General features: G+C 37.2%; 2 protein-coding genes and 1 long non-coding RNA gene across 4 annotated transcripts; 2 read left to right on the top strand and 1 right to left on the bottom strand.

The window, feature by feature from the left end:
- The first annotated feature begins 50,304 nt into the window (after positions 1-50,304).
- NIP1;2 (NOD26-like intrinsic protein 1;2) lies at positions 50,305-52,502 on the top strand. 2 transcript variants are annotated; one of them, XM_090312103.1, is made up of 6 exons: positions 50,318-50,433; positions 50,511-50,808; positions 50,973-51,197; positions 51,513-51,710; positions 51,803-51,864; positions 52,048-52,502. In XM_090312103.1, the coding sequence occupies exons 2-6, from the start codon at positions 50,683-50,685 to the stop codon at positions 52,265-52,267; spliced, it is 831 nt and encodes a 276-aa protein (XP_090168229.1). In that variant the 5' UTR covers positions 50,318-50,433; positions 50,511-50,682; the 3' UTR covers positions 52,268-52,502. The 2 variants fall into 2 exon arrangements, with proteins under 2 accessions (XP_038882739.1, XP_090168229.1); XM_039026811.2 differs by having other exon boundaries at positions 50,305-50,808.
- A 2,131-nt stretch (positions 52,503-54,633) lies between these two features.
- Positions 54,634-57,387, bottom strand: LOC120074195 (seipin-2-like). Its single transcript, XM_039027245.2, has 2 exons — positions 56,149-57,387; positions 54,634-55,296 (listed from the first exon to the last, which is right to left on the bottom strand). The coding sequence occupies exons 1-2, from the start codon at positions 57,247-57,249 to the stop codon at positions 54,850-54,852; spliced, it is 1,548 nt and encodes a 515-aa protein (XP_038883173.1). The 5' UTR covers positions 57,250-57,387; the 3' UTR covers positions 54,634-54,849.
- Positions 57,388-60,909: 3,522 nt separating this feature from the next.
- LOC120074453 (uncharacterized) lies at positions 60,910-63,032 on the top strand. Its single transcript, XR_005480996.2, has 2 exons — positions 60,910-61,428; positions 62,777-63,032. It is a non-coding gene; the product is annotated as an uncharacterized LOC120074453 (long non-coding RNA).
- The last annotated feature ends 9,057 nt before the right edge of the window (positions 63,033-72,089 follow it).

Here is a 72,089-nt window from a genome sequence, read left to right as displayed (position 1 = left end):
ATAATAAAATAAGTATTTATTATTCAATCCCTAACTATCTGGAGCTATCTTAGTAACGAAGGACACTTCCTTTGATTATGTCCTAACTGGTTACAAAATCCACATCGTTGTCGAGTAGCTGGTTCTGTCCAATCCATCTCGTTGTGATAACGTGAACTTTTCATGTGTCAGTTTTTGTTTATCATGTCGGGTGTCAGTTTCAAATTCAAAAGTTCAACAAAGCAATTGAAGATATCAAAGGAATAAATTGGAGCTGTCTAAGTTTTTTTGACAACATTAGTTTAGAGCAATAGACTTACACATGATGGAGGATTCAGATATGGGTGGATGATGACAAATCTATCAGAGTGCATAAATGGAGTCCTCAAAGAAGCTCGAATGTTGCCTATAAATGCTCTTGCTCAGATAATATTCTTCAAATGCGTGAACTATTTCGAGAAAAGAAGAGCTGAAATAAGGGATGCATTGGAGCATCAAGATAAACCCAGGACCTGTTGATCCTGATGTTTTATACGACCAGTCCATTCATCGATCATATGTTGTATGGTGAGATCGTACTACTGGAGAAATATCTTGCAGATGTCGAGAGGCAGGATTTATTCAGTTGGACTAGCATCTGATCACAGCCTTGGTCGAGAGATGGAGGCCCAAGACGCATACATTCCATATGTCTGTTGGAAAGTGCACTATCACTCTACAAGACATAGAAGTGTTGTTGGGGTTACCTGTTGACGGTGAGTCGGTCATCGGAGTGATGTACGATGACTAGTTAGAAGTTTGTCAATTGTACCTCGATGCGACCCCACCTACCAACAAGATTAAAAGATCGAGGTTAAGTTTAATATGGTTAGGAACACAATTTCGTGAGCTCACAGATGATGCAAACGAGGAAACCATCATAAGATATGCGCAAGCATATATACTACAAATGATGGGTGGAAGTCTGTTTTCAGATAAATCAAATCATTTTGTTCACTCGATGTTCTTGCCACTGTTAGCTAACCTCCATGATGCGGGGCGGTATTCGTGAGGTGGAGCATGCTTGGCATGATTGTATAGACAGCTATGCAAAGCAACAAGACCTGAGGTTCGAGAGATAGCTGGGCCTCTCATACTTTTGCAACTATGGGCTTGGGAGCAATTTCCAACAATGGCTCCACAGCTATATCATGTTAATGACGCTCAGTTAGTTGGACGAGCCTACTGTTCTCGGTATGTTATTTTAATTCAATTTAATTTTTATATCACTGATCTAGTTAATTTAAATTCTAAATTATCAATTTAAAAATTTAGGTGGAGAGACAAAATTTATGTGACTAAGACAGCCACACATGTAGTCAACCAGTATAGATACATGTTTGATCTGCTTCAACCTAAATAGGTACATTACACTAAACCTAATTGATTATTTTATTCACATTTTTATTGTATTTGTCTTTAATATTCTCTAATATAATATTTTGTGTTTCAGGTTATTTGGGAGCCGTAAAAAATTATTGTTCATACTTTGCCTAATTTTTGTACGAATGGTCAAAACATATAGCGGACGATGAGTCCTTCACATTGGTGAGTGGCATCTTCCTAATAGGGTGATGAAACAATTCGGTTTTCAGCAGGATATCCCATCGCCTTGTAATACATAACCCGTACTGCATGATATTGACCTAAGGACTGGAGATTGGTCCGAAAAAGTTGTACATTTGGTAGTGCGATGACATTATCGTGGAAGGTTATTGCAGTGGGGGTTTCTCCTGAACAGTTTGACACAGATGTCACTCCAGAATATATTCATTGGTATAATAATATCAAAAGGCGCTACGTCACTTGTTCGGGAGCAACTGTGGGTCATCTGGTAAATGAATGAATATTATCTAATTTTTTTAATTTAAATTTATTTTAAATATTGTCTAATTGTTTTATAATTCACAGAGATCGAACAACAGTAGACTCCGTGAGGTTGCGAATGATCCGAACCAGGTTCTTGCTATATGTAGTGACAACCAAAGCTATATGGAGGAAATTCATTATATGTACGATATACCTATTGTTCCTCCACCAGCTCCTAGACGTAGAGGACCTGTTCGGGAAGAGGATGAGTTTGATGAGGTTGCACATAATGTGGAAGAGTTGCCCCCTATGACGCAGACGCAGAGTCAAACTGATTATGTTAGTCCGATGATGATGATGCCAGCATTTGGTTCAGGACATTATGACTCAGAGGCTGGTCCTTCGTCTTCATACGTGCATGGACATGGTCAGGGTCATGGAAAGCATAATGAATATTTATATTATGAAGTGCCTGCAGAGGTACCAGAGCAACATCAAGAAGAACCCGAGCAACCTTAAGTTCGAAGTTGACGACGACAACCAAATCGAAATCGACGACGTTCGCCTTGTGGGACACATTGATTTTTGTAATTATTTTTATATAAATGAGATATTTAATTTATATTTTTTTTTACTTTTATGAGTTATTATTATTTTTAATTTATTATTTTTAGAGTTTAAATAAAATAATAAATATTTTTAGAATTTTTTTTATAAAATGGAAAATTAAAAAAAAAAAAAAAGAAAGGATTAGAAAGAAGAAGGTGGAATGTGTAATAATTAACAAGGAAAAAAAAAGGAAAATTTGTACGGTATTCTCGCTCTCTATCAAAATCTCGCTCTCGCTCTCGCTCAAAATCTCTCTCTTTCAAACTCTCGCTGTCTCTCATAATCTCGCTCTCGAATTTGATTAGCTCGTTAGCTCGTTAGCGGCAAAAAGAAGGAGATTCATTAGTTCATTATTTAGTCAGACTTGCTGAGATGACAGAATCCGTTTGAAAACAACAATGTTTTCCTAAAAAAAAATGAAGAATTTTCAACCCTCGACTTATTTAAAACAACAATATTTTTACAAATAGTTTGAAAACAACAATATTTTCCTAAATAGTTTCTAAAAGTACAATATCCTTTTAATTTTTCCAGTTTATATTGTATGTGATACAATATTAAAACTATAGGTTATATGTTATGTTTGATATAACATAAATATAATGTGATAAGTTAGTTATCATATTTATTTATATTATATTATTATTTGAATAATAAGGAAAGGAGTTACAACTCCATTCCCCATCTTTTCTCTCCACCCACTTTGGTGGAGATGGTTATCTTTTATGGCAAGAGAAATAAAAGAAAAATAGTTTTTCTTCTTCCTCTACGTTTTGAACATTGTTGTTGAATAATTAAGAAAAAGACAAAAGAGTTCTGTATCTTTGAGTGTTCGTGTGAAAAAGCTCTCAATCTTTCTCCTCCATATTAATCTTCCCCTCTAAACCAAAATAGTCAAAGTCCACCACTCTTAGGTTCTCACCCTGAGAATACCAAGGTAACACTATGGTATTGTTTGGGTTTTAGTTTGAGATCTATCTTGAAGGAAGTCTTCAAGTTGTACATGGCTGCTCAGGGAAATTCATGAAGAAAATGTTCTTCAAAGGTAGTATTTCCTGAACTCTTTTCTTGTAATAGCATGTTGTAATTTAATTTAAATGTTTATCTATTTGTATGTTTACTGTAAACTTTGTATTCGATAATTAATAAAATTTTGTCGATTCGCTTCCGCTCAAAGTTCTCCTCATACGTGTTACATCAGTATCTAGGTCCCCTGATACCTAAGGTATGACGGTATTCAGGATATTACCACATGCATATAGGTACAATTCTATCGATGTTGATTGTATTGAGAATACTCTACGTCAGCTAAAGATTGACGTTGAGGGATTAAGCAAAATGGTTCTCTCTCAACTAAGGTCTAGTGAAGAGAATTTTTAATTAAATGTTGATGCTTGAGTTCCAGGGTTTAACTGTTTTACATGTTTTCTTATACATGAGTATAGTTGTTTTAAACCCTGATGTTTAAAGGAAATTAATGTTTTAATAATGCTCAGTAGGTATGTTTTTATGTAGTCACTCACTGGGCTAATAGCTCACTCTTTCCAAGGTTTTCTTTCCCAGGTAGCGGTCAACATTCCAGAGGATAGTTGTTCTGTGAGTCTGCCACTCAATACTCAAGGGTTGAAGTGAAGTTAACTTAGGTTGTTAACGATTGTCCTTCATGTACATATTAGGGACCTAGACTAGTTTTAAGATGGGAACACAGTTTGTGGTTGATCATGTTAAGATTTATATGTATGAGTTTGACATCTGTTTAATTTGCTTTAGTTAGTTTGTTTGAGATATTAAATGTTATAATTGCTTATCAGGCGTTTAAGTTTCTGTTGTGAAAGTAGAGGTATGAGGTTTGACAGTTGGTGTCATAGGAGGGTTGGCATCGGCTGTCTTCACATCTTCTCCTAGGATAGAAAGGGTTTCTAGATAGGGGTGTGACAACCAAAACTTCATTTGATTGAGCCACGTACTCCACTTTGCTGTCAATCTGACCTTACTCCCCAAGTTATTCAGGTCAACGCATGCTACCTCATGTTGGGCGCATAGTTGCCTCACCAACAACCTTATATGCTTCCAACATCCCCTCCCATATGCCCATATGGTATTTAACACATGGTTCCCTAGGTTTGGACATATGGTTCCCTAACTATGCTCCCAACTTGTCCCCTTCTCATGCATAACTTCCTTCTTTGGCTCATAGCAAGGGTATGCATCCAACTAGGTCTTCTTCCTTAGGTATGCATCTAACTAGGGCATTTTGGGCTTCCTTGATGTAACTCTTTCCCAAGAGATTGTCTCATCCTTCCATCTTGCTCTTCATAGATTCAAAATGAAATCCAAAAAGTCCACCTATGCACCCAACAGGGTGGACCATGCATCCAACTGGTGCTAAGGAAGGCTATCATGCGTCCATATGGCCATCTATAGGCCCACTCCACCATCTATGCGCCCAGTGTCTCAACCTTACTATGACTGAGTGGGTTAAGACTCCCACGAAGTGGACAAGACAAGAAGCATACATGATAACATCCAAAAGGGTGTCATCCATTAGGCCAAAGAAAAGGTAAGAGAAGTGAAGTGCCATGATGCGATCGAGGAGGACGATGCATCATCCAACACATAAAAGAAGAGTGAGCAAACATGTCAGGTTGAACATCAAATATGAAGACAAGCACCAGTGTCATTGGTGGTGTACGTGACAAGCTTAGTGGGGGTCAGATTGGTCTCGGGCCATAACCTTTGAAGTCAAGGTCTCGTCACGAGTTTGGACAAGAAACTCTGGAGTTAGATGCATATTGAGGAAATATGCAAGTACGTCGAATCTCATGTTAATCAAAGTTCAGACGAAAGCTCTAAGCTGGAAAGTGACCATTCGCCATAATCCATATGCATAGGTGGTAGATTAAGAAATGTTCAAAAAGCACTATAGAGGGAGGCATGGTGTTAGCTCTCTACCACCCCTGGGCCTCAGTACCTAAGTGAGATACCATGGTATGGGTGAGTGTTGCGTGATGAGTGTCTTGGACAACTTCCTGTGAGGAAAAGTAACTCAAGTACAGTGTCGGGTGGTACGGGTGTTTCGACATTGTGCCTTTTCGAGAATGGTGGAGGTTGGTATATATGCTCGACTAGCGGCACAGTATCCTTAAACGATACAGTATGGTCGTAAGTGTCGTCATACCATGATGATGTTCCTATTGATGATGGTCTTGTTGGTCCCGTAAATATGAATGACCCAAGAGTCGGTTCTCGATAGTTGTGCCCCTATGTGAAATGAAGTTGTATGTCATCCTAAGGTTCGGGGTGGTATCCTTGAATACCGGTGGATGCCCGGTGAGCATTGAAAAGTTAATCTTGTCTCAGTTAGAGGCAAGACTTATTTTGATTGGTAAGTTTAGCTAGTTCCTGACTCAAGATGAAACAGGAAGCTTACAGTGAGTTTGATAAAGTAGGACTGACCCTGTGATAGGTCAGAACTCATGCCGATAAGGTCCCGACTCGATATAAGTTATAAGATGATCGAACTAAGATGAAAGAGAGATGGTGGGATGTATGAAGGGGCGATGTACATTGCCGAGATAAGCTAAGCTATAAGCGTCAAGTTGAGAACATACAGTTAAGACAATGTCAGTGGCGAGCAAAATAATGCTCTCCAATATGAATAGTCGAACGGATATGCGATGCGAGTCGTGAGACAAAGGATTACGTAAGCTCGGTTGAGAATGAAAGAACCTCGCCTAACGGTCCATCAGAGTAAGATGGCTCAAGAAAAGAATGTATTGGTTAAGATTAGCCTCTAGGCTGGCCATGTTCGAGGAAAAAATCATGGCGCCGCACAGTTGAAGAAGTATGACCATGACATTTGGTATCAAAGCTAAACATTGAGTGTTGGGTCAGACCTCGAAGATAACCTAGTCGTTATCAGAAGTCAAGAGTGTTAGTTTGGTAGGGCAGTTGTGTTAGTCTGTATCAAAGACAGAAAAGGGTTGAAGCCCAACTCTTTGAATCTCAACGAATGCTAAAAGTAAGTTAATTATTTGAGAGGAGTCAAACCTGTCAAAAAGCAAGAACCAAGCTCTATTGCCTAGGACTCTTGCGATTTCGTGTTCAGTCATAAAAAATAGAAAATAAAAATAAATAATCAAACAAATCAAATTCAAATTAGGCAAAAAGTGGCTAATGCCCTGAAAAGTGAAGTTACACGTCAATGGCTCATTAATGTGAAGTGGTTCAAGATTGAGTGCTAGAAGACAAGTGTAAGAGGAAAAAGGGTGGCAAGATCTCAAGGAATGTCATATTGAGGGCAACGCTAGAAGAGAAAGAGAATTTGTCTATGTTTGCTCACCCCAAGTACACACGAGCTAGAAAATGCTCTTAAGGCGATGGTAAAAGCAAAATTCATAAGGGACGTTGGGGAAGTGACATTCACTTGCCTCAGTTCCTTCATAAGCCAAAAGTTGTGCATTCAAGTATCTCCATTGTTGTTTTCAATAGAAGTGAAGCTAAAAGGGAGATGGGTTGGGTGAGGCCTAGACCTTAATCCCCTTCAAGATAAGTCAGATGGTCACTTTCGAGGTGTATGAAAGCCAGGGTGATGTTTGTGCAAGTCAAGAGGAAGCAGTGTTGCAACCGTTGGGTTAGCGTTGGTAGTGTCTGCGTTGACTCTTTTGGGAATCTATAAGCAAAAGATGAGACAATCAAGGCAAAAGTACAAATTGGCAAGATGGCTTCCAGGCCATCGAAGAGAAAAGTGTAAGGGGGTAATCCATAAAATAGAAGGTGAGTTAACAATGGTACCTTCGAAAAAATCATTGTTGTCCAGAGGATGTTAGTTGTTTCAAGCAGATAAGTCGAGAGTCAAAAAAGGCGTCATCGGAAAAAGTGCAAAAGCAAGAAGGAAAAAGAAAAGAAGCATTCTGAGAGTGGACATTGCGGCTAAGAAAAAGTCGTTGAAGAGGGAAGTAACTCGAGAACATGGGTTGCTTACCCCATAAATGTGCTTCGAAAGGCATGAGTATATGTGTCCCATAAGCCAATCCATGAGAGTTAGATGGTTGGCTTCGCAGGAGGAAGGTAAAGTTGCCAGAAAAGCTCATACGAAGGAGTGTCGATCTAGCAAACTAAGTGTGCAAAGAAAAGAAAGTGTGCATGTGTTTCAGTCGAAGCAATCTTGCAGCTTATTTTGCCACAATTGGTGGCTCAGTATCTAAGACCTACAAGAAGAGGAAGAGACATCTTTGGGAAGAACCAGGAGAGAAAAGTTGGTTATCTCAGCATTAAATTTCGATGTCGGTTGCTCAGGAAACAGGAAAGTTAAAGCCAAATGAGCTTGAAATGAGGGTAAGAGTGCCCGAATGTATTTCAATGTCTTGGTGAGATGTTTTGGGCCAAGTCCTCAAGTGGGGAGCAAGTAGGCCCACAAAAGGGAGTAGTCTCATAAGCATTGTACCAAGTTAATGTTGTCTGAGGTGTGGTAAAAAGGGAAAAGAGAGTCAGTTAGTCTATCTAAAGTAAGAAGACGTCATCGAGGAAGATGACGAGAATAAGTGGGGGAGAATGTCTTGGCCCTACTATAAGGAAGGGCATCATTGAGGACGACGACGAGATTAAGTAAAGAAGGATGTCTCGACCATACGATAAGGGCGAGCATCATCGAGAACATAAAGGGATAAGTGGAGAGAATATGTTGAATCCGAAATAGTGTCATTGAGGATGGTGAAAAGGTTAAGTGGGGGAGAGTGTGTCAACCCTACTATGACTGAGTGGGTTGAGACTCTCACGAAGTGGACAAGACAAGAATCATGCATGATGACATCCAAAAAGGTGTCATCCATTAGGCCAAAGAAATGTCAATAGAAGATCATTGTCATGATACGATAGAAGAGGATGATTCATCATCCAACACACAAAAGAAAAGTGAACAAACATGTCAGGTTGAACATCAAATAAGAAGATAAGCACCAGTGTCTTGGTGGTGTCAGTGACAAGCTCTTTGAGGGCCAGATGGGTCTCAGGCCATAACCTTGGAAGTCAAGGTCTCGTCACGAGTTTGGACGAGTGGTGATGCATTATTTTTATGAATAAAAATACTTAGGATATGCGTTGATGGATTGCGTTGTGCACTCAAGTTTCCTCAGCGAAATTAAAGTGTAAATTTCTCTGAGTTTCCTGGTAAGTCCAGGGTCGAACACAGAGACTTGTGAAAATAGTTGCGTTGATAATGTTTATTGAAACTTTGTAGTAACCAAGTAAATAAATAAAGTGTGGGTGTGTTGTTGCGTTGATGAAAAAGAAGTAAATAAAGGTGGCAGATTTGAAAAAGAGAGTTGCATTGATAGATGCAATGAGTATACGATAAACGGGTTGAGAAGGTCTTTAGCTAGAGTTACTCGGGAATGCATCAAACTTTGCGATCATGTTACAACCATGCACAGCAAGTCATTTCCCAATGTAAATGCGATGCTCCTAAGTCTAGGACACATGTGTTGAATGCAAAATGTCCATAGAGCTTATCTCTAAGTCTCTACTCTTGTCCTATGCATTGATGCAAAATGCATGAAAGCAAGGTGACTGCATACAATCATATCTTATTGCTAAGATGCATGCGATGCGTTAATAACAAATAGTGCTCATTCCTAAGCGCCTATCTCTCGTTTGTGCGTCTAATCTGGTTCTTCCAAACCTAGATTCTAACCTAACCTTCCCAAGTATAGATCATGTCCTTAGACTACCCTCCCGAGTATCTCTAATAGACGAATGAAGCATACATAAACAAGATAATCGCAAAGAATGAGGATTCCCTAGTTGTGCTAGCTAAATGCTTCTCAACCCATTCAACTAATTTAGCTACTCATGCGTGAATTACAGAGAGTGAACAGATATAGAGAAAGACATTCCATTCTTATAACTGGATTGAGTACAAAATGATAATGGAAAATAAAGGTAGAGAGCCTGATAACAATTCCTTGCTGACCAAGGCTTTTTACACTAAATCTTTATTCTGATCTACAAATATTCCCGCTTCTACAGGTGTCGGCCCTCTCTCTGTCTTGGAGCTTCCGGTGCTTTCCCAAGCTTGCTGGAACGATCTATCAGCACACCTTCTTCCTCGTGTCCGCCTTAAAATGAAAGAAGACTATGGACAGAGATGTGAATTTGTAAGTGATGAAGTAATCGACTGCTTAACCCCTTCTCTGAAGAATGCACTTGGTATTTATAGAGTTTCCATGGTGAAAGGCGCCTTCTCTCTCCCAGTTGTACAGATGGGACAACTTTAATTCCTGACTGATGCGCCGGATAACTGTCACCGATAAAGCTGAATGTACTTCGTGACCGTTATCGGCTGTCAACTTAATTTGGATCTGACTGCCGTCAGCTTTCTGTCTCATCGCTCTTAATTTTCCTTTCACCCGGATGCGCTCACCATGTTGCGCTGACCAAGTTGCGTTGATTCTTTTTGGGCAAATGTTTGCGAGCACGATCAATGCAAAGGCTGGCAGTGAAGTTATGCTCGACCAATGTATTCCTATGATCGCAATGTCTGCATTACGTTAACACATATTCTGCACAAAAATGTAAAGATCAACTGCTCTAATGCGTTGGACGCATGCGACCGCAATATTATAGAATTTATGCTCAATGGACGCAATTTAACATATTTCATCAACACAATCCAACATTGTTTAAAAACTTAGTACTGTGATAACGTACATTTATGCCCGTTATCAAGCGGCTCTAGAGTTAGATGCATATTGAGGAAATATGCAAGCATGTCGAATCTCATGTCAATCAGAGTTCAGACGAAAGCTCTACGCTAGCGAGTGACTGTTCGACATAACCCATATGCATGGGTGGTAGATTAAGAAATGTTCAAAAAGCACTATAGAGGGAGGCATGATGTTGGCTCTCCACCACCCCTGGGCCTCGGTGCCTAAGTGAGCCACCACGTGGGCAAGTGTTGCTGTATGAGTGTCTCGAATAGTGTCAAGTGGCACGAGTGTGCCAACATTGCACCTTCTCGGAAAGATGGAGGTTGGTATATATGCTCGAGTAGTGGCACGGTATCCTTAAATGACATGATATGGTCGTAAGTGTCGTCATGCCACCATGATGTTCGTATTAATGATTGTCCCGTTGGTCCCAATAAATGTGAATGACCTAAGTGTCGGTTCTAGATAGTTGTGTCCCTATGTGAAATGAAGCTGTATGTCATCCTAAGGTTCGGGGTGGCATCCTTGAATATCGGTGAACGCCCAGTGAGCATTAGAAAGTTAGTCTTGTCTCAATTAAAGGCAAGACTAATCCCAGTTGGCAAGTTTAGCTAGTTCTTGATTCAAGATGAAGCAGAAAAGCTTACGGTGAGTTTGATAAAGTAGGACTAACCCCATGATAGGTTAGAACTCATGTCGGTAAGGTCCCGACTCGATATGAGGTATGGGATGATCGAGTGGTCGAGAACTAAGGTGAAAGAGAGATGGTGGAATGTATGAAGGGGTGACGTACATTACTGAGATAAGCTAAGTTGTAAGCGTCAAGTTGAGAACACACAGTTAAGACAATGTCACTGGCGAGTGAAAGAATGGTCTTCGATATGAATAGTCGAACGGATGTTCGACGCGAGTCATGAGACAAAGGATTATGTAAGCTTATTTGAGAATAAAAGAACCTCGCCTGACAATCCGATAGAGTAAGATGACTCGAGAAAAGAATGTATTGGCTAGGATTAGCTTCTAGGCTGGCCATGTTCGAGGAAAAGATCATGATGCTGCACGGTTGAAAATGTATGACTGTAACACCTAGCACTCAATCTTTAGGGTCTTCTCCACTTGTAGTGTTCTATGTTGTCCAACATTTAGCCAAATTCTCTTCTTTAAATACCATATATGCCCACCAATCTCACTCTATGCGTCCAACCCTAATTTGCTCTCTTGGTTGTGCATAGTTCAACACATGGTTTACTCAACACTTAACCAATTCTTACTTATGCTTTCACTTTGTCTCTCATCTCAAAGCATGAGTCCTCATGCTCATAGCATAGCTTCTCATGGTCACAACATAGTCTTTTAGTCTCTTATGCTCACAGCATAGTCTCTTAGTCTCTTATGCTCATAGCATAGCTCCTTATACTCATAACATAGCCTCTTCTTTCTCATAACATAGTTTCCAACATCCCCCATGCATCCAACATTGTCCAAAGCCTACCCGGATGCACCTACCATGCATCCAAATGGTGCTTCAGGGTTTTCTCAACTATGCTATGACTTTTTACCTATGCTATGATCTACTTCCCCAACTACACTATGAGTTGAACTTAGCCAATATTCTTGATTCTTTCCTATGCTATGAATCCTACTCTTATTCTCATAGCATAATTTGGACATCTAGCCAATTTTTTTATTCCAATCTACTATGCCTCCAACACTTAGAAATTTTTCTTCCTCCAAGGCATAATTTAAGTTCTTAGTCAAACCTTCTCTCTCTCTCTCTCTCTCTCTCTCTATATATATATATATATATATATATATATATATACACCTCCACGCTGCTTACCTCTGTCGATCACCACACGTCCAGTTGTCAGTCACCACTTTTCTTTTTATCAATTAATTATTTAAGGCAAATATGGAATGAAAAATAACTAGAAATCCAGATTTTAAGTTTTTGTCATATTTGCAAAATATCAAATATGGGTGACACACTTACAAAATAACATATTCAAATTGTCATCCATTGCAATTTCAAATTAATAAGTAGACGAAAGTTTTAAATAGAGAATTTGTATAAGGAGAGAAATTTAACACATTGTGGGGAAAATAGAGATATATCTATACATGTTAAAAGAGTAATTTAAAGATATAAATAGAAAAGTTAAAGAGAAACTATAAATAAAGTTTGAGAAAAATAATAATATTTTAGGAAAGAAAAGATTTAAAGGTAAAAAAAATTAGAAAGAACATAAATTTATCGAGAAAGTACTAACCCTACACACAAAAATAATATTGTGAGAATATAGAACTACCTTAAGTAGAAATTATTATAAATATTATGATAATAGATGTCTATTAGATGCTCATGCTTAGTGTCCATTGACCATGTGTCATGCCCCAATTTCCCAAAATGTTGTCCATATATCTCAACGTTATATATTATTAGTGTCCATGTAATCCACCTTCTACTTGCCAATTTGCCTACAAATAGTGGCATTTGTTGGGTTTTGGAAGACACACACATTAGGCAAATTCCATGAAAATTGGAGAAAGTGGAGAATTTAGAGAAATTTCTTATTTTATATTTAGTAATTTATTTTATTTTGTTTATTTATATATTATGTTTAATTCATTTTAATATTTATTTAATTTATTATCATATTATATTATACTTATTTTAATATTATATTTTATTGGTATTCATGGTAATAATTATTTGTATCATTCATGGTAATATAATATGGTAATGTTATCATATTATATTAGAATTAGTAGCATTTGATATTAATGGTAATAATTATTTGTCATTGGTATTTGATATCAAAATACACCTGGATGCCATAAAAATGTGATCACCATAAAACAATTTTTCTTCCTAAAACTCATTGTAAATGGATGCACTTGAGGCTCCAAAATTTTAAATTAATATGTTAGAGAAGATATTTTTCTACAATTTGGATATGCTCCTATAGTATCAATATGGAGAGAAATATTTTAAAAGTATTCTGCACTCATTTGATGTCTTCTTGTGGCTGAATGAAATAACGAGTTATTGATTACAAAAAATATGAATCTCAGCTAACTAGAGCAACAATATTCCCTGAAGTGAATGTTGTAAATTTTAATAATCATGGATGAAAAATCATGAATCTCAACCAACTGGAATAACAGCATTCCCTAAGGTGAATGCTACAAATTTTAATAGTAATCATGGTCGAGGTCGTAGTTGTAGTCGAAGTTGTGACCGTGGCAGAGGAAGAAATAATTATTATTTTCATGGTGGTTATTCTAATCATTCAAATTTCAAAAGAACTATATAAAATGATGATCACAAAGGAAAAGCTCCACAAGATAAGAGTTCAAAAAGTGTTGAAAATAAATGTTTCCGATGCGGAATGACTGGGCATTGGTCACATACCTATCGTACATCAAAACACTTAGTTGATCTCTATCAAGCATCCCTGAAGAAAAAAGAGAAAAATGTAGAAACAAATTTTACATACCAGGATAATGACATATTTGACCTATCCCATATGACAAATTTGGATGTAGCAAACTTCTTTGAATCTCCTGAAGAGTTCAACAGAATTGATGGAATATCAAATGTTTCCTTTGACTTTGAAAATATCTTGATTTAATGTTTTTTTTTTCCTCTTAGTAGATGTTAACCTTTGTATATTCCAAATGTTGCTTTTCTTATTGTAATTATTTTCTTTTAATGAAGAAAACTGGATCATGTTGGGTGACTAAAAAATGAGTAAAGAAGATCTATATCTGGCAAACGGTGTAACTACACATACAATACTTACGAGTAGAAAATATTTTTTCAAAATGACAATGCTAGAAGAAAAAGTCAATACAATATCAGGTCTACAAACCTGATTGAAGGATTTAGAAAATAAAATATTATTTTGCCTAGAGTAACAAAATTTACAATTGACAATACATTGTTCTCTAATCAATTAAAGAGAAATCTGCCTAGTTTTAAAAATATATGTTGCAATGGTTATCATATTGAGACTGATAGAAAGAATAATAAGGAGTATCCTTATATCATATTTATTGTCTTATATGAAAAATGTATACTAGAAGAGTTGCTTGCTTTATCTTCTGAATTATATTATACTCATATACAAGTAATTGAAACATATGCAACAACGAACCTCATGAATCCAGACATATTTACAATTTGACATGTCAGATTGGGTCATCCAGGGTCTATAATGATGAGAAGAATTATTGAGAATTCAAATGGACATTCATTGAAGAGCTAGAAGATTCTTCAATCTAATGAATTATCAAGTGAAGCTTGTTCCCAAGGAAAATTAATAATTAGACCATCATGTTGGGTTTTGATAATTATTGTATATCTATTGGAATAAGTGTTGAACATCCTGTAGCTCATGTTCATGTTGGGTTATATGTCCTAAAATTCATAGTTTGTAAATTTAAACATATTCTATTTAAAATTGTTGAGGTTTATTCAATAAATATGTTATTGAATATGCAATTGTACTTATAAAAACCTAAATTCAATAAACTGGGGTTGATGCCCTAAATCTCATAGGATCCTATAGTTTGTAATTGTAATATACAACATTTTATTTATGTAATGAAATATATGACGTTTTATTTCAAAATGAATTGCATTAACCACAAACTAATAAACTAACATCCAAGGTTATCTTGTAGCTTAAACATGTATGTAAACATGTATGTAAACATGTATGTAGTGACATACAGGTGGATCATGTTTAAGTGATAACCTAAATGGTCTGGTAGTCAATGGAAAAGGTTGGATATCTTATCCTAGTGACACTACGAGTATGGCCCACTTTGTAGGTATTACAATTATTGTAAATTGTTATAAATGGTCTGATCCTGATCATTCATGTGGAGACATATGAGTAGGGATATTCTAAAAGGAGTTTGTATAAGATCGGACCATGAAATGTTTAGTCTCATTATATAACGTCGTTCATTACAGAGACTTACATTTCACCATGATGACCATAGGTAACATGACTCGAATCCTGAATGAGTATTGAACTCCTGTCTATGAGGGCGGTCCTTTGATTTGTATGGGTGAGAGTGGTCAGATCGCTGACTCAACAAGCCTACCATTTTAGGGATTCGTCTGATTGAGAGCTAGGAACACAGCTAGACAAGAAGGAATTCACTCCTTCCCCAATGTCGGGGTAAGTAGATAAATTGCCCCCTTAAGGGTTGATTTTCGAGCCTTGAACAATGTGGTGCCACACCCTCTCCTGGCCCGAGAGGGGTTTCATCATAGTTGGACTATGATTTATTGTTCATTAGAGGGATCAGTGGCACTTAAGGAGTTAGATGTAACTACAGGGGCAAAACGATAATTTTGGCCTAGCTGTACTTACGATCAATTTGTGAAGAGTCATTGTCTTGCTGATTGGTTATATCCAATGGACATAAAAATATATCTGTAGTGCGAAGAGTGTAGCCTTTGGTCTTTAGTAGAGTGCCCCACAGTTAATAGATGGTGAATAATTTAATTAAAGAGTTTAATTAATTGTTCACATACCGTTGGAGCTTCAAGCTATAGGTCCATGAGGTCCCCTCGGTAACGCAACGGGATTAAATGAGAATCAGTTTTTGGATTAATTTGAATTTTTCAAATTAATTGAGGGAATTAATTAATATGTATAGTTAATTAAATATTAATTATATGCGATATAATTACTATAATGTGTTTGATACATTATAATATTAAGTATTTATGAGAGGAAATAATATTTGAATATGATTCAAATATTAATTATGTGAATTGGATTCATATAATTAAATTTAATGTAAATGTGATTTATATTAAAATCCATTGGTGAGAGGAAATTGAAACTACAAGCTATATTGTGTTTGATACAATATAAAACCTATAGGTTATATGTTATATGTGATATAACATATAGTTATATATGTGTGTATAATAAATTAGTTATTATATATATATATATATATATATATGTTATATTAATTATTTTTTTTATTTTGGGAGGGAATTTACTTCCCCCCATTTCTTTCTCTCCACCCACGTAACTGGACAGTTGGTGAAGAGAGGGGTCTTCTTCTTGATCTTGCAAAACAGAGAAAGTAAGTGAGAAAGAATAATTCTGTATTTTTTTTTTCCAAAAGAAGAAATCCCTCCTCTCCTCCTCTCTTCTCTTAATCTTTTTCCTTCCCCTCACAAAATCCAAAATAGCCAGAGTCCACAACTCCAACGTTCTCTGCCAAAGAATACTGAGATCTTTCTCGTGGTCATGCACAATTGGCCATTGGGATTTCTACGAGTTTTTCATAGAGAAGAAGCAATAGTCTTCAAAGGTAAGGATTTCTAATAACCCTAATTTTAATTCTTATGTATCTTTATTTGCATCCTGTATTTTTTGTATTATTAATTGCATAACTTGTTCTTCTATACTACTATAAAAATGTTCAATTCTAAAAAATTAGGTTTGGGACGATCCATCACTTCCGCTTAAGGACCCTTCATTGGGATCCTTCAACATGAATATTTGTACTTTATATAGAGACATAAAGATGGATCAAGTTCAAGTAAATAGCCAAAATGGTCTATAGTATACGAATAAGATTGGGTACCTTATTCTGGTAACACTATTAGATGCAACCCACTTTGTATTTAGTACAAACGATATTATCCTGAATCGTTCATATAGAGACATGCGAGTGGTGGCGTCCTATGCAAAAAGTTTGTATAAGACGGGACCAAGAAATAAGTCAATCTTACTTTATAATGTTGTTTACTGATTAAGATTGGCTATTTCAAAACGATGACCTAGGTAGCTCGACCTTAATCCTAAGCTAACTATGAACTCTTGTTTATTCGGGATTATCCTTAGATTTGCATGGTTGGCTCAACAACACCGGCTCAGTAAGCCACCCATTTCAGGGGTAAAATCAAGTAGGTAGTTAGGTGGTGACATAAAATTGGAATGTAATTTATGCACACTACTTCTAAATATGCGTTGTTAATGATATGCTTGTAGTATACGATAGAGTAATGCGTTTCACAAGTTTCCTTGCATTGAAACCAAGTATAATTCCAACGCAAGTTTCTCAGAATAATCTGAGGTCGAACACAGGGATTGTTTTCGTTAATGCGTTACTTTTGTGATACATGCAACCGGTTTTTACAATTAATAAGGAATTGGGTTTATACAGGAATCTAAAGTGCGATAAAAATAAAATTGCGTTAATAAAATAAAGTTGCGTTGAAAATAAAATCATAAACTAAGATGATACAAGATACAAGATACATGATACATGATACTGAGGTCGAGACTGACTGTGAAGTTATACAAAGGATCGTGGTATGCGATGGCAAGTCTTTATTGATAAATCAGAAATAGAAAGAGTAATTAGTAAAAACAATGAAAGTTTGTTAACTGCGTTAAAGATGCAACTAAGGTTCCGCTTTCCCTTGGCGTACACCTCTCGATGATCGGCCGCGTTCCCATATTTCTACGGTGAAACAGGGATGAACGTGATGAACGCAAGGTTGCTTCCATCTTCGGAAGTACTTCTCGCTTTAGATAACACATTCTTCCAACCCTCTCTCGATAGGCGGAATAACATCTTCACTTTTGCTCTCACAGGTGAACATGTCATCGAGCATGCTTTAGCTAAACTTAATTATTTCCTTAACAAAAATTAATTACTTGCTTAATTCTTGCTAATTACACAGGAAATTAGGAAAACGTCATGGAGAAAATGGATTATGGATGAATGGAAATAGACAGAGAGATAATAATGGAAATTATCATAACATTTAATACTAAGATTAAGCATTTGATACATGGTGTGAATGAAAGATTAAGAAGATGAATACAAGTGATGAATAAAGATTTAGAGATAAATACAGAAGAAGTGTCAACGTCTTGACACAGATCTGAACGAAGGTTATGCTTGCTGGCATGTGGAAGTAATGTAGAGGAGAGCTTCCCTCTCAGGCTTGCTCTTTTCGTAAAAGTGACCTTCGTACAGAGCTTCAACGGTGGGGATTGGAAGGATTCTTTGCCCAAAGACTCACCTCTCAGCCTTGTCTCGTGATTCTTCCCGGATCTACTCTAGAAGTCGCTTGATAACTTGTAGAAATACAAGTTATTTATGCCACCTTATCTAGATATTGCGGCCAAAAGTTAGTAATTATGCACCAATTGTATGACAATTAGCCTAGTATTGCAATAATTATAAATTTTTGCGATTACACCCACTAACACCAAAAAGATGGAAGACAAGCCAAACTTTACTCTGTTTTACAACAGACCAAATCACCGCTTGCGCTCAAGGCTCACGAGAGACTAATCAACGCATCTCTGTCACATTGCGACCGTCAATCAACAATGAAGAGACAATTACAGCAATGACGACTCAATGCGACAGTTGATCCAAGAGTTGTGCTCCAACTGCATGCGGTAATAAAAACAACCACCGCATGTGAACCTATGATCGAAAGATGCAGCTGAGCAACACAAGAGCGGAGGATTGAGACACGTGTACAACTAACGGTTGTGCAGAATTGACGGTCTGATTGCATAACAGAAGGAATAATATCCCTCCATCTTCGAAATTACCATAACCATGAGTGGCGACCACAAGGCTGGAGTCAAGATCTGCACCTATAAATACCCCATTGATTTCAGAGAAAAGGTATGCTACTTGATATGGGGCTAAGTGCTGCTAGATTGTAGAGAAAAGGCTAAGTTGAGTGCTTAAGAGAAGAAATCCAGGAAGAAGATGAGATAAGGCCGAGAGGTGAATCTCAGATCCAATCTGCCATACACCCGATTGAAAGCTCTGTACAAAGATCCCTGCTACCGATAGAGCAAGCCTGAGAGGGAAACACTTCCTACCATCAAATCCATCCTATCAGGCAAGCAGATCTCCATTAAATTTGTGCCAAGACATTGACACTTGTTTGTATCTGTTTTATCTCTCTTTCATTATGTATTTCATGTTTTCTTTATCTCCTCATTCACACACCATGTATCAAACGCTTAGTAGAAATATCAAATGTTTCGATAAATTCCATTTACCATTCTCTGTCTATTTCCGTTCACCCACCAATCACTTTCTCCATGATGTCTCTTAACCCCCTAATGAGCAACATGAACCACTAAGAACTTAATCTGTATTAAAGATATAAAATACGTTTAGCTAAAGCATGCTAGATGGCATCTTCACCTGTGAGAGCAGAAGTGAAGGTGTCATTTTGATCTATCGAGAGAAGGTTAGAAGAATGCGTTAACTAAAGCGAGTAGTACTTCCATACATGGAAGCAACCTTGCGTTCATTACGTTAGTCTCTGTTTCACCACAGACATGTGGGAGCACGGCTGATCACTGAGAGGTGTACGCCAAAAGAAGAGCAAAACAATATTTGTACCTTCAATCCAATTAAGAACTTGCCTTGTTTGTATTATTTGGCTTTCTCTTTCTATTCTGTTCATAAGACTTGTCGTCGCATCCCATGTCTTTGTATAACTTTTACAGCCAGCCTTAATCCCAGCATCTTGTACATGAAGTTTGTATCTTGTATCATCTAGCTTAGGTTTATTGTATTTTTATGTTTTTATCACATTTTTACTGATTTCCTTTATTTTATTGCAATTTATATACTTATACAAACTCATTTTTAAAGATTGAAAACTTGATCGCATATATCATGAACGTACCACAATAACCTAAACCAGTCCCCGTGTTTGACCTCGGATCACACTGAGAAACTTGTGGTGGAATTACACTTGGTTCCATCGTAAGGAAACTTGTGACAATGCATGTCATACTACATGAACATCCATAATTAATGCATAACTAGAAGTAGTATTGCATCATTGTGAGCAATTTATATCATCAATCCAAACAAGTTTACAAGTTATGGCACCGTTGTCGGGGACGTGGTTAACGGTTTATTGTTTTAGTGTGTTTTGGTATTTTGCAGGACAAATCTCATTGTACTGGCTGTTCAACGTGGAAAGCAGCCTGACGATTTATGAGTCCTGGTGCTGAACCGAAATTTGTAGTTGACCCTGAGATTGAGCAAATTTTTTGGGCAAGGATACGTCAGAATAGAGGTGAAAGAAGGCAGCCAGCATGGCAGACAATAACGATAACACGGTGCCAATGGTAAATCAAAGGGCTGCTCGACCGGCTCAGGATCCTGTCTTCCTGGCGGCCGATCAACATCCCAATTTGTAATTATACAGGACCCAACCTGTATGATTTTTCGCCTATAATCTCGAGGCCGACTGTGGAGGAGAACGCATGCTTTGAGATCAAGCCGGTCATGTTGCAGATGATTCAAACTCCGGGCAGTTTGGGGGTTTGCAAGGTGAAGACCTACATGCTCACCTGACCAGTTTTGTCGAGATGTGTGGCAATTTCTCCTTACCTGGCGTCACCCCAGAAAATATAAGATTGTATCTGTTCCTTTACACCTTGAGGGACGAGGCTAAGAGGTGGGCTTACTCACTGAAGCCAAATGAGATCACTTCATGGGAACAATTGGTGGAACGGTTCATGAAGAAGTTCTTCCCACCTGCCGTCAACGCAAGGTGAAGAAAGGATGTAGTTAACTTTGAATAGAATGAGAATGAGACCCTGAGCATTGACTAGGTGCGATTTAGAAGATTGGTGAAAAACTAATCGCATATTGGGATTCCCGATTTTGTCTTGATGGAAACATTCTATAATGGCCTGAATAGAGCAGGCTATTGCTAACGCCTCCGCGGCAGGAGGTTTTATGGACAAGACATACACAGAGGCCAAAGTCATCCTCGACCGCATCTCGCGGAATATGGATGACTGGATAGATGATGGATATGGAGGCCGAGGTGCCGATAGAAGGAAAACTAAAACATCCATTGTCCCTGTAGAGACAATGACCACGTTGGCCACATAGATGCCCATGGTGACCTCGATCCTTCAGTTAATGGCAATCAACCAAGGAGCCATTGTTCCACAATCAGCGCAATCCGCTACACCGGCTCAAGTGGCCACAATCAGTTGCGTCAATTGTGGAGGGGCTCACGGGGCTGATGTGTGTCCATTGAACCTTCAGCAAGTGTCTATCCAGAACAACCCCTTCAGCAACACCTATAATCCGAGCTGGAAGAGCTATCCTAATTTCGGTTGGGGAGGTAATCCCAACCTAAGGGGGCCAGTGAACCATCAAAGGGGTAGTAAAGGAAATCCTCCTTTTCACCACAATTAGGGACAATCAAGACCGCATAACTAGTAGCCATCATCATCATCTAACACCTCAGGAGGCTCGCTAGAGACGCTGCTGAAGCAATATATGGATAAGAATGATGCAGTGATGCAAGCACAAGCGTCCTCTATAAGGAATATGGAGATCCAAGTGGGCCAGCTGGCCTCTGAGCTAAGAAGTCGAACACTTGGAACACTGCCTAGCAATTTAGAAGGCCTGAGATCTACAGGGAAGGAACAATGTCCTTAAGGACATTGAGCAGGCAAGCCCGACCGCTTGTGGAGATGTGGATTGCGATCACCAAAGACAACGCAAATTTCGGTCCATATCTCAGTACTATGTTTAAAACTGCTTTATTGAATTCCTGTCTCTTTAAATTTTGAATTCGGTCTTAAAAGCTTCATTTAATTCAAATTTTGACTTTATGAATTTATTTCTCCATTTACTTCTGTGCATTTAATTAGGTCCTATCTTTAATTCTTTGACTTTTGTAATCATTGCGTGTGCTTTAAATTGTGAATGACTGAGTAATAAAGGAAAATGTATCGCCGCAAGTCTCAGTACTTGCACTGATGAAAAATGTAAAATAAAAAGAATAAAACAATTAACAACAAGAAAGCAAGACGACAATGGACGCATCCCAAACCAACTAGGAATGCCTTGCGTTCACCTAACTCAACTGTGTTGAGTTGAGGGGTGTGTTGGGCTCGCATGTGTCCTTTTCCCGTCCTTAGCCAAATGCACTATGTTGAGGTATCCTACAGAAATGCGTTGGTTAAGGGGTGTGTTGCGGGGATATATGCGCTGTTGCCCGTCCTTTGCAAAGATACAGTTGCGTTAGTGAACATAATTCGTTATGCTTTATCATGCGTCCATTCAAATAAAATATTAAAGAAAAAGTCGTTTGGCGATGTGGGAAAAAGTCTAATCGATTCGTATCCCCAAGCAATTATGACTTGGCATACGAAAGGACGCTTTATCTGAAAATCCATAAATGAGGAGGTAGAACGACGCGCCTGTTGAGCTGCTCGAGGCCAGTCGCCGTTAAAATCGTGTGGGTCCCATCACGACCCAACCTATAAATACAGCCTCCCCCTTCATTGGAAATCCTTTACCCTACGTTGGCAAACTCAGAAACCCTAGCGTTTTGCATTTTGAATCGCTCTTTCTCCCCAGAAACTCGAATTCTCATCAAACCTTTCCAAGCTCGATTCCATGGCTGACCAAACCCCAAACCAATATGTTTCACCTTCCACCCCTGACCAAGCAGCCATGCGAAAGGCAACATTCCTGGCTACAAGTCGCCGGCTTACTGCCCAAGCCCCCACTGTATCCAGACTCGTTGGAAGAACCCGGAGAAACCCTTTGGCCGTTAGGCCTCCTGTGTTCAAGAGAGGAGGAAGCACCGAGAGCATGCCTACACCTTCCGTCTCCACTGAAAGCGAAAGAAAGAGACGAGATGATACAGAGGTGTTTGGCAACATCCTCAGTACTTTGGAGAAAGAAGGTGGACTGCCCAAGGCAGGGGTTGTAAACCAACCACTGCCTATGGAGGAGGAGGCGGCGGTAGTGGTAGATGAAACAGTAAATGATGGAGTAGTGGTGGTGGAGAAGTGGTGGTTGAAGAAGAAGAAAAGGAAAATGATGTCCTGGTCCCGGAGACTCAGGAGGCAATTTCATCCCAGAAAATAACCTCCAAGAAGAGAAGACGAGGAACTTATGATCAAGGAAAGAGAAGAAAAAGAGATCGCCGTCGAGGAGGCCAGGGAAGCGGAGGTCGCATTAGTAACCCCTGACATTGCGATGGAGGAGGTTGCAGGGGGTGCGCTACCAGAAGAGGTCGAGAAGGAAGATATGAAGAAGGCGGCAGAGGTCGAGAAGGAAGAGAAAAAGAAAAAAAGCAGCCAGTAGAGGCTGAGAAGAAAGATAAGAAGAAGAATAAGAGCAAGAGAAAGAAGGCTGGAGAGGCAGAGTCTTCACGTCATCACAAGGCAAGAAAGAACAAAGAGCAAAAGGATGATGATGAAGACGATGAGGCCAAGAATGAGAAAAAGAAGAAGAAGGAGAAAGAGAAGAGAAAATTACGCCGACGTGAGAAGAGGCGCCTAAGAGAAGAGGAAAAGGCAAGGCAGAGGGCTGCGAGCCCTGAAAAGGATGGAAAATAAACCTCCGTAAGGGAGGATGGGGGGAAACAGCACAACTGATGAAACCGCCGCAATCAGTAGCAACACAATTGATTGTGACGGATGAAGGAAAAGAAACAGAGGAAACCCCCCTAATGCGGCGTCGCAGGGAGAATGTGCCGCAAGGGTCCAACATCGACCCTCAAAGTTTTATTTTAGCTTTGGAAGAGGAGGAGAGAAAAAGAAGAGAAGCAAGAAAAGATGGAGAGGGGCAAGCTCATTATCGCATAGGGGAATAAAAGAAGAAGATTGGAGTTTGAGGAGATGCGAAGCAACAATGAGCTTGCCCGAATTGAAGGGATCCAGAAGCGTAAGAAGGAACAGCGCCTATTGCTGGCCTCTGAGCAATTTGAAGAAGAGTTTGAGAGAAAAGAGAGAGAAAAAGAAGAAGAATAGAGGAGGAAACAGGAAGAAGAGGAGAGATTGTTTTTGGAAGAAAAGAGGAGGAAGTGCGAAGCTAACAAGAAGCACTTATATAAGAGCAAGGGCAAGGAACTCGTTGAACGCAAGAAAGAAAAACAACGCATGGAGCAAGAAAAGAGACTAAGGCAAGCAACCCGCCTTGCGCAGGCAAAAGGCAAGGACGTAGCAGAAAGTAGCGAGTCTGCATCAGCCAAGAAGCGGTTATCAAATAGAAAAGAAAATGATGACATGTTGATCAAGATGGGATTCTACCCTGCACCGACCCCACTACCTGACCTCATCACGAGTATCATTATGAAGCATGGGTGGGACACGTTCTGTCAGTGCCCATCCATCATCGTGCCTTAGGTAGTGTGAGACTTCTACCGCAAGCATCTGCACAGAAATAGGGATGCGGTCACTTTTAAGGGAGACACAGTAAACTTCAACGCAAAGGACATCAATGAGCTATATCAGCTGAAGGACAACCCTGATGCACCAGAGAACAAGATTATTGATGATCCTACAGAAGAACTGATGGCAGACGCGCTGACGGTACTAACGCAACCAGGCACAAGATGGTCGATCTCACCTAAAGGCATCCGCACCCTGGAGTCCAAGTCTTTGCTACCGGAGGGAAGGCTCTGGGTTTATCTGGTCAAGAAGCGGTTGATCCCAACAACGCACGACAGAACTTATCAAGGGATCGAGTAATGGCCGCATACTGTATTGCTTGCAGCATTCCTATCGACGTGGGGCGGTTGAACGCAGGGCAGATCAGAGCCTTGTTGGGGCATATATGGGTGCAGTACTTCTTCCCATGGATTGTCTCAAGTTTATGCCTAACTGTGGGTGTACGCATTGATGAGAAGCCCATGTCAAAAGTCCACGGCCTCATCAACATCAAAATTTTGAGGATGTTCCTCAAGAATTCCCCGCATTGTCTCGAGCTGCCAACAAAGAGACCTGCGATCGATTTGAGTGCACCGCAGGAACCCAGATCAAAAAGAAGACGAAGAGAAGATAAGGGAAAAGAAAGGGTTCATGAGTCACCAGCACAAGATCCAGAGCCCACAAACCCTCTTCCCTTAGTTATCCGATCTCCAAGCCCTTCGAGCCCACCAGCGTAATCCTCTTCCCCTTTACACGAACCTTTTACAAACCTTCCTCTTGTCCCCAACTCTCCTGTTATTCACCCAGCAGCCCCACCTTCATCATCACACCCCACCATCCTACCGCCGTAAGTTGATGACCCACACGATTTGGGTGAAGGCACTTCTGCCCAACCCCAAAACGGTGCTGGCGAGACATCGCAGGCACAACCATCGTCCACCTCCCTGGCTGCTAAGTTAGCTGAAATGAGAACCCTCTTCTCTCAACAGCAAGAGCTTGTCTTTCAGCAGTATCACTTCTTCAATCATCAATTTGAGGTAGCAATGGAGCACATTGATGAGATTCAACGCAGTGCTGCGACTTCAAGGGAAGCACTCATCAATATCTAGTGCAGTATGCATAGAATCTTCCTAAACCAGAGGCAGATAGCAGAGCGCAATCGAGAGTATTTCAACTTTCTTAACGCCTACCTGCATGGTCCGATGGTGCCTCCGCATCTCAGGCAGCACTTACCGGATCCCCCTGTTCCTCAATCTTAATGTTTACTCTTTCTTCCAATTTGAGTTTTATTATTTATGCAGCCATTCATTATTTGTATTCAATTCTTTTATTATTTGTAAGTTAATCAAATTCTTTAACTCTTGTACAAGCAATAGAAATTTTTTTTAATGCGTTCATTTGTTATATATTTGTATACATTGTTAATAGTCAATACAATCAGAGTATATATTCACTCTACTTTTTGCCTGTGCCTCATTCTTAATTTTTGTGACATTCTTAGTCTTTTATTTTTACGATCTTCATTGTGTTGCTATGATGTATTATATGTTTACACTTTAGAAACATTTCCCATACTTAGTAAATTCTGACTAACACTTAGTTAACTCTTAGCTTAGCGGTACTTTACCTTTTATCTTTCAAAGTTCTGCTCAAACCTTCTTTTTGAACTTTTCTTTTAAGTGTTTGTCTAGTCTATCCAAACAACGCAATGAGAACCTTGCTCATCTTTAAATTTGGGGGTGAGGAAGGTCTGAGCATAAAATAAATATAAATACAAATATAAATAAATAAATATATATAATATGTTATGCAAAACTTCAATGTCAGCGCAAGGAAAAATTTCAAAACTATTCCCAACCTGACAAGAGTTTAGTTGTGAAAGAAGCCTGCTCGTAGTTGGATGTTCGTATGACACCCGTAAGAGCAAGCCAAAATGAAGGTGGGTTTCCAAGAACAACGTAGTATAAACAAGAGAAAAATAAAAAGAGTGCAAGGGACAACTCCTCTGATTATCATGAGTTAAAGTTGAAACTAGCACACAATCATAGTTGGATGTTTGCATGACACCCGTGGGGACAAGCCAAAACGAAGAGTGTAACCATGATCAACTATCTCTAAGTGAATAGATGACACAAAGTTTTACTCACGCATATAGGTACATCAAGTTGTTTTGATAAAGAAGAGATACACATTCTATTTTGAAAATTAGAAAAGTGTCTTTGAGCAGAATTTTGTTACATAGAAGAATAAAGCAGGGCTTGCTAAGAATTAGCAAGGATAAAAGGAAAGTGCAATGTCAAGTAATTTGCCTAAGTGTAACATTCGGAGCAACCAATCATCGCAGAAATATAGGATAGGAATGGAGCATGATTGCCTTAGTAGAAGATATGCTTGAGGACAAGCATATATCTAAATTTGGGGGTGTGATAACTTGTAGAAATACAAGTTATTTATGCCACCTTATCTAGATATTACACCAAAAGTTAGTAATTATGCACCAATTGTATGAAAATTAGCCTAGTATTGCAATAATTATAAATGTTTGCGATTACACCCACTAACACAAAAAATATGGAAGACAAGCCAAACTTTACTCTGTTTTACAACAGACCAAATCACCACTTGCGCTCAAGGCTCACGAAAGACTAATCAACGCATCTCTGTCACATTGCGCCCGTCAATCAACAATGAAGAGACAATTACAGCAATGACGGCTCAATGCGACAGTTGATCCAAGAGTTGTGCTCCAACTGCATGCGGTAATAAAAACAACCACCGCATGTGAACCTATGATCGAAAGATGCAGCTGAGCAACACAAGAGCGGAGGATTGAGACACGTGTACAACTAACGGTTGTGCAGAATTGACGGTCTGATTGCATAACAGAAGGAATAATATCCCTCCATCTTCGAAATTACCATAACCATGAGTGGCGACCACAAGGCTGGAGTCAAGATCTGCACCTATAAATACCCCATTGATTTCAGAGAAAAGGTATGCTACTTGATATGGGGCTAAGTGCTGCTAGATTGTAGAGAAAAGGCTAAGTTGAGTGCTTAAGAGAAGAAATCCAGGAAGAAGATGAGATAAGGCCGAGAGGTGAATCTCAGATCCAATCTGCCATACACCCGATTGAAAGCTCTGTACAAAGATCCCTGCTACCGATAGAGCAAGCCTGAGAGGGAAACACTTCCTACCATCAAATCCATCCTATCAGGCAAGCAGATCTCCATTAAATTTGTGCCAAGACATTGACACTTGTTTGTATCTGTTTTATCTCTCTTTCATTATGTATTTCATGTTTTCTTTATCTCCTCATTCACACACCATGTATCAAACGCTTAGTAGAAATATTAAATGTTTCGATAAATTCCATTTACCATTCTCTGTCTATTTCCGTTCACCCACCAATCACTTTCTCCATGATGTCTCTTAACCCCCTAATGAGCAACATGAACCACTAAGAACTTAATCTGTATTAAAGATATAAAATACGTTTAGCTAAAGCATGCTAGATGGCATCTTCACCTGTGAGAGCAGAAGTGAAGGTGTCATTTTGATCTATCGAGAGAAGGTTAGAAGAATGCGTTAACTAAAGCGAGTAGTACTTCCATACATGGAAGCAACCTTGCGTTCATTACGTTAGTCTCTGTTTCACCACAGACATGTGGGAGCACGGCTGATCACTGAGAGGTGTACGCCAAAAGAAGAGCAAAACAATATTTGTACCTTCAATCCAATTAAGAACTTGCCTTGTTTGTATTATTTGGCTTTCTCTTTCTATTCTGTTCATAAGACTTGTCGTCGCATCCCATGTCTTTGTATAACTTTTACAGCCAGCCTTAATCCCAGCATCTTGTACATGAAGTTTGTATCTTGTATCATCTAGCTTAGGTTTATTGTATTTTTATGTTTTTATCACATTTTTACTGATTTCCTTTATTTTATTGCAATTTATATACTTATACAAACTCATTTTTAAAGATTGAAAACTTGATCGCATATATCATGAACGTACCACAATAACCTAAACCAGTCCCCGTGTTTGACCTCGGATCACACTGAGAAACTTGTGGTGGAATTACACTTGGTTCCATCGTAAGGAAACTTGTGACAATGCATGTCATACTACATGAACATCCATAATTAATGCATAACTAGAAGTAGTATCGCATCATTGTGAGCAATTTATATCATCAATCCAAACAAGTTTACAAGTTATGGCACCGTTGTCGGGGACGTGGTTAACGGTTTATTGTTTTAGTGTGTTTTGGTATTTTGCAGGACAAATCTCATTGTACTGGCTGTTCAACGTGGAAAGCAGCCTGACGATTTATGAGTCCTGGTGCTGAACCGAAATTTGTAGTTGACCCTGAGATTGAGCAAATTTTTTGGGCAAGGATACGTCAGAATAGAGGTGAAAGAAGGCAGTCAGCATGGCAGACAATAACGATAACACGGTGCCAATGGTAAATCAAAGGGCTGCTCGACCGGCTCAGGATCCTGTCTTCCTGGCGGCCGATCAACATCCCAATTTGTAATTATACAGGACCCAACCTGTATGATTTTTCGCCTATAATCTCGAGGCCGACTGTGGAGGAGAACGCATGCTTTGAGATCAAGCCGGTCATGTTGCAGATGATTCAAACTCCGGGCAGTTTGGGGGTTTGCAAGGTGAAGACCTACATGCTCACCTGACCAGTTTTGTCGAGATGTGTGGCAATTTCTCCTTACCTGGCGTCACCCCAGAAAATATAAGATTGTATCTGTTCCTTTACACCTTGAGGGACGAGGCTAAGAGGTGGGCTTACTCACTGAAGCCAAATGAGATCACTTCATGGGAACAATTGGTGGAACGGTTCATGAAGAAGTTCCTCCCACCTGCCGTCAACGCAAGGTGAAGAAAGGATGTAGTTAACTTTGAATAGAATGAGAATGAGACCCTGAGCATTGACTAGGTGCGATTTAGAAGATTGGTGAAAAACTAATCGCATATTGGGATTCCCGATTTTGTCTTGATGGAAACATTCTATAATGGCCTGAATAGAGCAGGCTATTGCTAACGCCTCCGCGGCAGGAGGTTTTATGGACAAGACATACACAGAGGCCAAAGTCATCCTCGACCGCATCTCGCGGAATATGGATGACTGGATAGATGATGGATATGGAGGCCGAGGTGCCGATAGAAGGAAAACTAAAACATCCATTGTCCCTGTAGAGACAATGACCACGTTGGCCACATAGATGCCCATGGTGACCTCGATCCTTCAGTTAATGGCAATCAACCAAGGAGCCATTGTTCCACAATCAGCGCAATCCGCTACACCGGCTCAAGTGGCCACAATCAGTTGCGTCAATTGTGGAGGGGCTCACGGGGCTGATGTGTGTCCATTGAACCTTCAGCAAGTGTCTATCCAGAACAACCCCTTCAGCAACACCTATAATCCGAGCTGGAAGAGCTATCCTAATTTCGGTTGGGGAGGTAATCCCAACCTAAGGGGGCCAGTGAACCATCAAAGGGGTAGTAAAGGAAATCCTCCTTTTCACCACAATTAGGGACAATCAAGACCGCATAACTAGTAGCCATCATCATCATCTAACACCTCAGGAGGCTCGCTAGAGACGCTGCTGAAGCAATATATGGATAAGAATGATGCAGTGATGCAAGCACAAGCGTCCTCTATAAGGAATATGGAGATCCAAGTGGGCCAGCTGGCCTCTGAGCTAAGAAGTCGAACACTTGGAACACTGCCTAGCAATTTAGAAGGCCTGAGATCTACAGGGAAGGAACAATGTCCTTAAGGACATTGAGCAGGCAAGCCCGACCGCTTGTGGAGATGTGGATTGCGATCACCAAAGACAACGCAAATTTCGGTCCATATCTCAGTACTATGTTTAAAACTGCTTTATTGAATTCCTGTCTCTTTAAATTTTGAATTCGGTCTTAAAAGCTTCATTTAATTCAAATTTTGACTTTATGAATTTATTTCTCCATTTACTTCTGTGCATTTAATTAGGTCCTATCTTTAATTCTTTGACTTTTGTAATCATTGCGTGTGCTTTAAATTGTGAATGACTGAGTAATAAAGGAAAATGTATCGCCGCAAGTCTCAGTACTTGCACTGATGAAAAATGTAAAATAAAAAGAATAAAACAATTAACAACAAGAAAGCAAGACGACAATGGACGCATCCCAAACCAACTAGGAATGCCTTGCGTTCACCTAACTCAACTGTGTTGAGTTGAGGGGTGTGTTGGGCTCGCATGTGTCCTTTTCCCGTCCTTAGCCAAATGCACTATGTTGAGGTATCCTACAGAAATGCGTTGGTTAAGGGGTGTGTTGCGGGGATATATGCGCTGTTGCCCGTCCTTTGCAAAGATACAGTTGCGTTAGTGAACATAATTCGTTATGCTTTATCATGCGTCCATTCAAATAAAATATTAAAGAAAAAGTCGTTTGGCGATGTGGGAAAAAGTCTAATCGATTCGTATCCCCAAGCAATTATGACTTGGCATACGAAAGGACGCTTTATCTGAAAATCCATAAATGAGGAGGTAGAACGACGCGCCTGTTGAGCTGCTCGAGGCCAGTCGCCGTTAAAATCGTGTGGGTCCCATCACGACCCAACCTATAAATACAGCCTCCCCCTTCATTGGAAATCCTTTACCCTACGTTGGCAAACTCAGAAACCCTAGCGTTTTGCATTTTGAATCGCTCTTTCTCCCCAGAAACTCGAATTCTCATCAAACCTTTCCAAGCTCGATTCCATGGCTGACCAAACCCCAAACCAATATGTTTCACCTTCCACCCCTGACCAAGCAGCCATGCGAAAGGCAACATTCCTGGCTACAAGTCGCCGGCTTACTGCCCAAGCCCCCACTGTATCCAGACTCGTTGGAAGAACCCGGAGAAACCCTTTGGCCGTTAGGCCTCCTGTGTTCAAGAGAGGAGGAAGCACCGAGAGCATGCCTACACCTTCCGTCTCCACTGAAAGCGAAAGAAAGAGACGAGATGATACAGAGGTGTTTGGCAACATCCTCAGTACTTTGGAGAAAGAAGGTGGACTGCCCAAGGCAGGGGTTGTAAACCAACCACTGCCTATGGAGGAGGAGGCGGCGGTAGTGGTAGATGAAACAGTAAATGATGGAGTAGTGGTGGTGGAGAAGTGGTGGTTGAAGAAGAAGAAAAGGAAAATGATGTCCTGGTCCCGGAGACTCAGGAGGCAATTTCATCCCAGAAAATAACCTCCAAGAAGAGAAGACGAGGAACTTATGATCAAGGAAAGAGAAGAAGAAGAGATCGCCGTCGAGGAGGCCAGGGAAGCGGAGGTCGCATTAGTAACCCCTGACATTGCGATGGAGGAGGTTGCAGGGGGTGCGCTACCAGAAGAGGTCGAGAAGGAAGATATGAAGAAGGCGGCAGAGGTCGAGAAGGAAGAGAAGAAGAAAAAAAGCAGCCAGTAGAGGCTGAGAAGAAAGATAAGAAGAAGAATAAGAGCAAGAGAAAGAAGGCTGGAGAGGCAGAGTCTTCACGTCATCACAAGGCAAGAAAGAACAAAGAGCAAAAGGATGATGATGAAGACGATGAGGCCAAGAATGAGAAAAAGAAGAAGAAGGAGAAAGAGAAGAGAAAATTACGCCGACGTGAGAAGAGGCGCCTAAGAGAAGAGGAAAAGGCAAGGCAGAGGGCTGCGAGCCCTGAAAAGGATGGAAAATAAACCTCCGTAAGGGAGGATGGGGGGAAACAGCACAACTGATGAAACCGCCGCAATCAGTAGCAACACAATTGATTGTGACGGATGAAGGAAAAGAAACAGAGGAAACCCCCCTAATGCGGCGTCGCAGGGAGAATGTGCCGCAAGGGTCCAACATCGACCCTCAAAGTTTTATTTTAGCTTTGGAAGAGGAGGAGAGAAAAAGAAGAGAAGCAAGAAAAGATGGAGAGGGGCAAGCTCATTATCGCATAGGGGAATAAAAGAAGAAGATTGGAGTTTGAGGAGATGCGAAGCAACAATGAGCTTGCCCGAATTGAAGGGATCCAGAAGCGTAAGAAGGAACAGCGCCTATTGCTGGCCTCTGAGCAATTTGAAGAAGAGTTTGAGAGAAAAGAGAGAGAAAAAGAAGAAGAATAGAGGAGGAAACAGGAAGAAGAGGAGAGATTGTTTTTGGAAGAAAAGAGGAGGAAGTGCGAAGCTAACAAGAAGCACTTATATAAGAGCAAGGGCAAGGAACTCGTTGAACGCAAGAAAGAAAAACAACGCATGGAGCAAGAAAAGAGACTAAGGCAAGCAACCCGCCTTGCGCAGGCAAAAGGCAAGGACGTAGCAGAAAGTAGCGAGTCTGCATCAGCCAAGAAGCGGTTATCAAATAGAAAAGAAAATGATGACATGTTGATCAAGATGGGATTCTACCCTGCACCGACCCCACTACCTGACCTCATCACGAGCGTCATTATGAAGCATGGGTGGGACACGTTCTGTCAGTGCCCATCCATCATCGTGCCTTAGGTAGTGTGAGACTTCTACCGCAAGCATCTGCACAGAAATAGGGATGCGGTCACTTTTAAGGGAGACACAGTAAACTTCAACGCAAAGGACATCAATGAGCTATATCAGCTGAAGGACAACCCTGATGCACCAGAGAACAAGATTATTGATGATCCTACAGAAGAACTGATGGCAGACGCGCTGACGGTACTAACGCAACCAGGCACAAGATGGTCGATCTCACCTAAAGGCATCCGCACCCTGGAGTCCAAGTCTTTGCTACCGGAGGGAAGGCTCTGGGTTTATCTGGTCAAGAAGCGGTTGATCCCAACAACGCACGACAGAACTTATCAAGGGATCGAGTAATGGCCGCATACTGTATTGCTTGCAGCATTCCTATCGACGTGGGGCGGTTGAATGCAGGGCAGATCAGAGCCTTGTTGGGGCATATATGGGTGCAGTACTTCTTCCCATGGATTGTCTCAAGTTTATGCCTAACTGTGGGTGTACGCATTGATGAGGAGCCCATGTCAAAAGTCCACGGCCTCATCAACATCAAAATTTTGAGGATGTTCCTCAAGAATTCCCCGCATTGTCTCGAGCTGCCAACAAAGAGACCTGCGATCGATTTGAGTGCACCGCAGGAACCCAGATCAAAAAGAAGACGAAGAGAAGATAAGGGAAAAGAAAGGGTTCATGAGTCACCAGCACAAGATCCAGAGCCCACAAACCCTCTTCCCTTAGTTATCCGATCTCCAAGCCCTCCGAGCCCACCAGCGTAATCCTCTTCCCCTTTACACGAACCTTTTACAAACCTTCCTCTTGTCCCCAACTCTCCTGTTATTCACCCAGCAGCCCCACCTTCATCATCACACCCCACCATCCTACCGCCGTAAGTTGATGACCCACACGATTTGGGTGAAGGCACTTCTGCCCAACCCCAAAACGGTGCTGGCGAGACATCGCAGGCACAACCATCGTCCACCTCCCTGGCTGCTAAGTTAGCTGAAATGAGAACCCTCTTCTCTCAACAGCAAGAGCTTGTCTTTCAGCAGTATCACTTCTTCAATCATCAATTTGAGGTAGCAATGGAGCACATTGATGAGATTCAACGCAGTGCTGCGACTTCAAGGGAAGCACTCATCAATATCTAGTGCAGTATGCATAGAATCTTCCTAAACCAGAGGCAGATAGCAGAGCGCAATCAAGAGTATTTCAACTTTCTTAACGCCTACCTGCATGGTCCGATGGTGCCTCCGCATCTCAGGCAGCACTTACCGGATCCCCCTGTTCCTCAATCTTAATGTTTACTCTTTCTTCCAATTTGAGTTTTATTATTTATGCGGCCATTCATTATTTGTATTCAATTCTTTTATTATTTGTAAGTTAATCAAATTCTTTAACTCTTGTACAAGCAATAGAAATTTTTTTTAATGCGTTCATTTGTTATATATTTGTATACATTGTTAATAGTCAATACAATTAGAGTATATATTCACTCTACTTTTTGCCTGTGCCTCATTCTTAATTTTTGTGACATTCTTAGTCTTTTATTTTTACGATCTTCATTGTATTGCTATGATGTATTATATGTTTACACTTTAGAAACATTTCCCATACTTAGTAAATTCTGACTAACACTTAGTTAACTCTTAGCTTAGCGGTACTTTACCTTTTATCTTTCAAAGTTCTGCTCAAACCTTCTTTTTGAACTTTTCTTTTAAGTGTTTGTCTAGTCTATCCAAACAACGCAATGAGGACCTTGCTCATCTTTAAATTTGGGGGTGAGGAAGGTCTGAGCATAAAATAAATATAAATACAAATATAAATAAATAAATATATATAATATGTTATGCAAAACTTCAATGTCAGCGCAAGGAAAAATTTCAAAACTATTCCCAACCTGACAAGAGTTTAGTTGTGAAAGGAGCCTACTCGTAGTTGGATGTTCGTATGACACCCGTAAGAGCAAGCCAAAATGAAGGTGGGTTTCCAAGAACAACGTAGTATAAACAAGAGAAAAATAAAAAGAGTGCAAGGGACAACTCCTCTGATTATCATGAGTTAAAGTTGAAACTAGCACACAATCATAGTTGGATGTTTGCATGACACCCGTGGGGACAAGCCAAAACGAAGAGTGTAACCATGATCAACTATCTCTAAGTGAATAGATGACACAAAGTTTTACTCACGCATATAGGTACATCAAGTTGTTTTGATAAAGAAGAGATACACATTCTATTTTGAAAATTAGAAAAGTGTCTTTGAGCAGAATTTTGTTACATAGAAGAATAAAGCAGGGCTTGCTAAGAATTAGCAAGGATAAAAGGAAAGTGCAATGTCAAGTAATTTGCCTAAGTGTAACATTCGGAGCAACCAATCATCGCAGAAATATAGGATAGGAATGGAGCATGATTGCCTTAGTAGAAGATATGCTTGAGGACAAGCATATATCTAAATTTGGGGGTGTGATAACTTGTAGAAATACAAGTTATTTATGCCACCTTATCTAGATATTACACCAAAAGTTAGTAATTATGCACCAATTGTATGAAAATTAGCCTAGTATTGCAATAATTATAAATGTTTGCGATTACACCCACTAACACAAAAAATATGGAAGACAAGCCAAACTTTACTCTGTTTTACAACAGACCAAATCACCACTTGCGCTCAAGGCTCACGAAAGACTAATCAACGCATCTCTGTCACATTGCGCCCGTCAATCAACAATGAAGAGACAATTACAGCAATGACGGCTCAATGCGACAGTCGATCCAAGAGTTGTGCTCCAACTGCATGCGGTAATAAAAACAACCACCGCATGCGAACCTATGATCGAAAGATGCAGCTGAGCAACACAAGAGCGGAGGATTGAGACACGTGTACAACTAACGGTTGTGCAGAATTGACGGTCTGATTGCATAACAGAAGGAATAATATCCCTCCATCTTCGAAATTACCATAACCATGAGTGGGGACCACAAGGTCGAGTCAAATATCTGCACCTATAAATACCCCATTGAGAAAAGGTATGCTATTTGATACGGGGCTAAGTGTTGCTAGATTGTAGAGAAAAGGCTGAGTTGAGTGCTTAAGAGAAGAAATCTGAGAAGAAGACGAGATAAGGCTGAGAGGTGAATCTCATATCCAATCTGCCATATACCCAATCGGAAGCTCTGTGCAAAAATCCCTGCTACCGATAGAGCAAGCCTGAGAGGGAAGCTCTTCCTACCATCAAATCCATCCTATCCGGCAAGCAGATCTCCACTAAATTTATGCCAAGACATTGACACTTGTTTGTACCTGTTCTCTCTCTCTCTTTCATTATGTATTTCATGTTTTCTTTATCTCTTCATTCACACACCATGTATCAAACGCTTAGTAGAAATATTAAATGTTTCGATAAATTCCATTTACCATTCTCTGTCTATTTCCATTCACCCACCAGTCACTTTCTCCATGATGTCTCTTAACCCCCTAATGAGCAATATGAATCACTAAGAACTTAATATGTATTAAAGATATAAAATACGTTTAGCTAAAGTATGCTAGAAGGCATCTTCACATGTGAGAGCAGAAGTGAAGGTGTCATTCTAATCTATCGAGAGAAGGTCAGAAGAATGCGTTAACTAAAGCGAGTAGTACTTCCAGACATGGAAGTAACCTTGCGTTCATTACGTTAGTCTCTGTTTCACTACAAACATGTGGGAGCACGGCCGATCACTGAGAGGTGTACGCCAAAAGAAGAGCAGAACAATATTTGTACCTTCAATCCAATTAAGAACTTGCCTTGTTTGTATTATTTGGCTTTCTCTTTCTATTCTGTTCATAAGACTTGTCACCGCATCCCATGTCTTTGCATAACTTTCACAGCCAGCCTTAATTCCAGCATCTTGTACATGAAGTTTGTATCTTGTATCATCTAGCTTAGGTTTACTGTATTTTTATGTTTTTATCACATCTTTACTGATTTCCTTTATTTTATTGCAATTTATATACTTATACAAACTCATTTTTAAAGATTGAAAACTTGGTCGCATATATCAGGAATGTACCACAATAACCTAAACCAGTCCCCGTGTCGGACCTCGGATCACCCCGAGAAACTTGCGGTGGAATTACACTTGGTTCCATCATAAGGAAACTTGTGACAACGCATGGCATACTACATGAACATCCATAATTAACGCATAACTAGAAGTAGTATCGCATCATTGTGAGCAATTTATATCATCAATCCAAACAAGTTTACATCGCTCAGACCAGTCTCTCTCTCAGATCAGTATATACACATTTCTATGTATTCAAGTATATCTTTCGATGGAACTACAGAAGCTATTTATAGATGAAGTTTGGCTCTTCGACTTTGTGGTCCCCACTATATGGTTATGTTAGTTCTTGAAATGGTAGAGTGAATATTCCTTCTGTTACATAATCAACCCGTCAGAAATGCATAACCGAAAGCTGTACACTTGTCAAAATCCTCCGTAATTGCGTTGCTCTTTACATCTTCGATCGATCGTCGCATGCGGTGTTGATTTTGATTACCACATGTGGTTGAGATTGTGTTGATTGCTAAGCAATTGATCGATTGTCGCATGCGCCATCATTGCGTTGATCATCTCTTCATTCCTGAATGATGGGTGCAATGTGACATAGATGCGCTGTTTCTTTTATCTTTGAGCCATTAATGCATGTGGTGACTGATTTCCTGCAAAACAGAAATTGAAACATTCTATCCTACCATCACAATGGTGTTAGTGAGTGTATTGACGATAATTTTTAATTTTCGCATTTCTTAGCCAATTTTCATACTATCGACACTTTCTTTTAGCCGCAATATCTAAATAAAACAGTATAAATAACTTGTATTTCTACAAGTTATCACTGGGGACATAGGGTGCAAGACAGAATTCACTCCTACCCATTTTTAAGGTTAGTAAAGAGGTCATTCTCTTAAGTACTGATTCTAGGTCTTGAACAATGGGCCTCATCCTCTCATTGGCCCCAGAGGGATTCGGTTTAGTGATTGGATCACAAACCAATTGTTCATTAGAGGACCAGTAGGACTTAAGGAGCAAGATGTAATTTCAGGGGTAAAACAACATTTGACCGAATCGTTATTATGAACAACCTATGAAGGGTCAACTTATTGATTATGGTTAAATCAAGTGGATAGAAATATATCTACAGTGAAGGGAGTGCAACTACTGGCCTTTAGTGAAGTGACCCGGTAGTTAACGAATGTTTGCTAATTCGGGTTAAAGAGTTTAGTTGGTTAATCTCGTATCGTTGGAGCCCAGGATCTGTAGGTTCATTAGGTCCCCCTACTAGCTCACAAACGGATTAAACCTTATAATAGCGTAATGAGAGAATTTAAAACATTCAAATTCAAATTAAGGGAATCAATAGTTACATATGATATAATTACACGTTTAATTATCGAATTAACGAAATTGGAGAATTAGATAATATTTAAATTTGATTTAAATATAATTACATGAATAAGGATTCATGATAGTGGAATTGGTATTTTATTAATTTAATATTGGATATTAAATTATTTTAATTAATTAAATAAATTTTATTTAAAATTAATTATGTGAATTAATTTTATTTAAAATTAGAAATTTGAGTTTTGTGAAAAAAAAAATCAAATTCAAGTTTACTTTAATTTTATTTTCTGAAAATTAAGATTAAAGGAAATTGTTTTTTAAAAAAAATATTTTTTTTTTAAATTCAAATGAAAATTGAAAATTTTCAATTTTAGTGGGGTTTTTCCGCTTTCAAACTAGATCCATTAAAATGTTTAGGTAGAAGTTGTCCATTTTTTATGCAAGCTGATTGCATGGAAGAGGTGAACAAAACCAATGTGGTTGAGCTAAGATTCTATCCATGCAAGTAGAATTTTTCTGGTTTTTCATTGTTGAAGAAGTGTTCTTCAACATTGAAGAAGAACCAGCCATTCTCAAAATTCTCTTCAATTAACAAATCATTTTGGATCTCACAATCCAATCTAAGGCCCAAAAGAATAGTGGGGAAGATCAAGTGATGGTCTACAACCATATGGAGTGGAGATTTAAGTTAATTTCATGGATTGAAGAAGTTCTTCAAAGTTAACTTCTGAAACCCTCTTTTTATCTTATGAGCATGTTGTCTTAGTTGCTAAAATTGATGAATTAGAGTGCTTAATGATCTTGATTTCTTCTGCTAATTGCATGCTAAGAGCAAAAATTGGTATCAGAGCATGATTTAAGCACTCAATTCGTGATAATTTTAGCTTGGTGGGTGATTTTCATAGGTTGTATGAAAATGGTGGCTGATATGGATAATTTCATATTTGGCATTTAAATTCTCTTCAATTAATTATTAATTGTTGTAATTGACTCTTTGTTTATGAGTCTTAATGTGTGATTAAGAGTTCATAAATTTGTTAGAGTCAATAGAGTTGCAATTAGGTTGTAATTGAAGAAACAAGCAAGAAAGGTCAGCTGTAGAAATTCAAGTTTGGAGCTACTGCCAAGTAGCGTTGCAACACTATCCATAAAGTGTTGTAACACTGCTCATCAAATTACCCAGATGAGAAGGAACAAGCCTGCGGCGTTGCAATGCTTCTGTTCATCCTAGCCCAGAGAGAACGTGCATGACCCGACTAATGGTTCAAGTGAACCGATTCAACCAGTTCAGGTCAAGGAGGTTTAGTTCAACTCCTTTTTGGTTGGTTCAACCTATTTTGAAGCTTTGGAGATCTGGTTCAGGTTGGTTCGAGTCGAATCGGGAAGTCCATAAGCACTTTGAAGGATTTTTTAATTATTTTTGTAATAATTTATGCCTTTTGCTTTCTTGGAATGTCAAAACCGGTCCATTTCAGTATGTGTGTAATTATTTATGCATTTTGAATGTATGTTATAATTAAATAAATCTTGTATGTGCATGTTGTATGCCATGTAGATTTAAAATTCCACCATAGAAGTATGAAACATGCATTGAAAGTATGCTATAAAAAGTTATAATATATAGTATGCATGATTAGGATTTCAAGTATTTAATATAAAGTGTTATATTAAATCCCGAAATGCTTGATGTATGTTATGGATGATCAACATATCTATTGTTTTATGAGTGTTATAAAAATTGGATTAGACATTTAAAATCCATAACAAAGATAAGATGCATGCTCACCTACGGTTAACAAAAAAATAACTTATTTTAATAGTTAAAATAGGTCGTTATCTCGTAAAATTTGGTTAGAAACTCAACCGATCATAATCTTGTCTAATACTAGAGGTATTTAAGTTGATGGTTTACGGAATACCTGGTACCTTAGGATTATAACCAAATAATTGAGCATTGTTAACCTAGTTTTATGAGCATGCGTGAGCGATGTGAGGTTTTAAAATTAGTTTATCACCTAGACATCGTAGGTTAAAATCCAAATATAAACATCATACTTGGATAATCACCTAGACTTAAGTTGTTTTATTAGCCGAAATATACCTAACCAATTGTTTACCTAAAAACAAATAGAACAATTTAGTGGGAGATTAATAACATATACGATATGTTGTTCTTAGCTCTCACATCTCTAAGAATTCACATTGTGAGATTCATGCTCGCCTTTGTGTCACCCTGGGAGTGACCTCAATTGAGAAAGTGTTTGCATGGTTCAATAGCAAGGTAAATAGGGGAAATAGTTCATAGTATGTGGATGAAGGATGTGTGTCAACATGTCCTGTGGCCTCTTCCATTAGTTTGGACAGTGAGATTCCTATGTTGCGCTTGCTTGTCGACGGTAGGCGCCATACGCTAGTAGTTTTATGGCGGCTATGCCCTCGGAGGGTTGTAACATGGGATTCGGAACAACTCAAACTCCAGAAATGGATAGGATTTCTTAGGTTGATTCCCAACTTTGACTCTTCAATTCAGTAGCATCGTTGGGACCAACTTCTGAGGTCTAAAAATAGAGGATTACACTTACGAGAATTACTAAGTGTTAGTAAGTTCTTGACCAAAAATAGTAACTAAATGACTATAGGAAAAAGAGTTATTCTGGAGATATTATTTAATCAAGATTGTCTTGCTTAAGTGAATGAGTATTTGACTGCTTCTCGGTAGCTTTTGAATATAATGAAGTGTTCATTATTTCAAAAGGTATTAAAAAATGTTCTGCAAAACTAGAAAATAACTTATATGTGTTAAAATCGGTTGAGGTAAAAGCTATTTTGAATATAAATATGTTTAAAACCACTAAGACTCAAACTAAAAAACACAAAATTTCTCCTAATGCCTATCTTTAGCACTTAAAACTGGGTCACATTAATCTCAATAAGATTGGGAGGTTGGTTAAGAGTGGACTCCTAAATCAGTTAGAAGACAACTCTTTACCACGATGTGAATCTTGTCTTGAGGGTAAAATGACCAAAAGATCTTTTACGAGAAAAGGTCCTAGAGCCAAAGAACCCTTAAAACTGGTACATCTAGACCTTTGCGGTCTGTTGAATATTAAAGCGCGATGAGGGTATGAATATTTCATCAGTTTCGTAGATGATTATTCAAGATATGGCTATATTTACCTAATGTATCATAAGTTCGAAACACTTGAAAATTTCAGGGAATATAAGGCAGAGGTTGAGAACCAATTAAGTAAAAAGATTAAAATACTTCGATCAGATCAAGGTGGTGAGTATATGGATTTAGAATTTCATGACTATTTGATAGAACATAAAATTCAGTCTCAACTCATAACACCTAGTACACCCCAACAGAATGGTATAGCATAAAGGAGAAATAGAACCTTGTTAGACATGGTTCGTTCAATGATGAGTTATGCTCAGTTACCTAGTTTTTTTTTTTGGGACATGCAGCAGAGACTGTTGTGTATATTTTGAATATGGTTCTCTCGAAAAGTGTTTCAGAAACACCTTACGAGTTATGGAGAAGATGTAAAGGTAGTTTTTGTCACTTCAAGATTTGGGGATGTCCAGCACATGTACTAGTGCAAAACCCAAAAAAATTGGAACGTCGTTCGAAAATATGCCTATACGTAGGTTATCCTAAAAAGACAAAAGATGGTTATTTCTATGATGAAACTGTACCTTCACATCCTGGTCCTTCAATAAGAGTTGTTGATGAAACTGTTACTTCACATCCTTCTCAAGAGTTGAGAGTGCCTTGACGTAGTGGAAGAGTTGTTCAACAGGCTGGCCGATACATGGGTTTAACGAAAACTCAGGTCGTCAACCTGATGATGGCTTAGAGGGTCCATTAACTTTTAAACAAGCAATGGAAGATGTGGATAGGGACCAATGGATAAAATCCATGGACCTCGAAATGGAGTCAATGTACTTCAATTCAATATGGGAACTTGTAGATCAACCAGAAAGGGGTAAAACCTATTGGTTGCAAATGGGTCTACAAGAGAAAACAAGACCAAGCTGGTAAGATACAGACCTACAAAGCTAGACTCGTGGCAAAACTCGTGGCAAAAGGGTATACCCAAATAGAGGGGGTGGAGTATGAAGAAACCTTCTCTCTGATTGCCATGATCAAGTCTATTACAATACTCTTCTCCATTGTTGCTTTTTATTATTATGAAATATAGAAAATGGATATCAAGACAACTTTTCTGAATGGCTATCTTGAAGAGAGTATCTATATGTCTCAACTAGAGGGGCTTATTGAATACGGTCAAGAGCAAAAAGTTTGCAAGCTTAAGAGATCTATTTTATGGGTTAAAACAAGTGCCTCGATCTTGGAATATGAAATTTGACACTGCGATAAAATCTTATGGCTTTGAATAGAACGTTGACAAATCTTGCGTTTATAAAGAGATTGTCAACAAAACTGTAGTTTTTCTAGTTCTACACGTTGATGATATTCTACTCATTGGAAATGAAGTATAATTTCTTGCTGATGTTAAAAGATGGCTAGCTACACAATTCCAAATGAAAGATTTGGGAGAAGCGCGGTATGTTCTTGGGATTCAAATAGTTCGGAATCGCAAGAACAAAACGCTAGCATTGTCTCGAGCATCTTATATAGACAAGATGCTGTCAAGATATAAAATGCAAAATTTTAAGAAAGGAATGTTACCTGTCAGGCATGGAATTCATTTGTCTAAGGAACAATGTCCTTAGACACTTCAAGAAGTTGAGATTATGAAACGAATTCCCTATGCATCATCAGTTGGAAGTTTGATGTATGACATGTTGTGTACACGCCCCGACATATGCTATGAAATTGAAATTGTCAGCAGATATCAGTCCAAACCTAGATATGATCATTGAACTTCCGTTAAAAACATTCTCAAGTATCTTCGGAGAACGAGGGACTATATGCTCGTGTAGGGTGTTAAGGATCTATTCCTTTTTTGATACACTAATTCTAATTTCCAGACCAATGTGGATTCAAGGAAATCAATTTCGGGGTTAGTATCCACTCTGAATGGAGGAGCTATAGTATGGAAAAGGATAAAGCAAAGTTGTATTGCTGACTCCACCATAGAAGCAGAGTACGTAGCTGCACTTGAAGCAGTGAAGGAAGCAATATGGCTTAGAATGTTATTGATCGATCTGGAAGTGGTTCCAAATATGCACCTGCCAATCACCCTCTATTGTGATAACAGTGGAGTAGTTGTAAATTCCAGAGAACCATGAAGCCATAAGCGCGAAAAACACATTGAGCGCAATTACCATCTCATCAGGGAGATAGTACACCAAGGAGACGTGATCATCACACAGATAGCCTTAGAAGACAACTTAGCTGGTCCATTTACAAAGGCTTTCCCGGCTAAAGTGTTCGAGGGTCACCTAATAGGTCTAGGACTATGAGATAGATAAATCTAGGGCAAGTGGGAGAATTATTGGGTATCTGATGCCCTAGTTATTGTATTTATTCTCTCATACTCAACATTGTATATTTGTATATATATAAATCCACTGGAGTTTTAGTCCAAGTGGGAGTTTGTTGGGTTTTATGTCCTAAAACTCGCAGTTTGTAAATATAAACATATTATATATGAAATTATTGAGGTTCATTTTATTGAATATGCAAATTGCACTAAAACTTGAATCCAATAAACTAAGATCCATGACTATTATATGAATATTTGGACTTTATGTGGAGACATAAAGATGGATCGAGTTTGAGTAAATAGCCAAAACGGTTTATATTATACGAATAAGGTTGGGTACCTTATTCTGATAACACTATCGGATGCGGCCCACTTTGTATTCAGTACAAACGATGTGATCCTGAATCATTCATATGGAGATATGCGAGTGGAGGCATCCTATGCAAAAAGTTTGTATAAGACCAAATCAAGAAATAAGTCACTCTTATTTTATAATGTTGTTTACTGTTTAAAACTGACTATTTCAAAACGATGACTTGGGTAATTCGACTTTGATCCTGAGCTAACTATGAACTTCGGGATTATCCTTAGATTTGCATAGGTGAGGGTTAGCTCAATAGCGTCGGCTTAATAAGCCTCCCATTTCAGGGGTAAGACTGAATAGATAGCTGGGGACATAGGGTGTAAGACAGAATTCACTCCTACCCACTTTTAGGATTAGTAGAGAGGTTGTTCTCTTAAGTACTGATTCCAGGTCTTGAACAAGGGCCCCACCCTCTCAATGGCCCGAGAAGGTTCGGTTTAGTGATTGGATCATAAACCAATTGTTCATTAGATGATCAGTAGGGCTAAAGGAGTAAGATGTAATTTCAGGGGTAAAACAGCATTTAACCCAATTGTTATTATGAACAACCTGTGAAGGCTCGACTTACTGATTATGGTTAAATAAACTTGACAAAAATATATCTACAGCGAGAGGAGTGCAACTACTGGCTTTTAGTGGAGTGACCCGGTAGTTAACGAATGTTGGTTAATTCGGGTTAAAAAATTTAGCTGGTTAATCTTAGATCGTTAAAGCTCATGATATGTAGGTCCATTAGGTCACTTACTAGCTCACAAATGGATTAAACCTTAGAATAGTGTGATGAGAGAATTTGAAACGTTCAAATTCGAATAAAAGGAATCAATAATTATATACGATATAATTACACGTTTAATTATCAAATTAAACGAAATTGGAGAATTAGATCATATTTAAATTTGATTTACATGAATAGGGATTCATGATAGTGGAATGGTGTTTTATTGATTTGATATTGGATATTAAATTATTTTAATTAATTAAATTATTTAATTAAATAAATAAATTTTGATTTAAAATTAATTATTTGAATTAATTTTATTTAAAATTAGAATTTTGAATTTTGTGAAAATAGTTTTTTTCAAATTCAATTTTATTTTAATTTTATTTTCTAGACTAAAGGAAATTTTTTGAAATTCAAATTAAAATTGGTAAAATCCAATTTTAGTGGGTTTCTACCACTTTCAAACTCACCATTCCACTCAAATCCACTAAAATGTTTAAGTAGGAATTGTCTGTTTCTTATGCAAGCTGATTGCATAGAAGAGGTGAACAAAACCAGTGTGGTTGAACTGAGATTCTATCCATACAAGTAAAATTTTTCTGGTTTTTCATTGTTGAAGAAGTGTTCTTCAACATTGAAGAAGAACTAGTCATTCTCCTCAAAATTCTCTTCAATTAACAACTCATTTTGGATCCCACAATCCAATCTAAGATCCAAGAGAATAGTAAGGAAGATCAAGTGGTGGTCTACAACCATTTGGAGTGGAGATTCAAGCTAATTTCGTGGATTGAAGAAGTTCTTCAAGGGTAACTTCTGAAACCCTTTTTTTATCTTATGTACATGTTGTCGTAGTTGCTAAAATTGATGAATTAGAGTGCTTAATGATCCTGATTTCTTCTATTAATTGCATGCTAAGTCTAACAGTTCATACACAAAATGGTTTAGCATAATCATTCATAAAATATTTGCAGTTAATTGCTAGACCAATGCTTATGAAAGCTAAGCTTCCTTCATTTGTATGGGGACATGCTATTATGCATGCAGCATTACTTGTACGCATTAGGCTAGTATCTTATCATAAGTATTCGCCATTACAATTAGCTTATGAGCATAAGCCAAATATTTTCCATATGAGAATTTTTTTTATGTGCAGTATATGTTCCAATTGCTCCACCACAACGTACTAAGATGGGTTCTCAAAGAGGTTAGGAATATATATTGGATATGATTCCACATCAATTATTAAATATCTTAAACCCTTGATGGATGATGTATTTACTGCAGGATTTTCTTATTGTCATTTTAATTAGACAAATTTTCCAACCCTAGGAGGAGGAATTAAGTTGGAAAAAGAAATTACATGGAATGCATCATTATTGTCTCATTTAGATCCCCGTACAGATCAATGTAAACTTGAAGTTCAAAAGATAATTTATTTGCAAAATATAACAAATCAGTTACTAGATGCATTTATAGATGCAAAGAAAGTAACTAAGTCACATATACCAGCTTGAAATGTTTCATCAAAAATTGATATCCCAACACAGCAAGCTGTCACTAATGAGTCTAGAACACGTCAGAAGTGTGGTAGACCAGCGAGTTCCAAAGATAAAATTCCTCAAAAAAGAAAAATAATTAATAGTAAAAAAGACTTGATTGAGGATATAAATATCCATGATGAAATCCTTGACATGACTAGTGAGGAAGGTGAAATACTTAAAGATAATAATGAGATTTCAATCAACTATGTCATGACAGAAAAAAGATAGAATCGAACTAATGTAGTTATTGACAACATTTTTGCATATAGTGTTGCTCTTGATATTATATCTGAAATTGAGGATCCTTAACCAAAATTTATTGAAGAATGTCGACATAGAATAAGATTGGCTTCAGTGGAAAGAAGCAATCGGGCAGAATTAAACTCACTTTCTAAACATTAGGTTTTTAGACCAATAGTCCAAACACCAAAAGATGTCAAACCTATGGGGTACAAATAGATATTTGTGAGAAAAATAAATGAAAATAACGTAGTTACAAGATATAAAGCAAGACTAGTTACACAAGGTTTCTCACAAAGACCTGGTATTGATTATAAGGAGACATATTCTCCAGTGGTGGATGCAATTACACTAAAATATTTAATTAGTCTGACTGTGTATGAAAATCTGGACATATATCTTATGGATGTAATCACAACATATTTATATGGATCTCTTGATAATGATATTTATATGAGAAACCCATAAAGTTTTAAGGTATCTAAAACATATAAATTAAATTCTCGATGATTGTATTCAATAAAGTTATAGAGATCATTATATGGATTGAAACAATCAGGAATGTGGTACAGTCACCTGAGTGGATATTTGTTGAAAGAAGGATATCAAAACAATCCAATGTGCTCATGTGTTTTTATAAAGAAATTACAGTCAGTATTTACTATTATAACTGTATATGTTGATGATTTAAATACAATTGGAACTCCTGAAGAGTTTTCAAAGGCAATAGAATATCATAAGAAAGAATTTGAGATGAAAGATCTCGATATAACAAATTTTATCTTGGTTTGCAAATTGAGCATTTGGCATTATCTCCAAGGAATGATTGATATGGGTTTGTTTTATTCAAATAAATCAAATTTTGATCTAGTTGGTTATGCAGATTTTGGATATTTATCTGATCCACTCAAAGCTAGATCTCAAACAGGTTATCTATTCACATATGGAGAAACTGTTGTATCGTGGCGGTCAGTGAAATAGACCATAACGGCTACTTCCTCAAATCATGCTAAAATTCTAGCAATTCACAAGACTAGTCGAGAATGTGTATGGCTAAGATCAATAACTCAGCACATTCGTGAAAATGTGGTTTATCTTCTAATAAAAATCTTCCAATAATATTATACGAAAACAACACAACATGCATATCTCAAATCAAAGAAGGATATATTAAAAGAGATAGAACAAAACATATTTCACCAAAGATTTTCTACACTCATGATCTTGAAGAAAATAATGATATCATTGTACAACAAATTTGTCCGAAAGATAACCTAATAGACTTATTTACAGAGGGCATTACCTACCGCAATCTTTGAAAAACTGGGGCATAACATTAGAATGCGGCGACTCAGAGATCTCAAGTGATGTTTCCATGGGGGAGTAAATATACTTTTTAGGAGTATAAATTATATGAAATATGTACCGTTTTCCTTTCATTGGGATTTTTTTCCATTGGGTTTCCTAGTAAGGTTTTAACGAGGCATATTTCATATATATAATGAACATCTAAGAGGGAGTATTATAAATATTATGATAATATATGCTCATTAGGTGCCCATGCTTAATGCCCATTAACCATGTGTCATACCCCTATTTCCTAAAGTGTTGTCTATTTGTCTCAACATTATACATTATTAGTGTCCATGTAATCCACCTTCTACTAATTGCCTATAAATAGTGGTATTTGGTGGGTTTTGGAAGACACACATTGGGCAAATTCCATGAAAATTGGAGAAAGTGGAGAATTTAGAGAAATTTCTTATTTTGTATTTTGCTAATTTATTTTATTTTGTTTATTTATATATTTTTGTTTAATTTATTTATTTTAATATTATATTATATTTATTTTAATACTAGATTTTATTGGTATCTGTGTTCCCGTTGTACTACTCAAGTTCACAACAAAAATATGTTTAAAAAATAAATGAACAGTTCTTAGAATTCACTCAGATTTTAAAATGTCATTGTCGATAAAAATGTTAGATGTTTCAATTTTATTGAAATTTTGCTAAAAATATTGATAAAATGTCAATGTTAATAGATATTTCTAGGAAAAAAAAAAATAGGGTCATTTGCAAATATAGCAACCAAGCCCAAAGTATTAGCAGATATGGTATAATGTAAGAAAAATTACAAATATGGCAAATTTAGATAGTCTATCAGTGATAGATCATATCGCTGGTAGAAGTTTATCAGTGATAGATCATATCGTAGGAAAGAGACTATCAGCAATAGAAATCTATCATTGATAAACTTTACTATATTTACAATTTTTTAAAAATATTGTTATAGACTTGGTGAATTTCTTTAAAAAATAATGTTATTTTAATATTTATTGATAGAAATAGAGTTGAAAGGAAAGAAATGACAAAATTAGGGTAGTCTCTCATCTTTCAAGTTAATCTCTTATCTTTGATTCAACACCACCACTATCCTCTTTTTGCCAATAGATTGGTCTTTAACCTTATTTCTAAAATTTGTTTCTTCAACCACTTTATTTTTAGAAAAAATTTCCCAAGTACCTTAATTTTGTCATTATTTTCAAAAACTACATTATTCTTGAACTTACTCCTAGACTTGGTTATTATTACTAAAAACGTCATCAATTGCAATTAAACAAAAAAATATAAATATTTAAATTAAAATGATATTATTTATACTATATTTATATTAATGGCATTTTGTTACTTTTTTTGTGTGTGTAATGTAATTTATATGATATAATAGAATTAAGACCACGTTTATCCCAAGTGAAACGTAATTCATCAATGGTAATCTGAAAAGTGGGTCACAAAATTACGTGAGACCCACTATCTTTACCGATGTCGTTATCGTTACTATTACAGATATTGTTACTGTAACAGTATAAAAATTATGAATCTGCCACATTTATTGTTACCTTTACCTTCACCATGATCATTAGGGTTAAGGAGTAATGGTAACGATAACGGTAACAGTAAAATGTGATAGATTCATAATTCTAAGTAAATACGATCAATTATGTTTGCGATTCAAGCTTATTACAATTAATCTACCAATGAAATTTTATTTTGATTACACTAATTTTCATTACGGATTGATAAACGTGGCCTAAATATAGAAATATCAAAGGAATAATCAACATGTTGATAAAAGTTTAATACTATAAATTTTAGATTTTTAGACTATCTGCTTTAATACCATATTAAATCACACAAAAATTTATACTATGGAGAGAAGATAAAATTAAAACATATTGCTAGTAGAAGTCTATCAATAATAGACTATATCGCTGTTAAGAGTCTATTAACGATAGATAGACTTTGCCATATTTGCAAATTTTTTAAAATGTTGTCCCACACTTGGTTATTATGCTTGAGAATGCTACCGATTACAGTTACCCTAAATTTAATATTATATCATCTTTTAATATAATTCACTCAAATCAGAGCAATTATTCTAAACTATCTCAAGATTCAGATACCACCATTTTCCTTTTCTTCTTCTTTTGGCTGAATAAATCCAACTCAAAAACTCAATTGTTTATATATCTTTTTGGGTAACTTCAAGCTACTGAGTTATTTGTGTCTTACCAAACCTACATGATAATAAAATAAATCCTCAAAATTAGAAAATATTGAGTTGTTTGAAACTAAAATGGGATAAAAAGAAAACTGGTAAGAACTTTTTCCCAACAAAAAAGATGCATTCATATCCTTCTCTGTATGTCCGGTGGGTAGTTGAATCGGCCTTCAATGATAGATTTCAAATCGCTCTCTCTCTCTCTCTTCCTTCCCATCTTCTTCTTATTACATCACCATTTTCAACGATATCTACAACGTCAAAGTGCTTACTATTTTATAATAAAGTAATCCTTATAACCATTACAAAACAAATGTAAATTGGTCAATCCTCACTTTTCTTCTCTTTCTCTTCCTATTTCAGCCTTCCGGGTCTCTATAAATTGCATCTATTCATCTGGGTTTTGGCACAATTCTTTGAGACAAACACCAATAACTCTAACCAATTTCAACAAAATCCGACACTGTCTTAGCTAAGCTCTTTTCTTCCCCTTTTTCCTTCTCTGCTTGCTTCTTCCTTCACTCAAATCATATTCATGGCTGAGATTTCAGGATCAATCAACGGTCACCACACTGTTTCTTTGAACATCAAAGATGAATCCACAGCTGTGACCAGCAGAGAAGTAGCAGCTGATTGGCTCTCTGTACCTTTCATTCAAAAGGTCTTCCCCTGTTTCTATCTCTGAAAAAAAAAATTCTTGAAATCAAGTGTTACAATGATCCATTACAGATTATGCCAAAAGAACCCATTTACAGGGTTTGATTATGTGATTGAATGACTAATTGATTTTTTTTTTTTTTTTTTTTTTTTTGGGTGTGGAAATAGTTGATTGCAGAGATTGTGGGGACATATTTCTTGATATTTGCTGGTGGGGCATCAGTGGTTGTGAATTTGAGCAAAGACAAAGTCATCACTTTCCCAGGGATTTCAATTGTTTGGGGTTTGGTTGTAATGGTGATGGTTTATTCTGTTGGTCATATCTCTGGTGCTCATTTCAACCCTGCTGTTACCATAGCCTTTGCCACTACCAAGAGATTTCCATGGAAACAGGTAAGCCAAACCAACTACTCATGCTAATATCCATTTTTTTTCTTGCTTCAAGATGGTCCGATCTTCTTTGGTTTGATAAAATTCTTGAACCCCAAGATTCAATTAACCTCTAAAACAAGAAAGGCCAAAGCTTTTTCCATTTTTGGTGAGAATTCCAAGTTTGGTTAGGTTGTTAGACTCTTGTGCTTGTTACAGAGCCCCCCCTTTTTTCTCCAAACCTGATTTTTTTCATTAATTAACGATTCTAATCACATAAGACAAATGGGGTTGTACTGATTTGACTCTGATTCCAAAACAATTCAAATTTTATTGCAGGTGCCAGCTTATGTGATAGCTCAAGTTCTTGGATCAACATTGGCAGCTGGAACACTTAGGCTAATATTTAATGGACACCAAGACCATTTTTCAGGGACTCTTCCAAGTGATTCATATTTGCAAACCTTTGTGATTGAATTCATCATCACATTTTACCTAATGTTTGTAGTGTCTGGTGTTGCCACTGATAATAGAGCTGTTAGTTCAACAACTTTTATGCTTCAACTCTAAATTGCACTTGAATTTGGTTTATTCTATTAATCAATTTATGTTTATTGATCCTTATTTAGATTGGTGAACTTGCTGGACTTGCTGTTGGTGCTACTGTTCTTCTCAACGTGATGTTTGCAGGGTATTAAATTTTAATATCATTTTCAAACTAGAAAACAAAATTTTGGCGATATTATCAAGAGATATTGTTTATAATAAAAGTTGTTGAACTTGAACAAAGAAAATTCAAAACTCAAACCAATCTTTTTAGCTTGCAAGAGCATGAATCTAAGATGAAAATTAATAAAATATCCTGTTTCTTCAGGCCAATTACAGGAGCATCCATGAATCCAGCCAGAAGCTTGGGACCTGCCATAGTATCAAGGCAGTTCAAAGGGTTATGGATATACATTGTAGCTCCAATTTTTGGGGCAATTTCAGGTGCTTTGGTTTACAATACCATCAGGTTCACAGACAAGCCTCTAAGAGAGATCACTAAAAGTGCTTCTTTCCTCAAAGGACAAAGTCGCAGTGGTTCATCTTGAAGAGCTTTTGTTTTTTCTCACTTTCATAAAGTTGAAATTTTTCGAAGTGGGGTTATAGCAAATTAAGGGCATTTTTCTTTTCTTTCTTGTATTGCTTAAAGTTTAAGCAGATGACTCAAATCGCTGTAGTTTTGGTTTTAGTTTATCCAAAAATATGGAGATGAAGTAGATTGATGTCAGGAATCACGAGTAAAACTAAGAATAAGGCACAATATGGATAAGGAATTAAGGATAAGTCCAAACTTCTTGATGACTGCCTGCCAGTTCACATGAATCCTGTTCGTCAATGCATAACTTTACTTCTGTTTACATAAAAGATAAATAACTAATCAAATCAGGAATCGAGGAAGACAAGTAAATGGATCCAAGTCAAACATTCAACTTCCTTTTCGTAATCACCTGGCGTTCCATTTTGCTCTTGTTATGGAAAGTTTTGAATTGCTTGCCAAATTCTGATAACGTAAAATGTTTTTATATATAGTTTTCAAAACTTACCTTATATTTTGAAAACATTTGTAGTAAGTAGGTAACGAAACAGAGATATCTATAATTGGAAGTGATGTTGATAAGCTTAATTTTTTTAAAAAAAAATGGTTTTTAGTTTGTGGGTATTGAAACTTGAGTTAGTTTTTTCACTATTTCTTAATTTTGTTTATCATGGTTTTCATCATTCTTAAGTAAATATTTGAATTCTTAGTAAAATTCTAAAAATAACAATTAATTTCTTTTAGTCTTCAAAATTTGGCTTGGATTTTAAGGTCACTCCTACAAAATAGATAACAAAATAAAGAAACAAATAGATAGAAGTGGAGTTTTCAAGCTTGAATTTAAAAAACCAAATACGAAATAATTTTCAAACGAGGTCTAATATTGTAAAAACTTGCTTATGTATTTTAAAAATTGACTAAAAATTCAAATGTTACTCTAAAAAAAGATGAAGAACATTATTAAGAAATTGTGAAAAAATAAACATAATTTTCAAAAATGTAAAACCAAAATCGAAATGATGCAATTATAGCTCTCCAAATTGTTTGAATTGAGGTGGTTTTTATTTTTTAAATACACTTTTAGTCTCTAAATTAGTTTTTTATTTAGTCCCTAAATTTAAATATCAAATAATTTAGTCTCTATCTTTTGAAAAATAGTTCAATAACTACTATTCATGTGTTTAACAGAAAATTGATATTAGGGTAGTTAACTTGGTGACTATTTTTTTTAACAACAAAAGTGGGTTTGAGGGATTAGACTTTCAAGTTCTAAGAAGGAAGATCGAGTCGAGCTTCCTCACAATGTACTCTAATTCTAAGTTCACACTCCCATTAGAATTTGGTTGGATCAAACTTTCTATTTTGATCTCGGTCGAAACAACTAGGAGTCCAGATTATCTGTGAGCATTAACTAGTTTACCTACCTTTACCTTAAATATTGGTGAGCTTGCTTCCAGTGCTACTGTGCCTCTCAATGTGATGATCCTAGGGCATTACATTTTAATATCTTCTAACAATTTCAGAAGTAGAACTTAACTAAAAGAAAACTATTTGGCAGTACTAATAGGTGATGGTCTTAAAGATAAGAAGTTGAACAACGAATATTCAAACCAACATTATACATGACTTTTATATCTCTTAACTAATCCTCTCATCCTGCAAACCAGTTAAGATGAACAAGCTCTATATTCCACCTACGTAATCAGGTAGCCTATTTTTTAGGCCAATAACAAGAGCATCCATGGATCCAGCCAGAAGTTTGGGGCCTGCTATAGTTTATAAACAGTTCAAAGGGTTATGCATATACATAATACAACCTATTTTAGGAGCAACTTCAGGTCTATCGCTACCTCTACGAGAGATCACTAAAAGTGTCTCATTCTCATTCTTCAAAACTCGTTAAGACACCCCTTGAACTTATTATCTGATGAAGACAAATAAAATATTCCAAACTAAAAAATTTTCGACTTTTTGTAACTTCTAAATGAAAGATTTGTTTTAAAATGACTTTTCAAGTGTTCAAAAAATACTTTTTATGCACTTAAAAGATATATTTCTTTAAGCACTTAATAAGACATTGCAAGCAGGTGGGTGTCATGATCTCTCCTTGGACTTCCTTCTTTGGCAATAGTGCCTAGATTTTCATCCCTCCATGATTCTTACGAGGGGGAGTGTTTTTACGATCACATCAGTGAAGCCCTGATAAAATCGCACGCACAATGAAAAGACCAGTCAAGAGAAATTCATTCTAATTCAGGTTACCACAAGACTTTGCTCTTCAGATTTTTCATGCTGAGTTGAAATAGTTTCTAAAACTGTACAGACATAAATATGATCTGCTCTTTTCTCACCATCCCCGCGTGCTTCAAACCAAGAACAGACAAGCCAACGCAAAAATAATTAATTAATTAATTAAAGAATTTGGTCATACTAAATATTTATCATATGGTCTTAGAGCAACCAACAATGTTGGTGGTGTTGGTTTTATACACCAGCAACAAAATTCTTATTGATTGAACATTTCGATCAGACGTCTGAAGAGACCTTGTTTCGATCTAATCTTGTGCCAAGATGACGTTGCTCGTGGAGCTTGCATTAGCCATATCCATTCCTTCTCCTCATTCTAGGAAGGATTATTGGTCTGCAACAGACGAGTATAAAAAGCAACTGCATCATAAATGATGTCATACTAATCCACACATAGATAGTCTTCCTCCAGTACCATATAATCCTTTTAAAAAGGGGAAGTTCGGATTCAAGAATTACAGATGCATTGTATATTTCAGGTATACCAGCCCCAGGATCGAACTCTGCTCGCTGTTCAATTGTAACACGCAGACAGGCTGTTGGTATGTTTCCTTCGGTGAAACCTTTAAGCTTAATATTCAGAGTCTGAGACTCAGATATATAGCCAGTAACAAGAGGTGCTAGCTTCAGGATGGTCAGTAAAAGGCGGATGGGCTCACTTTTAAACTGTAACATGCATGGATGGCTTGAGCTTGCAAGAATGTTACCACTGACAGAAAGAAAATCTACTCTTACCTGCAACATAACCATCAAATATCTCACAAGGATTCACATGATACACATTACCCAAACATACTTAAGCGAGAGTATCTACATCCATTGATGGTAAAGATGACTAAAAATAGAATTTTCAGACAAATTAAAATCAAACACTAACAAAATTTAACAATATATAGACGTACATGTGCAGCTATTAGATCCTAAGCAAGATTCTGTAAGCCCTCACCAACCCAGTCTAATCATTCGTTAATAGTTAGTAACTTTTTTAATTAGTTTTTCTTTATTGTTCTGTTGTTTCTTATGCTCAGGCAACTGGACCACTACCATATTAGCTTTATTTTATTGCAGGGAGTCCTCTGCTTTGAACTTATTTTTAATGAGGCCTTCTCTTCTTCACTTCCATTCATAAATTAATTCATGAAACAATGAAGCAGAAAAGAACCAATAGACACGATTAACAATATAGATGTATAAACAAAGTTCTTGGAAGCTCCTATTTCGTTAAATATTAGGCTACTATTCCTATACCATCCTCTATCCATCCAAATTAATCGTTGAGGCTTAGACAAAATGATTGATTCTCATCTCAGAAGCATGCTTTCTTAATAGTTTCTTCAACTGAAAACTGAAAACTCCTCGTCCACGACACTCGAGTGTTACATTGCAGATAAAAAGGGAATTGGGTTCTCATTTCCAATCTTATTCGTCCGAGTAATGTTATGCTTATATTTAAGTTCCGTTCCTGGTTCTGAGAAAATAATATCATTCAACTTCCATGAAGATCAATGCCTGAACATACCAACAATCAGAAAGTTAAGTTATACTTGTCATAACTAAAAATGCATACTCCTTTAACAAAAGACATACCTGAAAGACCCCAAGATTTCGGTTATATTCAGACTCTGGCAATGTTAGTGAGACAATGACCTGCAATTGATGATGAGGAGGAATAACCCGATACTGGGTCTTCCCAGTTACGACATTATCTTTACAATTATGTCCATAAAGATCATTCGAGTCAGGCAAGATTGGCATCAAAGCCTCAGGGCTGTGTTTGGTGTAGTCAAAATTTAATACTTCCTTCATCTTCATAGGCTCCTGAACTAAGAACCTCATAAAAAACGCACTAAATATAAGGGCCGAAATCAAAAGACCACACAAAATGATACAAACATAAGCCGACCATAACAAACCCCACACACAACGGAGTCCAACCTTCCAAAGAGACTTGCGCTCCTTAAACCGTTCAGATACCAAACGACCAACCACTGCAGTAACAAGGTCCCAAACCCCAAACAACTTTCCTCTCACATACGCTCTCCCGAGCTTAATTGTTTGAAAAGGATGGAAAACAAACGTGTAAGAAAGATATAAGAACCACAAGGGAAAGCAGATACTGTAGACGAAGAAGCTAAGTTGAACCCCAATTGCCTTGATGAGCAATCCTGCAATCAACACAAGTATGCTTGAAGAGGAATCGCTGGATTCCACCTCCGAAATGCCCAATTGGACGTCCGAGTTAATCTCCGCGGTAGTCACCGTCGACACCTCAGTATTCTCTTCATTTACGCTACTCGAACCTGCCGACGAGTTAACTTGAACGGATAAAGATTCGGATCCCTCGAGTTTCTTTCCATCGTCGTTAAAATCCCAGTGAATTTCTGGGTTTTTCCTTTCGGGGTTCGTCTTCACCGAATCGTCGATTGTAGTCGTTAGAGAACTGATAGAGGAATCTGAAGAGGGAATCTCGGCTGCAATTCTGCGGCGAACAGAGGAGCGACGGCGTAATGAATTGACAGGGAAGGGGGCATTTTCAGAGGAGATTTCAGGCAGCGGTGAAGAATCAGAGGAAGGGGAAGTGGAAAGTTGAGGTTGATCGATGACGGAGCAATTCTCCGACGGGAAATCGTGGAGCGTGTCGAGGAAGTCATCATCGTCTTCATTATCTTTGGTGTCGTGGGATTCCATCTCCGAGATGGTGTATCGAACTGCGCAATCTAAAACCAAGACATGGCCTTTCTTACCATCTTCAAACTCATCCTTCCTGATCTATAGTTTATAATTTATTAAAATACCAATTTCATACATGTAATTTGAGATTTGTTCAATTTACTCACATCATTCAATGGGTTAAATAATAATGCTAATGCTAATCACAATGATAATATTTATTATCATCAATGTCATCAAGGTTTGAAACATCAATGGTGATGACAAATGAAATATCGAAATCTCAATTTTATGAAAATGTTGATATGGATGGAAATTTCTAGAAGTTTTATGAAAATTGTTATAATTAGTTACCGAAACTTTGATTGTGGCTGAATTAGACTATAATTTATCATTTTTAATCCTCATTTTTATAAAATAAGACAACATTTAGATGCATATTGTAAAATATTTATGTAGATGTCGATGCGAGAGTATAAATTTAAAAAAGAAATTAAAAATAATTACAAAATAATATCATATATTGAAAATTAATTACAAAATTAAAGAATATGAAATATGTGCATATAAAATAATGGTAAATTGATTTTATAAAATGAATTAGACACAAAAATGAAAAATCATAGCACTAAACTAACTTAACATAATAGGGATAGAAAAAAACCATAGCATTAAACATAAGAAGGATGTAAAAAGCATAACATTAAATATAACACAACATAATGAAAAAAGAATGAAGAAAAAAAACTCTAAAAATAGATAGTGCTTGAGAGAAAATGAGAGAAATTGTCCCACCCCTTCCCAGATTACCCTCTTAACCTATAAGAGAATGTGATGGCAGCAGTTACTAACCCTTTTGCGACACTTACTGACTAATTAACTTGGGAAAACATAACAACATTCCAGAGCTAGCGGAATATAACACAAATAAAGCAACCTCATAACATATTTACAGAAGTAAGGTTCAGTGGATTTCACCCTCAAAACTAGTCTCTAATATGCAATACATGTGTACAATTAATTACAAGGTAAACACCTAGACTTATCAAATACCTAGACTTATCTTTTGTTGGAGTTGATGCCCTAAAGTCTCGTGTTCTATAGTTTGTAAACAGTTTGTACGAATGCTTGTGATGTATAATATATAATATTTACTTCAAATTCTTGATTTTTCTCATCTGAATGTTTTATTTGCTGTACCACAAACCAATAAACCTAAAATCTCTAGTTGTCTTTATGTAACTTAAGCATGTATGTGGTGACATACAAGTGAATCATGTCTTAAGTGATAACCAAAATGGTCTGTAGTATATGGATATAGGAGGGAAACCTTATCCTAGTAACGCTACGAATGCGGCCCGCTTTGTGGAATAGTTACAAGTGTTGTGACTTGCCACAGATGGTCTGATCCTGATCATTCATATAGGGGACATGTGAGCAGGGGTGTTCTATACAAAGAATTTGTATAAGACCTGACCACGAAGTGTTAACGTCTCGTTATATAACACCGTTCATGACAGAGACTTTATTTCACTAGGATGACCATAGGTAACATGACTTCAATCTTGAATGAGTTAGGAACTCCTGCCATTGAGGATGGTCCTTTGATTTGCATGAGTGCGAGTGGCTAGGCCGCCGACTCAAACCTACCACTTTGGGGATTCGTCTGATTTGGGAGTTGGGAACTCAACTACACAAGATGGAATTCACTCCTTCCTCAAAGCAGGGACAAGTAGATAGATAGTTCCCTTAAGGGTTGATTTCAGGGCTTGAACGATGTGGCGCCACACACCTTCTCATGGCCCGAGAAGAATTCACACATAGCTGGACTACGTTATATTGTTCATTAGAGAGATCAGTGGTACTTAAGGAGTGAGATGTAACTAAAGGGGCAAAACGGTAAATTGGCCCAACTGTACTTACAAGCATCTGTGAAGAGTTATTGTACTCATTATTGGTTATATCCAATGGATACAGAAATATATCTATGGTAAGAAGAGTTCAATGTCGATCTTTAGTGGAATGCCTGGCAGTTAACGGATGGTGGATCTCGTGGCTAAAGAGTTTAGTCAGCTATTCATGTACTGTTGGAGCTTCGAGTCATAGGTTCATAAGGTCCCCTTGGTAGCTTGGATACAAGTTGAGAATCAATTTTTGGGTCAGTTTAAAATATTCAAATTGACAAAAAGAAGTTCGATACATTATATATGATATAATTGAACTGGTTAATTATATATGATATGATTGATTAAATGTATGTGATATATTATTTTGGAGGAAATTAGATATAAATATGATTTATATCAAGTAGAGGAGAAAACACTACAGTTGATATATGATACCAAACTATAGGTTAAGAATATAATATGATTATATTCATTATTTTATTAATTGGGCGGTTATGAGATAATTGGTCGAAGTTTTCTCCAAATTTGTGTGATAGTGGGAAGTTGAATTCAGTTCTAGTAACTGAAGAATAAAATTAAAATAGTTTCATTTTGGAAAAGACACGTTAATTCGTTCACGGTGTGAAAGTCTTGTATCACTTAGTTGTTGAGAGCCTACACGATAACGCCCATCTACTAAACGATTGCACACCTACATTTTTAAACGATCGCCCACGATTTCTTAAACGATTGTTTACCTTTACTAGACGATCACTTAGCGCACCAAGCGTAATTAAACGATCGTTTAGCTTTTGATAGACGATCGCTTAGCAATTACTACACGATTGTATACCCCGCTCTAAATGATCAAGCACCCGACTATACAATAGTCTTTTCTATCTCCCACTTGCTTGTTCGTTGTACATGATTTCTTTTCCTCCTCCCCTCTACCAATTCCATCAAAGTCCACCCTTTGGATTCTCACTCCGAGAATACTAAGGGCTTCGAGTGGTGGTGTCTTCCCCGGTTGCTTATTGTTCGTGCACTGCTGATTGTGTAGACGACCGTGGTGTTGCTGGGCGATTGCTTGCTGGATGAGAAAGAGTGTGAGGAGTTCGCTCACGGTGAGACCAAGTTATTGTGAAGAAAATCTTCAACTAGTACGTTTTCTCGGTCTTTTGTATTTATCTTTTATAGCATGCCAATAATTAGTGTTTTCGATGCATATTTGTATATTAGAATGTATGTGTGGAAATTCTGTCACAATGAAATCGGAAAGATCTGCTTCCGCTCATAGGTGCTCTTGTGTAAAAGTTCTTTTATCTTCAACTATATCCTTAAGTGGCAGGGCAGTAGAGCAGTTATCCTCTGGGGAGATGACCACTACCTGGGAGAAGAAAACATTTAAACGAGTAAGCTACTAACTCATTATAGTGCCCCAAGTTTTTCATAATTCAAATTCTATAATTTCGTAAAATTTGAGGACAATTTTGTTAATTTCGAAAATTTAGATTTGTTTAAAGGAAAGATTTGGATTTATGTCGCATTAATTTAACTTTAAGTTAATGTCGAGAAATTATTTTAAATTGAAAAAAAAGGGAGGGTTTAGAAATATATGTTTATTTATATATATTTATGTTTTGGGAAGGAAAGGAATTTAATAATATAAAGTGGAATAAGGAAAAAAATAAAATATAGTTTATTTTATTTCCCATTTAGTTTTATTATTATTATTATTATTTTATTTTATTTTATTTAAAAAAAACACACCAAATTCCCTCTCTTCTCCCTCACACGACCGCAGACCCCCCCCCCCCCCCCCCCCAATCGCTGAAACCCTTTTTTCGCCGCCGTCTGCACCTCGTGACCGTCCAGTCGATTGCTCACTCGCCCTCGCATCGGTCGTCTCTCCCAGCCGCACCGCACGTCCACCACCGTTGACCAGAGCCGACGACCGCTCGTTTGCTTTGCCGCCTGCTCTGGAGCCAGTCTTCGCGCGTCATTCTAGTCGCGAGCGTTCGTCGTCCCTCGCGCCCCCTCGCCTGCACGCCACCGTTCTTCGCGTCGAGCAAGGGTTCGAAGGCCAGCCACTTCTGTTTGACGAGCCACTGCCGCAGGTCCCAGGTCAGCCGTAGTTAGTCCGCTCGGCTGGAGTTGCGTCGCGTCGCCGGTTCTGTGCAAGCCCAGTCCGTTTTCACAGCCGTTGTTGTCTTGGTAGTCGGATTTGGACAGATTGATTGGTCGAGGGAAGATTTAAGTAGTGTTGTTGCAGTTTCTTGAGGATTTTGGAATACCTGTGTGGTTTATTAGGGTGAGTAAATGGATGTTTGAAATTTATTTGGAAAACTCAAAGGTTGATGTAAATTGGGTGTTTTGGAATTAAGCCTAAAAATTTAAAAATCGATGTTTTTGCTTTGAATTTGAAAGTTGTGTTTATGTGATTAGGGGAATGCTTCAAGTTGCTATTGATGTTTGGTTTCTTTATTTAATTGTGTGATTTCGACTAAGTAATCTTACTATTGGAATTGTCTTTGTGTCGGGTGATAAATTTATGATTTATTTTTTAGGATTTTAAGACTAGTTACAAGGATAATTTTGACTGTTCTAAGATTTAATGGATTGTTTAGAAAAGATATATGAGCATGTGTAATATGTTTGAAGCATTTTAATGTATGAGCATGATTTAGAATTTTATGAGTTATATTAAAAGGATGATTGAGCAAAACCCTTAAATATAAGTTAAGTGGCACTCCTGCTGAAATGTCTTAAAGTTAGATGAGGATTCGACATTTGCTGATTCATATAGTTATGCGATTTATTATGAGAATGTGTAGACAATACTATATATTATGAAATCTCGAATACTTGATTGTTTACATAGTTTAGTGCATGAAAGTGATGATTCATTAACACTAGATTAATTACGTATGTTGAGGTTAATTAACATGACCTTGATGAGGAGATTTTAGAGGACTCATGATTTTGTGAATGTTATATGTAATATGAAGTTAGATGCAATATCTTTTTCTTTCCAGACTATGAGACTGCATGAAAGTGATGCATGTCCAAGGGCGTTAGTACATGAAAGAGATGTACTAGGACTGTTGTGTATGAAAGTGATACATACCTAGAGGGTACTGGTGGTGTACGTAAAAGGTGCACGCTCAATGGGTTATGTGTATACGAAAGAGGTGTATATATAACTAGGTGTACGAAAAAGGTACACACTTAGTGAGTTAGGTGTATACTTAACCAGGTATACGAAAGAGGTACACATTCAGTGGGTTATGTGTATACGAAAGAGGTGTATACATAACCATGTGTACGAAAGAGGTACACATTAAGTGGGTTATGTGTATACGAAAGAGGTGTATGCATAACCATGCGTACGTAAGAGATTATGTTTCCTTCGGGATTTACCAGAGATTGTGTTTCCTTCGGGATTCACTGGAGGTTGTGGGTCCTACCGGACTTATTAGAGGTAGTGGGTATGCTTAACTACAGTAGAATAGAAACAAGTTTTTCATGTATGTATATGTCCCAGGAGGACTAGAGCAGTTTATATGTTCCACCAGAAATATAGATGTCTAGCCTGACCCCAGTAGTGGGGTTACTTACTGAGTATTTTACACTTATCATTTCTCATGTTTATGTTTCAGGTAAAAGTAGGGATGCGTTGGTGAATGATATGCAAAATCCGTCATTGAGCCACTGGGACCAGTTTTATGCTTCCGTTCATGATATTTAGATTTCTTTCATGTTTTTCCACTTTCAGTGTTCATGTTTGAAACTTACTGATTAGTATTCATTTCCAAACTTTTACAGTTTTCTAGACTCATTAAATTTTTAATTATGATTTATGGATACCCTGCTATTTGACTTTTATTTAGTTTTAATGAAAATATTTTATTTAACTTTATTTATTTGGCATTTATTTCGTATAAAAATGTATCATTTTAAATTCTATGCATGCATGTGTATAGTAACGGCTTAGTTCGAGTCCTAGGGAGTCGGGTCGTTACACTCAGTGAGTGACTAATAAATCATGAGCAACATGTTTTAAAACTGAAAACTGCCAAGCAAACTTATAATTAAACTCTTATCATAATATAGTTTAAAACATAGTTTAATCATAATCTTAAATTGAGAGATAACCATTTTGCTCAATCCATCAACATTAGTAATCCTTAGTTGAAAGAGAACTCTTTTGCTCAATCCCTCAATGTCAATTCTACCTACATGCACGTGGTTATAACTAAGTATTGTCTTACCTTAGGTACTACTGGCCAGATACCTCCACATTGTCCTTCAGCATAAAGTTCTAACATTCATCATAAAACTTATACTTTGAAGCAAATCATACTTTGAAAGCATAGCATTATAAATCATATGTTTTAACATATTTTCTAATAAGCATTGCTTCTAACGCATGCTCCTTAAAATATAAGTATTGAAACACTTAAATCATGTTCATAACTAACATGCGTTAATAACGTCATAAAACATGGTTTGCTTAGAAATCATTTTAAACATTCATATAGATTAGCACAAGTCTAAACTTTTAAGTAAAGCATGTGCTACATAAACATTTAAAAAAAAAAAAAAAAACATCAACTTTGTCACTCACAGCCTTTGGGCGTTCCTCCTAGGGTTGATAAGCCTTTTCTATTGGTGTTAACCCTATGAACAGCAACATGCTTAGTTACTAGCACTGGCCTCCTTACGAGGTTAACTTCCATAAACGAGCTCACATTTAGATTACCATAAGATGCTTTCATAATAATGCATACCTTGCTATGCGTTTAACACTTAGAAATTTCCTTGAAGTTTAAGCTTTTGCTATGCGGCCAGCACACATCACCATCACACACACTCATGCGCTAATCATATGTCCTAGGTGCCCCTTTAGCCGCACATCAATGCACACACTGCCTCCTATGCATCCAAGCCTTTAGCACACGCCCACACAACCCAACACATAGCTCGACACATGCTGACGCTCAACCTTGTCCTTGCACACATGTCAGACTAGTGAGTAGCCTGCTTGTTCAACCCGAGCAACTACCTGCTTGTTCAAATTTTTTAGATTTAAATTTAAGCTTGATTAACTTATTATCTAGGCCTTAACTCATAAAATTTCCTTCTACGAAATTATTTAAAATTTTCTTAACTAGCTTACCTTAAAATTTGAGCTCAGAATTCCTCATGGTTTGGCCAAAATCTTTCAATTTCCACCTCTGGTTCAAATTCACCCGAGAGTCTAACCTTCTTGCAAAATCTTCAGTTTCAGCTCGGTTCCTATGGAGATTTCTTCCAGTAGCCTTAGGACATCAGCTAGACTCACTAAACTTTTAGATGGTTTTAGAATCACCTTAATAACATGAGTAAATAGCTTAAACTGAGCTTTTGAACTGAAGTTCCCCTTTTATACCAACCCATGCATGTTTTCAAGCATCCCAGGCTATCAAAACAACCACTAAGTGGGATTAACTCCCTTAAGCTCGACAGCTGGTCCATTATAACTAGTGACTGAACTACTAACCACCTTTTGATCAATGCATGGCTTCACCCTTGCTTGGCACGATCAACGCATGTCCCTTGGCTCATTCATGGCTTCAACGCAACTAGCCCTTCACTTGGTCTAGTGCCAATTTCCTATGTCATGGGCTTTACTTGAACAACGCGTTGACTTAACTAAAGCAAGGCTCAACCTCAACGCATAACTCCCTTGCCTTGCACCCAACGTCTAGCATAAGGCCTTCTTTGCTCGCAACTCATGCTTAGCCAATGCCTCAATATGCCCATCGCCTATCGCACTTTCCTTTGCACATCATTACCCAACTGACCTCACATGGCTTGTCCAGCGCATTGCCTATGCTTAGCGCATGGCAACCTCATAGTCACACTCATCTTCATGGCATGATCTCGCGCCCATCACCGCTCCAAATAACCTCTACAAATCTTGGCTACCGCACACCCAAGCTCTATACGCCAATGCCTCAACGCATGGACATTCTTGGCTTCCACATTTAGCCAATTCTCCTCATCCATTGCTCCTTTGAATTACCACCCGAGAGCCATATTTTTCAACACTTAAAACTTTTTTTCCTTTCTTCATTAATCATCTTCATGCCCTTCCCTACAAACATAACATTAATTCATGCTTAACATACTTAACATACTAATGAATATACCTATGTAGGGAAAGGTTCGGGGTTTATGGAAATACTTAAGAATTCACATCAATTCAAGTCTGAAGTAAAATGATTTGAAAATTCAATGGAAAATATTTGATACGTGGTTTTTTGAAAATAAAAATTTTGTATGGTAAAAGAGGAAAAAAAAAAACTTATATTGAACTAACATAACTAGTTCCAATTGAAAAAAAAAAAAAATCAAAATTTCGATTGAAATATCAAAATTTCAAAACTTTGAGAAATTTCAAGAAATTGGATGAAAATTGAAATTTCCCCTACTAAAATTTCAAGCATAACTAATAATAATAATTACAACAACAACAATAATAATTACTATTATCATTATAATTATAATAATAATAATAATAATAATTATTATTATTATCATCATTAATAATAATAATAATTATTATTATTATTATTATTATCATTATTATTACTTCTACTTAAAAATATAGGAATTGACAATTTCAAGCATAGTGTAATTGTTTTAAATGACAAAACTGTTGAAAATATTTTTAAATATATCAAATTGTCACTATTTATCGGTGATAGACAATTATAGATGCTAATAGCGCCTATCATGTCTATTACTAATAAACTGTGATGTTTTACTACATTAAATAAGTTAATTCATTTTTCTATATTTGAAAAAAAAAAAAAAAAACTACATACCACATTTATTGATAGATGGATGAATTATGCTCATTTTAACAAGTTATAATTGACATTTACTTATTTAGAGGGTTCCAAATCTTTAAAAAAATAAATTAAAAAAGAAAAAAAAAAGTCAAATCATAAATAAATGAATTTTATATTTTGCTAATTCGTAGGATGAATTTGGGCTAAAAATTTATGAAACTTTTTTTTCTACCAAAGAAATCTGTGTTGCACAAGATGCAGCCGCAAAGATTCATCTGGGCCATTGTTTTGTGGACCATCACCATAAGAAGCGGGTAAATAGGCCCAAAAGGTTAAAGCCTACTGGGCCCAACATCAACTCTTCCGTGAGTTTTTTTTAGGGATTTTTACATAAAAAATTATGTTTGGGTTTTTATTTCATAGATATCTTTAAATTTGAATTTTTGCAAATAACTTTTTCAGTGTTAATCTTGGACCGTTCGAGTCTTTTTCCATTTATTTATATTTTTTTTCTATTTTTGAAGTTTCCTTAATAATGAAAAAATGTATTTATTATGGAGGGAAAAAATGTATTTAATATGATTTTTTCTCATTTTCAATTGGAGAGAAAAAATGCATTTAATATAAACTTTTTTCATTTTCATTTGGAGAGAAAAAATGACATTTAATATGATTTTATTTTCATATTGATTTTTTATATTGTGTATTATATTCCATAGTTTTTTTTTAAGTATTATAACAAATATATTGGTAAATATATTTGATATATACTCAAATACAATTGGTCTCATGACAACTTGTTGGTTTTTCTAGCGGATTCCTGGTTATTTTTAAATTTAGCTTAGAACATCGTATTAGATGTTTGCAAATATTCTAACCAATAGATAAAATATAAATATACTCAAATAGATTGTTGTACATTTCAAAAGTTTCAATATAACTGTATCCATATGATAGTACAATATAAATCACAGTATATATATCATAAATTTTATTTATATCACAATATATATCATTGATTCAAAGTAGTCGAAAATAAACAAAAATATCTACCCCGATGTATAAATCATGGATGAACTTAATGTTCAACACATAACATATATACGAGCATATATATTACAAAACAAGAAATCTAAACACAAAAAGTATAATTGTTTATATAACATGTATGATTATATATATCACAATACATACATACATACATACATACATACATATATATATATGCACATTTATTTCTTGGTTTATGTATTCAAGAATCCTCCCCATCTTCATCTTCATCTTCATCTCATCAAGAACCTGCATCGTCGGTCAGATCTTCTTATCTCGCATCTGATTTGCTCGCCCTACACTGTTGATTCGCCCTATGTCGTTCGTCTCCCATCGCCAGCTGCTTGCAACTCACCTTGTTGGGAAGGAAAAAAGGAGAGGGAAGAGGAAGAAAATGAGGAGGGAAGGAGAAAGAATGAGATTTCAATTTTTTTTTTTTAAAAAAAATGAAGATCAATGGGCGCGAAGCTCTAGGATTATGCATGAGAGAGAGAATAAAAATCCTAGGTATATATATATATATATACTATGCCTGTTTGTTTTATAATAAACATGGGTGAGACCTCAATGGTAAATACACACTAACATTAATGAAAATTTGTATCATATTGGCCTGATTTCTGAAATAAATTAATTGTCAAAGGCATTAATATTATATGGACAAGGTACAAATCCCTTTTGTTTAACTCTATATATAGAGTTATATATATAGAAACTGTTGAATGAGAAATTTTGGACCAATCACAAGTTGCCACGTCATTTGCTAAATTAATGAAGAAATTCTAAATCATTAAATTTGGGCTCAATTAGGAGTTGACATATGTCTTGAATTGAAGTTGAAGACAAACTTCGATGGTGCCACGTAGTTTTATCATGACCGTTAAATCAGATAAGATTAATTTGGCCCAATTTGATATTATTTGGGTCAAAGTCCAACTAAGCTAAAAAATAGGCTGAATTGACCCAAATGTCAAATCAAACCTAAATCCGATTAATTGGGCCCAAAGGCCAGATATATGGATCAATCAAGCCCAAGCTCGCCTGTTAACTCTATAAATAGAGAAGCTCTCCTCATCTGGAGGGGTCAGCAATTCTACACTCCAGAGAGCTTAGAGAGAATTCCCTACAATCAGAAGACTCTTTGACTCCTGAAGCTGACCACGCTTGAAGACTGAAGTCCTTTGGAGATGCAGGCATTCTGAAGAACGAAGTCCTTTGAAGATACATGCATTCTAACCATGCTTGAAAACCGAAGTCCTTTGAAGATACAAGCATTCTAAAGGCTGAAAAAGATACAAGCATTCTGAACACACTTGAAGACTGAAGTCTTTTGAAGATATAAGTATTCTTCCAAGACTCGAAGCTCAAGAACATCCACACACCCCGCTTCTATACATCAAGCGTACGCATTCAATCGAGAGGGAATCAGAGGATCAAGTACTAGAGATCGAACCACATCGCATCAAATCAATATCAACACCAACTCAACAAACTTAAAGGCCGATCATCCAAGAAGATCAACAAGCCTGTTCATTAAATTAGTGATACGAGCTTAGGAGTGTATTGTATAAAGTAATTGGAAAAATAAGTGTAGATGTGAATGATGCGTTGATGCGTTAGTGATGTTCAACAGGACGCATGACATTCCTTTATAGGCGTTCAAGTTTTCCTGAGTCAGATCCAAGTATAAATCCAACTCAGGTTCTTGGTAAATCCAGGGTCGAACTCAGGGATTCAGATTAAAGCTAACGCAGACCTTGCATTGTAACTGTTGTAGAAATGTTCTAAGTGAATGTAGAAATGAGTTATTTACACTAAGTTATTGTGTGCGTGCAAGAAGATACAAAAGGGTCAAGCAGAGAATAAGGGGTCGTGTGAAAATGGAGTTTGATGCAAGTGATATGCGTCAATCTAAGTTAGATGTACACGAACAAGAATATGATGTGGATGAGATGACTTGCTTATCTCCGTTTATGCGTTAGACTTCTATTCGGCACTTCTCAATGTGAATGTCATACAATACCTATCTCTTGGCTGTATGCGTCAGTCACAGGATGCAATAAAATACCAATGCGTCTATCTTTAGATGTACTAGCTTTTTAACTTAAAGCTGGCTTGTTTATTCTCTCAAATAATTTAAGCTAAAGCTGCTTTTACTAATTGATTTAGTTGGCACAAGCGTTTCGAAATGGAATTTTGCATGAAATTATAGATGCATCCAACATAAAACAAAAATAAACAATGGCGAAGTAAGATAGATCAAATATGTGAATTTATAAAGAAACTGATTGTCTTTACAAAACCAATACTTAATCAAATGAGATGACGAAAATGATAAGTAAGATGAAATGTAAGGAGTCAAGCCGCAGAGTACAATCTCTTGTCCTCTTTGGCTCAATTCTAATTCGTGTACAACCACTTGTGGAAGAATTAGAAGAAAGTTCTCTCTCGAGCTCAGCTTTCTTCGCTCCTTGATCGGCGGTGGTGGTGGTTCTTTTCCTTCTTGTTCTTTTCGACACCACAGCACAGCTCTAAGGTCTCAGAATTTCAGAATTATACAATGAGCTAAAAAGGAAAGATCCCTTTATCTGGTGGGATTTCTTCTATTTATAGGCGTCGGTCTTCTCCAACTTAAAGATGGGCAGCATTAAATTTCATACACTGGTCAGCCGCCTGACACTCAGATGCTTTTCAAATGCCGCCAGCTGCAGATGCCCATGCTTGCAAGTGGTGATTTGACACAAACGACCTGAATCAATGAATCTTCCTTGCGTTGAATCCCTCTGACGCATGCCCATGCGTTTGTCATTACCTGCATCACTTAGAATATTTGTTGAAATCCTGCAATATCATGTGTTAATGCTGCAGTATTTTAGCAATAAGCAGTCTTTTACATGAGTTTGATAATGTTCGAGTAATTCCATGCGTTTTCTTTTAAAATGAAGAGATTTTATCATTAAAGATCCTAATTGTTCCAACTTTTGAGTCACAATAACTTATATTTTTACAAGTGATAACACCCTCAAATTTGAACAATGCTTGTCCTTGAGCATTCCACAAATAATTCTTTGTTATCTCTATTATCTTAAGTGTGCAGGGTTCACCTCTCATCATATTCACTTATAAGTTTGAGAATGGAGTTTGGAAAATGTACGCAGGTTGATTCTTTTCTAAAAGGAATAATGTTTTATTTCAGGTGCAGCAAGCCTTTTGTCAACAACTCCTTTCGTTTCTCAAAACATTCTCGTTTCTTCTAAACTAGCAATGCATTAGCTACTTTTCTTTTCTTTTTTTAAAATGTCGGTAAAAGAAAAAGTGTGAATTCTAGGTTACCCATGCATTGTTCCAGGTATCCCATCTTCGTTTTGGCTTGCCCCCACGAGTGTCATACGAGCATCCAACTACAGGTGAGAGCCTTTCACAACAAAACTCATATCTAGCATGTATGCGTTTCAAGATACAGCTTCTTTAAAATAGATATCGGAGATTTGGGACGCATTGGTTTAGGAGACTTAACTTCGTTTTGGCTTGCCACCACAGGTGTCATGCGACATCCAACTACGGCTGCTTGTTCTAATTTTTTAACTCATGCCAATTTGAAGTTTTCTTTTATAAAGTATTGACAGAGAAGTTTGCGTTTGACATCTTTATATTTTGTTTCCTCTCTTTTTTATGTACTCAATGAATGCATCTTAACTCGGATTTCCCTCGCCCCAAATTTTTGGAGATCAGCTAAATCCTCATTGCTAAAAGAGAAACAAAATTTCGAAAAGGCTTTGAGAATTTCGAAAGGAGTTTTGATTTAGAGTTTGCATGCGTTAGAAAAAAAACATGTAGACTTTTTAGAAAAGTTTAGACTTTGTTGATTTTCTTAACGCCTACTCTGTACTTAGAAGTTTCATATTACTAATATCATTGAGATAAAACAACGCACAAGACAAGAAAAATAGCTAAAGAACAAAAAAGGTATGCTAAGGACAAACGCGAGGATGAAAAATGATAGAAATTTCGTTCATTTCATTAGATAACTCAGTAATGGAATGAAACAAACATAACAAACAAATACAAAAGATCAATAAATAAAATAAAGTAACCAACACCCCCAAATTTATTGTGCTGGCGTGTCATCCCTACGTTCTTCTGCAGGGTCTTCATCCATGAAGCGCAGAGGGTTCCTTAGGTGGGCAAGTAGTGGTGGCAAGGCAAACATTCCAACCATGACCTGGTTAATATATTACGTTGTATAGATGAACTGATCCTGCATTCTTCTTGTTTTCTTATGCATCACTTCCAATTGAAAAACAAATTCTAGTCATTTATGCTGCTGCATGTAATCCCTTAGAACCCTATTTTGCTGTTGAAGTGTTTCAATGGACACAGCAAGTGGTCTGAATTGATCACTAATGAAAGTTTTCAACTTGTCAAAATCAGTGCGTGGTTGCGGTGGTGTTGGTTCTTTGGCTCTTTCAACTGGGTCTTCAAAATTTCCTACGTTGCTTGTCCCTAACCCAGTTGGTTCAAAAATAATTGGAGGAAGTACAAAAGTTGGAATTGGAGCTGGTAAGGGAGAAGGAAGGGGACTAGGGATTTCTTGATCTAAATTGATAGTCTCGTGCTACGTTGGATCAAGAATCCCTTCTTGCGAGGCCAAAGGTGAGTTTGGGAGAGGGATATTTAAGTCTGGCCGCGCTTCTTCATCAGTAAACGCATGCTCCACTTCGTAATCTTCATTTGTTGAAGCCTCATCGCTATGTGCAATTACTCGGATGCGTCTTCTTTTGGAGGCGCGTTGGGAGGGTCGAGGTCTTGTTGTCGCATCCTTGCGAGGTAGGGTAGGCTAGTACGGCGAACTGCGAAGCAGACGCCTGATTAACTTGATATCCATCAGACCATCGATTTCCTCATAATCATCTCCCAGAGGGATGCCCCCGCATTCACACAGTGCACAGATCAGCCAAGGAAAGTAAAGTTGTCCTCGTGGTTTTGCTTTAATGGCTTTGATCTGGTCCATGATTATCCTCCCTACATCTAGAGGAATGCACTGCATGATGCAATAAGTGGCCAGGACACGTTCTCTTGATAC

This window comes from Benincasa hispida, chromosome 3 (assembly GCF_027475165.1).
Source record: "Benincasa hispida cultivar pf3 chromosome 3, pf3_genome.v1.1, whole genome shotgun sequence".
NCBI classification, from domain to species: Eukaryota; Viridiplantae; Streptophyta; class Magnoliopsida; order Cucurbitales; family Cucurbitaceae; genus Benincasa; species Benincasa hispida.
Note: the sequence above shows the minus strand (reverse complement) of the source record. Positions and strands in the feature narration are given on the sequence as shown.

What these genes read in the sequence shown, in the direction of transcription:
- LOC120074195 (XM_039027245.2), bottom strand. Translation starts at nt 57,249, where the DNA reads ATGGAATCCCACGACACCAAAGATAATGAAGACGATGATGACTTCCTC. An exon ending in GAAATCTTGGGGTCTTTCAG is followed by an intron (nt 55,297 to 56,148) that starts GTATGTCTTTTG and finishes GTTATGTTGCAG; the next exon opens with GTAAGAGTAGATTTTCTTTC.